Source organism: Hemicordylus capensis, chromosome 3 (assembly GCF_027244095.1).
Source record: "Hemicordylus capensis ecotype Gifberg chromosome 3, rHemCap1.1.pri, whole genome shotgun sequence".
Lineage (NCBI taxonomy): Eukaryota > Metazoa > Chordata > Lepidosauria > Squamata > Cordylidae > Hemicordylus > Hemicordylus capensis.
Window position 1 is genome coordinate 350,902,226 of NC_069659.1, and position 62,682 is coordinate 350,964,907.

A 62,682-nucleotide genomic window follows, 5' to 3' on the forward strand; every position below is an offset into this window, starting at 1 on the left:
GCAGCCCAGAGGTTGTTTCCCCTGCATCCATTGACATCACTCAATTGCTTCCAATCTCCTATAATTTTTTTTAAAGTAACTTTGGAAGATATTGCACTTATTTTTAATGGTGAGAACAGCAGCACTCTCATGTTTATCATGTGAACACCTCTGGGTCCCTGGAAGAATGAAATCATTGTTGACACCACATCCTAAGAGACATGACAGTTTTGCAGCACACAGAGGAGAGGTTCACAGGCAGGTCTGTCAGACAATACCTAACTGAAAGTAAAGTAGAAGATGCAAGTAATTGTTGGCAGAAAGCACCATCTAGGGGTGTGCAATTCGGATTTTCGGTGTTTCGATTCGCATCTGAACCGAAACACCCCTGTTCTGTTTTGTATCCGAATATGGCCCATCCGAATCACCCCTGATTCGATTCGGATCTGAATTAATCTGAATCCAAATCGATTCAGATTAAAAAATGGGTCCCAGGGGCAAAATATTGGGGTTGGGTGGTAGTGCCCAATGGGTGGAGGCTACCACCCAAATTTCAGGGGGATTGGGCAAAGGGCTGATTTTTGGTGAATTTTTGAAGTTTTAGTGTCTTTGGGGCAGATAGGGGGCAGAAAGTGGGATCTGGGCCAAAAGAGTGGGGTGGGGTGGTAGTTCCTTATGGGTGGAGGCTACCACCCCAATTGAAGAGTGATTGGGCAGAGGGCTGAATTTTGGTGAAGTTTACGCGTCTTTAAGGTTTTTCCTCATAAGGTATAATGGAGCTTTCAGCAGCCCCATAAGTGCACTTGGAGGGTGCTGGGGTGGCCCAGAGCAAGTGGTGGTGTTGTGCACATAGGGTGCCAACCACCCCCATGGGTTGCTAACCCATTGCGTACAGGGTTCTGTTGTTTCTGAGGTATTCTGAGTGTACGTAGATTCTATGATAGCAAATGAGATTTTCAATGAGACACCATGAATCCACTCTAATTTGCTATCATAGAATCCACACTCAGAATACCTCAGATTGATCAATTGATTTGAATGATTGATCAAAAGATAAATTGGCTCTACAGTAGAGGGCTAATCTTTTCAATACTCGCCTCAGGCCCACCACGGTCCTAGCTAAAATAGCAGCATCGTCTGCATAACGAAGTAGAGGAATACACACACCTGCTGCAAATGGCGAATGTAGGCTGGGGTCAGTTAAACAAGGGGGGCAAGCGAGGGGGCAAGGATACATCCCTGCCTCACTCCTTTATCGGTTGGTATAGGTTGTGAGAGTTCCCCCTTAGGATGACATCTAACCCTGATGTTCGAGCCTGCATAAAGCTGTTGCATTAAAAAAAGAAGCCGCTTGTTGATGTTCGTTTGAGCTAGCTTCTCCCAAAGCAGTCCTCTAAATATAGAGTTGAATGCCAGTTTGAAATCAATGAAAGCCATGTACAAAGCCGACCCAGGCTTATCTCCATATTTCCCAATCAAATGACGTAGGATAAAGACCTGATCAATGGTAGATCGTCCAGTTCTAAACCCGGCCTGCTCATCCCCCAAAACACTCTCGTCCTCCATCCAGGCATGAAGTTTGGCTAAAAGGTGCCTGGCATACAGCTTGCTGACTACACTTAACAGTGAAATAGGCCGATAATTCAAGGGGAGATTTCTTTCGCCTTTCTTATAAAATTGGCACTATAACAGCGGTACTCCACTCTTTTGGAATTTGTCCAGTAGAGTCTATATAGGTGAAGAGCCTGGCCAGCACAAGGGCCCACCATTCAATATCCAATTGGATAGCCTCAGGGTTAATACCATCAAATCCTGGGGCCTTACCAGTTTTCATTTCACCTATTAGTTTTTCCACCTCCAGTAGCGTAACTGGAGACCATCCCGGAACAGAGCTAAGGTCCAACTTCCCAGAAGCTGAAGGGAACTCCCTGAGATTATAAAGATCACTAAAATGAGTCACCCAATCATTCATCGGTACTGCACAGCTGGCATTAAGAGAGTGGGTGCGCCACTGTGCATTCACTAAGCGCCAAAACTTAAGAGTCATTGGCACCTTTAGCTGCCTCAAAGAGGTCCTTCCACACAGATCTTAGGGCCAGTGCTTTATTTTCCTTTAGAAGGCCTTTGTACTTCCTCTTCTCAGCCAGCAGGTTGGCCTTTGATGTCATCCTAGGATCCTGCTGAGCAGCTCTAAAAGCTGCAACCAGGTCCTTTCTAGCCACTCGGCAATCATGGTCGAACCACTCTCTGGACCTGGGTTTAAGAGAGGAGCTCCCTAAGCTGACCAGACGAAAATGCTCCTGGATACGTTGTATCAGATGGTGATAATTATCTAAAACTCCAGAGCCTCCAGCTTCATCTAAAAGCTTTTCCCGGCTACACCTCATCTCCTTTGGATTTAATAGGATATGAGTCGAAGCAGCCCATCTAGAGTTCCAGTTCACCCGAATCCCGCCCAGAGTTGGAGTACAATTGGTGCGGGAACACTTCCAAGATTGAATGCTCCTAGAAGGGATCTTAATCCTTAACAAAACAGGAAAATGATCACTGTCGGGGTATGGAAGTACTGATAACTGCTCCACATTATGGTACCAAATCACGGGAAGAAAGCCAATAGTCAATGGTGGAGAGACCCCGGCCTGCCCAAAAAGTAAATTCTGCAGGACGATCGCCAGGAACTGCACCATTCAAAATGTTTAACTCAAAGCAGGTTGCCAGCTGGACAAGGCATAGACCGGCCAGGTTACAAACCCTATCCTTAGCAAGTCGCGGGGGAAGCATAGATGGCCCACATTCCTCTGCCTGGACCTGCTTAAAATAATGATACAACGTAATGTCATCTTGGCCCAGCCTAGCATTAAAATCACCTCCCAAAAGTAAGGAGGCCCTGGGATACATTTCAGCGCAAGCCTGTATGTACATATGCAGGTTATGCCAGAGCTTTTCCTTGATTAATTTTAAATTTTTATTGATCATTTGTTTGTGGATATTCATCTATATATTTGAATATTTCACTTCCTTATTGTATTTTTCTATGCTATGAGATGTTTTGTTATGTTATGTTATGCTGACCTTGGGTCGCATAACTTTGACTTTGACTTGAAATGCTGAACGGATTGTAAGGAGCTACAAAAGGATCTCTCCAAACTGGGTGAGTGGGCGACAAACTGGCAAATGCGGTTCAATGTCGGCAAGTGTAAAGTGATGCACACTGGGGCAAAGAACCCTAACTTAAAGTATACACTGATGGGATCTGAGCTGTCGGTGACTGACCAGGAGAGGGATCTTGGGGTTGTGGTGGACAGCTCGTTGAAAGTGTCGACTCAATGTGTGGCAGCTGTGAAAAAGGCCAATTCCATACTAGGGATCATTAGGAAGGGGATTAAAAATAAAATGGCTAATATTATAATTCCCTTATACAAAACTATGGTGTGGCCACACCTGGAGTACTGCGTACAATTCTGGTCACCACATCTCAAACAGGACATTGTAGAACTGGAAAAGGTGCAGAAGAGGGCAACCAAGGTGATCAGGGGCCTAGAGCACCTTTCTTATGAGGCAAGGCTACAACACCTGGGGCTTTTTAGTTTAGAAAAAAGATGACTGCGGGGAGACATGATAGAGGTATAAAATCATGCATAGTGTGGAGAAAGTGGATAGAGAGAGAAGTTCTTCTCCCTCTCCCATAACACTAGAACCAGGGGTCATCCCATGAAATTGATTGCCGGGAAATCTAGGACCAACATACAGAAGTACTTTTTCACACAACGCATAATCAGCTTGTTAAATACTCTGCCACGAGATGTGGTGACTAGGGATGTGCAAAAAATTTCGAGCACAGAACGATCTGTGCCCGAAATGAACAATTTCGGGTGATTCGGGGCTGAACTGAATCACCCCCGATGCCCCCCGAATTTTTTCGGGCACGAGCCGAATCACCTGAATTTCGGGCACAAAAAATTCGGGTGATTCGGTTCATGGTTGATTTTTGGCGATTTTTTTAAGTTTTAGTGACTTTGGGGCAGTTCGGGGGCATAGCATGGGATTTGGGCAAAAGGAGTGGGGTGGGGTGGTAGTGCCTAATGGGTGCAGGCTACCACCCCAATTTCAGGGGGATTGGGCAAAGGGCTGATTTTTGGTAAATTTCTGAAAATTTCATGTCTTTGGGGCAGATTGGGGAATATTGGGGCAGAAAGTGGGGTCTGGGGCAGAATAGTGGGGTGGGGTGGTAGTGCCTAATGGGTGGAGGCTACCACCCCAATTTCAGGGGTTTTGGACAAAGGGGTGATTTTTTGAGAATTTTTGAAGTTTTGGTGACTTTGGGGCAGTTTGGGGGCAGAAAGTGGATCTGCCCCCAAATAGTGGGGTGGGGTGGTAGTGCCTCATGGGTGGAGGCTACCACACCAATTTCAGGGGGATTGGGCAGAGGGCTGATTTTTTGAGAATTTTTGAAGTTTGGGTGTCTTTGGGGCAGATTGGGGGCAGAAAGTGGATCTGCCCCAAAGGAGTGGGGTGGGCTTCTGAGGTGTGAATTCTCATTCTATCATAGCAAATGAGATTTTTTTCAATTAAACAACTCTCATGACCCCACTTTCACTTTTTCACACTTTCCTTTACTATGAATAATATGAGGAATTAATCGATTTAGCACACTTCACCTTATGAAGACAAACCTCATACAAATAAATTCACCATAATTCACCCCTCTGCCCAATCACTCTTAAATTGGGGATGGGTGGTAGCCTCCAGCCATCAGGCACTATCTACCAGCCCACCCCACTCCTTTGGGGCAGATCAACTTTCTGCCCCCTATCTGCCCCAAAGACACCCAAACTTCAAAAATTCTCAAAAAATCAGCCCTCTGCCCAATCCCCCTGAAATTGGGGTGGTAGCCTCCACCCATGAGGCACTACCACCCCACCCCACTATTTTGGGGCAGATCCACTTTCTGCCCCCAAACTGCCCCAAAGTCACCAAAACTTCAAAAATTCTCAAAAAATCAGCCCTTTGTCCAAACCCCCTGAAATTGGGGTGGTAGCCTCCACCCATTAGGCACTACCACCCCACCCCACTATTCTGCCCCAGGCCCCACTTTCTGCCCCAATATGCCCCAATCTGCCCCAAAGACATGAAATTTTCAGAAATTTACCAAAAATCAGCCCTTTGCCCAATCCCCCTGAAATTGGGGTGGTAGCCTGCACCCATTAGGCACTACCACCCCACCCCACTCCTTTTGCCCAAATCCCATGCTATGCCCCCGAACTGCCCCAAAGTCACTAAAACTTTAAAAATTCACCAAAAATCAGGATTTTGCCCAATCCCCCTGAAATTGGGGTGGTAGACTCTACCCATTGGGCAATACCACCCCACCCCAAAATTTTGCCCCTGGGCCCCTTTTTACCCCCCGAATCGATTCAGATTCAGATTCAGATTCAGATTAAATCTGAATCCGAACCGAATCAAGGGTGATTTGGGTGACCCAGATTCGGGCACAAAACAGAACGGGGGTGATTCGGCTCGGGTCCGAGCCGAATCACCCGAAAATCCGAATTGCACACCCCTAGTGGTGACTGACAGCCAACAATCTGGATGGCTTTAAGAGGGGTTTGGATAACTTCATGGAGAAGAGGTCTATCATCGGCTACTAGTTGGAGGGCTAAAGGCCACCTCCAGCCTCAAAGTCAGGGTGCCTCTGAGTACCAGTTGCAGGGGAGTAACAGCAGGAGAGAGGGCATGCCCTTAACTCCTGCCTGTGGCTTCCAGAAGCATCTGGTGGGCCACTGTGCGAAACAGGATGCTGGACTAGATGGGCTTTGGTCCTGATCCAGCTTCATATGTTCTTATGTTCTTATGAGAATGGTTCACCAGAGGAATGAGAGATGAAATTACAGGAGCAATATAGGTTGGTTAAATCTGCTGCTGCTGCAGCCCAGGCACTGAAGCTCTTCTCACAATCAGTAGAAAGCGGGCTAAGGGAACCTCACCTGCTTTCTACTGATCGTTGGAACCACTGGGCTTGCAGGCGAGCCCAGTGGTTCTAAGGTGGCTAGTCTGCCTAATTCACTCTCCCCTTAAATGGGGAGCATTTTTTTTGCTCGTGTGAAGCCTTGGCATACACCAACACATGGGTAGACCCCCGCCTGGGAGGCTTCAGCCAGCCTCCCAGTCTCAGGGGTCTCTCCAGAATGCCCACGCACTGGCGCAGGGCATCCTGGAACTTCTGGGGCCCAGGTGGCCCCTGATCCCCACATCCTCCACTGGCTCCATGACAGCTAAACCTGCTCTCCCTGCAGATCCGCCAGAAGCTCTTGTCAATGATCTTGAAAAGAGCTTCACTAAGTGTTCTGGGGCACACACACCATCATCACTGGTCCTCATTAAAGGCCTGACTTTGACAGCAGCTGCTTCAACTACCTGCAAGACCAGTTTCTGTCTCCCTTAATGGGGAGAGCTTGTGAGTTGTGTTTGAATGCTAAGAGCACTACTGGAAGGAGGGAGGTAACTAAATTAGATTTTGTGGTGCAGTGGCATCACACACAATTATGTTGCAAGTAAATAGGAGGCAGAGATATTTGTGCTGCTTCTTGCTTGCTCCATAAAAGCACCTACTTCAGTTACCTGTGAAGCAGGTGTGAGATGGGTGTGATTGATAACAGCACCAGCTATTGCAGGCCATGTGCCTTTTGAGTCAGCCTATGCAGGCTTCTTGGACAATGCTGAGGTAGTAATATTTTGAGATTAATACAGCAGTTCGTGCATGTATTCATTTATGATGCCACTCACCAGGGCACATCTTGGGTGTGGATTATTTGCCCCAGCCATGCTTCAAATGATGCATGAGGCATTTGAGGCTCATGGATTGGATGAGGTCCCAGGAGGGCCATGGCCAGAAGGAGCCCATTTGGGAGCCCATTTGGCATTAGAAAGGCATCCCTCCCACCTGCCCTGAGAATCAAATGGGCTCTGGCTGGTGGTGGTGGCCCTTTTGGGGGCCAGGTAGTATTTTTTTTGGGGGGGGCTCTTGTCAAGATTGGCCAGACAGGGTTCTTTTATGCCTACCTCACACTATCCTCATAGTTAGGTTCCTTTCCCAGTCACAGCAGGTACAGTGCAGGTATTGGGGGTTAAATAGTTAACTGGTGAGCACATCAAGTCATACTTGGGGTGGGGGTGGTGCTCCCTGCATCTTCCTTGTCTATGATTGCCTATAATTGGCTAAGAAGAGCAGCAATTGGCAGTAAGTAGACTGGATGTTCTAAGCAAGGGTGTAATCACCAAAAGGGTATAGGGTGAGAACTTTCACATTGGGTGGATTGATCCTAGGACCCATACTATAGAAGGGAGGAGGCCCCATCCTCATGGGTTTTTTAAAATTGTTTGATTAAATAAAGTTGTGACCCTTTGTCTCCAACTAAGCCTTTGTTGGTGTGGGCACAATAAATTTATGATATCTAATCGTTTTGCTGTAAATTATGAGGGAAAGGTAGAACATAATCCCAATGATAGTAACGTGAGTTGTGCCTCCTTTGGGTCTTTAACTTTTGACTTATAGCTCCTTAATCATTAGAAATTGATGGGATATCCTATTATGCATCCAACAAATATGAATTTACATGAATGGGGTGCATTAATGGGGTGCTTGGGGCTGGGGTACCTGTCAGACCTCATTCACCCATATTAATCTGCCAGGGCTCTCTGCTCATCATCTCAGGCCCTGCTCATGACCCCTCCACTAACAGAGATCCAGTTGGCGGGAACTAGGGACGGGGCCTTTTCGGTTGTGGTCCCTCGGCTTTGGAATGCCCTGCCCGAAGAGCTTCGCCATGCTCCCTCCCTCAGTGTTTTTAAAAAACATCTTAAAACACAGCTTTTTAAGGAGGCTTTTTAATGCTCCATTATTATTTTGTTATATCTGGTAGGTTCTTTAGCTTCTTTAGCTTTTTATAATTTTCAGTTTTAATTTGAACCTAATAATTGTGGTTTTTAATCTTTTTTATTTCATTTTAAAAAACACAGTTAATTTTATTATTTTTATTGTATCTGTGTCTATCTTATTGTTGTGAGCCGCCCCGAGCAGTAGTGCACTGGCGGGACGGGGTATAAATATTTTAAATAAATAAAATAATAATAAATAAATAATGGCAGTGTCTGCTGTGATGTGCATATACTGTGCCCCGGGGTTGCTATGGATGTTAAAAGCAGCCACAACCAGATTCAGAAGCAGAGGGTGTGGAAGCAGAGGTGCTCTTACCCCTGGACTTCGAGGCCAAAGTCCAGGGTCTCTACACCCCCTGGGGCCCCCCAAATCCTCTTTAGTCTGTCCAGGGTGGTATGTTTTGTGCCCTTAAGAACCTACGTATTAAGAAATGATGCTTAACTTGCAATTGGGAGGTGGGGCTTCAAAGACAGCCACATCAAGAGTCCCTCCCCTCACCTAACTTGAGGTTAACTTTCCCCTCTTGAAGAAAGGCAAAACAATCACAAGCTTAATGTTTCTCCTTCAAGGTAGAGTTTCCCAAACAATAGGAAAGTTCCTGACAAACAAGAGAGAGACAATAAATAAATCCACAAAAGCGGTGGGTGTGGGCCCAGGCCTTAATTGGCTTTTGGAATTGAGGAAAGTTCCGATATGAAACTGGAATGTGTTTTTATGCCAAACAATGCCCATTCTGTCACATCCCCCTCCCCTCGCAACCTGTTCCAGTGGGGAAAGTGTTCTGCCACGAGTGTGAGGTGCAATACTGCCACACACACACACACCCCGAGTGTGCCAGCCGTGACTGCAAATAGCTGCAGCTGACACACAATTAGAAAAAAATGGATGGATGGGGTTTGCGAATGCGCAGGTCATGCTGGAGAGACCCCCGTGTGGGAAGGCTGCTTTTAAGCCTCCCGGTCAGGGGTCTATTCGTGAGTCACTGCGGCAACTCAGGATCATAGAGCCTGGGTTAGTGGAGCGCTTGCTCCGCTAACCTGGGCTTAGGGGAGGGTTACTTAAGTGGGTTAACCGCTTGGAGGCCAGCAGGCTCGCCTGCAAGCCCGGTGGTTCTCACGGTTCTCACGATCTCTCCTAGCCCGATTTCGCCTGATCTTGGGAATAGCCTCATTATCAGATTGATTGCAAGAAACTTGTTTACTAGGCAGGAAATAATTGTGGTCAGGAATGTAGAAATAATTATCACTTCTGCCAGCAGAAAGCTTGCTATACAAAAGAAGGATTTTGTCAGGAATTTGTTTTGCAAGTGTGTCCATGGGACATAAACAGAGGGCCAGAGACAAAGTTGAGAAACATGTCTGAAACATGGGGCACAGCATGACCCAGAAGGTCCAGAGTGGATGTCGAACCCTATAGGAGATGACAACCAATCAAGAGATGACAGCCACCCCTGAAGATAACCAATCCAGCTGAGGGAATGTACCTGAGACCGGAGGGAGAAACTGTACGCGCCTACAGCCCCCACTCACGCATGAGGGTTAAAGGCTGAACATTCTGACCATTAGGGTTCCAGCCTTCCATTGAACTCTGGGTACCCATGCTGTGAATTGTACTCTCGGCAAAGACCCTAAACTTCTGGCTAACCCATTTGACCATGGATAACCCAGAAAAAGGCAAATATTAGGACAGGATTAATTATAGTTGAGTCTGACTGATTGATGTTGTGAAAGAAAGCCTGATTATTTGTAATGGAATGTGTTTGCATTCTCTTTGACAATGTTTCTGAGTACATAAGAACATAAGAACAGCCCTGCTGGATCAGTCCCAAGGCCCATCTACTCCAGCATCCTGTTTCGCACAGTGGCCCACCAGATGCCACTGGAAGACACAGACAGGAGTGGAGGGCGTGCCCTCTCTCCTGCCATTACTTCCCTGCAATTGGTACTCAGAGGCACCCTGCCCTTGAGGCTGGAGGTGGCCCACAGCCCTCCGACTAGTAGCCATTGATAGACCTCTGCTCCATGAAGTCATCCAAACCCCTCTTAAAGCCATCCAGGTTGTTGGCTGTCACCACATCCTGTGGCAGAGAGTTCCACAAGTGGATCATGCGTTGTGTGAAAAAGTACTTCCGTTTGTTGGTCCTAGACCTCCTGGCAATCAATTTCATGGAGTGACCCCTGGTTCTAGTGTTGTGTGAGAGGGAAAAGAATCTCTCTCTCTCCAATTTCTCCACACCATGCATGACCTTATGGACCTGCATCATGTCTCCCCGCAGTCATCTTTTTTCTAAACTAAAAAGCCCCAAGTGTTGTAGTCTTGCCTCATAAGAAAGGTGCTCTAGGCCCCTGATCATCTTGGTTGTCCTCTTCTGTATGTTCTCCAGTTCAACAATGGCCTTTTTAAGATGTAGTGACCAGAATTGTACACAGTACTCCAAGTGTGGTCCCACCATAGTTTTGTATAAGGGCATTATAATGTCAGCCATTTTATTTTCAATCCCCTTCCTAATGATCCCTAGCATGGAATTTGCCTTTTTCACAGCTGCCGCACACTGAGTCAACACTTTCAACGAGCTGTCCACCACGACCCCAAGATCCCTCTCCTGGTCCATCACCGACAGCTTGGATCCCATCAGCATATACTTGAAGTTGGGGTTTTTCGTCCCAATGTGCATCACTTTACACTTGCTAACACTGAACCGCATTTGCCATTTTGTCTCCCATTCACCAAGTTTGGAGAGATCCTTTCGGAGCTGCTCACAATCCGTTTTGGATTTCACTACCCGGAAGAGTTTGGTATCATCTGCAAATTTGGCCACATCGCTGCTTACCCCTGCTTCTAGATCATTTATGAATAAATCTTGCTGTGTTATATTAAGAGGGTACATGCAAGCAGTATTCCAATCTAATACTTAGTAAAAGGTGTGTGCATATACAAAGAAAACTTATCTTCTTGAGTCTTTGGGAGCTGAGGTTCATCTGAAGGTATATTATCGGTTATACAGCTCAGGGGGAGGTATAAAACACTTTGAAATCCCTAGTTACATGCATTAGAATTTAGAACAGGGGAACTGAGATCCTTAAGGCCACCCAGTGGTCAGGAATTTAAGGCCATTTGACTGGACTTCCGGCCAGAAGGACTGGTCTCCAGTTTTGACACACCTCTAGCTTTTAAACCAGCCTTCCAACCATTCCCTGAATTTGACTTAGAGGCGATTCTCATGATCGGCCAAAAGCAGGCTAAGGGAGCCTAGCCCGCTTTGGGGCGATCATGAGCCGCGCAGCTCTCGGCAGCAAACCTCCCAAAGTACCCCTCCTTTTAGCCGAGGTTAACAGAGTGAACGATCCATTAACCTTGTCTTTTTGATTGTGTGCTGCCGCAATGCACGGTGACACATGAGTGGACTCCTGACTCTACTTGTAAGCGGGGCATCCTGGAACTTTTGGGGGTCACATGGCCCCCGATCTCTGCAGCCCCCACCGGCTCTGTGACGGAGCCAGAAGTCATGTGGGCAGCCGATCCGGCTGCCCGGGACTCCCTTTCGATCGCCTGCGGGGAAAGCAGGCTGAGCCCGCTCTTCTCGCAAACGCCGTACAGTGCTTTCCACTGATCGTGGGAATCGCCTCTTAGAGTAAATGTACCCCATACTGCCCTCTGCTGGCCATAACAATATATTTAAAGAAGTTTTTTAAATCACTCTTGACACTTCTAGCTATGTGCTCCTCATCAGTGTTCCCTCTAAGGCATGTGCATGTGCACACACACATTTTTTGATGTCTGCTCAGTTAATTTTAGAGCCCGCTCAGGTTTAATCAAGAAGGTCCCACTCTGAATGCATGTGCGCATACACACTGCCTTGATACTGCCGCCCGGAACAAAACCCATCTCGTACACAGCTGAAAAAATTTAGAGAGAATACTGCTCCCCAAACTCTCTTTTTGCATCTCTTATTGTCTCTTTGCATTTCTTTTGACAGCATTTATGTTTCTTCCTGTACTCTTCATTTGGGCAGGACTTCCATTTTCTGAAGGAAGTCTTCTTCCCTTTTATAGCTTCCCTGACTCTACTTGTTAGCCACGCTGGTGTCCTCCTGAAGTTGGTGACACCTTTCCTCCTTCTTGGTATACATTCCAACTGAACTTCTGTTATTGTGGTTTTGAATAAGTTCCATGCTTTCTGAAGTGATCTGACCCTCCTGACTTTCCCTTTCAGTTTCCTTTTTACCATTGCACTCATTTTTTAGAAGTTTCCTCTTCTGAAGTTCAACACATCTGTGTTGGACTTCCTTAGCAGTGCTTCACTCACATATATAAGCTGAATTTGATGAAACTATGGTCACTATTCCCCAATGGTTCTACAACTCTGAAATCTCTCACCAGGTCCTGGGCACCACTCAGCATTGAGTCCAAGGTCGTCTTCTCTCTGGTTTGTTTCCATGACCAACTGTTCTAAGGCACAGTGATTTAGCATGTCTAGAAATTTGGCCTCTCTGTCAATACCACACTACATTCTATTGTAGTGTCATGGATTGCCTCTAATTAGATGATTTCACACTACCCAGTACAGTATTTAGATCAGCCTTAAGCTTTATCAGAAAACAGCAGTATGCAAAGTTTCAACTTAGAAAATATACCACTAGGTGCATTCATGTCACCTTAAGTGGTGCAGTGGGGAAATGCTTGACTAACAAACAGAAGGTTGCCAGTTCAAATCCCTGCTGGTACTATATCGGGCAGCAGCGATATAGGAAGATGCTGAAAGGCATCATCTCATACTGCGCAGGAGGAGTCAATGGTAAACCCCTCCTGTATTCTACCAAAAGATAACCACAGGGCTCTGTGGGCACCAGGAGTCAAAATCAACTTGACAGCACACTTTACTTTAGGTGCATTCATGTTCCTTGTTTATTGCATTAACAATTAAAAATAAGAACACAAAAAACAAAGCTTCTATTAGGATCCTAGTTTGCTTATGTGGAGAAGTAAGTATTTTTGCATTGTATTATTTTATGTATGTTAAGTTCCATTATATTTGTGGTATAAGCTCCTGGTATGTATGGATCTTTTAGCTTGTGAGCCCTTTGGGGACAAAGAACCATCTTATTTATTTATATTGCTTTGTAAACCACTTTGGAAACTTTTGTTGATAACCAGTATCTACATAACTGGTATTAGAAGCAATAGATTAATCACCAAAGAATAACATATTGTAAGGTGTACAGCCACGGCTTTTTAGAAGAGCAGCCCCTGCATCATCCAGGAAACATTGTACAGAGTATTGGGGCAAAGAGATGACAGTTAACAGGCTTTTTCATAGGTGGGTTAGGAAGATTTGAGTCTGGCTCTCAAGAGGGTTAGGGTTAGACTTTAGGTTTAGGGTTAGGTTTTGGATATCCTACTCTTTGGGAGAAAAGAGCTGGCTGGAAAGTGTGTGTGTGTGTGTGTGTGTGTGTGTGTGTGTGTGTGTGTGTGTGTGTGTGTGAAAGAGAGAGAGAGAGTGTGTGTGTTCTCACATGAAATGGCCAGGGATGCCCAGGCCAGGTTAGGATATGCATGAGAACTGCCAGAATCGGGTGCTATCCTGGTGGGCCAGCATGACCCAACCCTGTTGTGTTAAACCTGCCTCTTAAATGAGCTTAAAGGAGCAAGCATTCTCTTAACCTCATTTATCTGACAATGTGGATGCCCCAACTGCTTTTGGTTGTGGGAACCCCACAATGCACTGGGATATCCAAGGCCAGGGTGATGCATCCTGGCTCCCATGCCTCCATGCTGTCAGGGGCAGTGGCAGAGTGCCTGGGCGCACGATCCATGTGCCCAATACTACAGGATGATCATCTGCAGGAGAGGTAAGCTTTGCAAGGCTTTTTTCTCATCTGGCCACCCTCACTTTTGATGGTGAGAAAGGCTCCAGATAGAGGTTTTAACTTAGCTCAGGAGTAGAGCTAGTTCTCTCTTGGTTCAATCTTTAATAAAAGGCGTCATTTAGGAACTGAAACCCTTTAAGCTCACATACACAGGGAGTATTGTGAGGAGTGGTAAATTTGCCTTAGCACTTCAGGGAGAAATGTGGGATTAATGTGCCTCAAAATATTATCTGAAGGTTCTTGGGGGGAGAATATGAGATGGGTAGTTCTGCAAATTTGATGCTGAGCTTAAAAATATTCTTCAAATGCTCACCGAGCCGGGTCTCACGATCCGTGAGACCCGGTTTCTTCGGGTGAGCGGGGAGAGCGGGCAAAGGAGAGGGAACCCTGGGTGGCCGGATCAGCTGCCCACACGATTGCCGACTCCAAGACAGAGACGGCAGGATCTGGGGAGCTCGGGGGCCAGCAAACTAAAGCAGCAACCAATATCATCATCAGATTGGCCTCAATGCTGACAGAGTGGAGAACTTCTATGTCAGAGTCAGTTTGTGCAAGTCATGACAGAATGCTGTCTCAGGTGAAAAGGAAGGTGCGAGCAGTTCACAGCCATGAATAAGTCACTCAGTTATATGGTTTATGATGTACTGCAGCGAGGAACAGCACAGAGCTGATAAGGATGGGGGCGTGTTGTGATCCCTGATATAGGCACTTTGTTCAGTTCTTTCACTCCCTCTGGCAACTGGAAGGTGAACGCCCTCAGCAGGCTGGTGAAGAAGATGAAGAGCTCAATCCGTGCCAGCTGCTCCCCGATGCATGTGCGATGCCCTGCCATTGAAATAAGGGGAATCAGCAAGTGAATTATAAGCTGTTCTGCAGTGCAGATACCCTGGTCAGGATCTAGTTTTGACTCTCAGGAAGGAATTTGGGTAGGTAGGACAAAGCCCATCCCATCTCTCAATATGATTCCATTATTACAACCACTGCTTCCTCCATACCTCCCTTTAAAGCCCTAAGCTGCTTGGAAATGAGCGTCCTACCACCTGTTCTCTTGACTCTTGTCCAACATGGCTACATGGCTTATATTATCAAGCAGGGAGATTGTGTGAGAGGGCCTGGTTGAGATCAAGTAGTAGTAGGCGAGTAAGCAGTGAACCCACCTAAGCACCCCTCCCCTTAAACCAAGTTTGTGGAGCGAACACTCCACAAACCTGGTTTTCAAAATTGTGAGAAGCCCCCGGAGGGGAGGTGAAAAGCCACCTCCCGGCTCCGGGGGTGTCTCCAGTATGCCCTGCGCGCTCACGCAGCCCCCGAACTCCCCAGCCCCCGCTGGCTCCGTCACGGAGCTGGTAACCGATCCGGCCACCCAGGGCTCCCGCCCTGCTCTTTTGCAGGGAGAGCAGGCTTAGCCCAGTCTCCCCGCAAACCCGGCCAAAGCAGGTCTCACTGATCGTGAGACCCGCCTCGATGTCTCACTAAGAGAGGGCAGGATGCTTCTATGTTTGAAGGAGGCAATTGTGAGATCTTTACTTAAGAAGCCCTAGAGCCCTCAGTGATGGATAATTATAGGCCAATCTCCAAGCTCCCTTGGGTGGGCAAGGTATTTGCGAAGGTGGTGGCTGATCAACATATAGTTTCGAAAGATACTGAATATCTAGAACCATTTCAAATTGGCTTTAGAGCAGACTATGGGGTGGAGACAGCCTTGATAGCCTGATGGATGATCTCTACCAAGGAATGGACAGAGGGAGTGTGACTATGTTGGTTCTTTTGAACCTTTCTGTGGCTTTCAATACTAGCAACCATGGTATCCTTCTAGATCATTTGTGGGATTTGGGAACAGGTGGTACTTCTTTGCATTGGTTCTGTTCCTATTTCTCAGATAGATTCCAGATGGTGTCACTAGGAGATAGTTGCTCTCCGAAATGAGAGCTATTGTATGGTGTCCCTCAGGGCACCGCTGGCTGAGATCATCAGGAGATTTGGAGCTGGGTGTTATCAATATGCCAGTGACACCCAAATCTATTTCTCCATGACATCATCATCATCAGGAAATGGTATATTCCCATTAAATGTCTGCCTAGAGGCAGTAATGGACTGGATGAAGGATAATAAATTGAAACTGAATCCAAACAAGGCGGAAATACTCATGGTAAGGGGTCATACTTCAAGGGACACGATAGATCTTCCTGTTCTGGATGGGGTTGCACTCACTCCAAAGGAACAGTTACGTAGCTTGGAAGTGCTCTGGACTCAGGCCTCACTTTGGTTTGTCCTCTCATTTTTGATGCCCAATTCGCAGATGGAAAAAATGAGGGTGCACTTTCAGATATACGTATTTGCACAGAAGTTTTGGGGGAGGATAGCATGGGAGCCTTAAACTCTTTTATTCTTTAATGCCGTACCCGAGTTGTAGCCCCACCTATTGGAAGTGCTGCAGGACTGGTACTATCTACCTTCTATTTTCTTTTAGATTGCTAGTCCCTTTGGGACTGGGAACCAACCTTCCTTCCTTCCTTCCTTCCTTCCTTCCTTCCTTCCTTCCTTCCTTCCTTCCTTCCTTCCTTCTTATTTGCTAGCTGGCTGGCTTATGTTTCTATGTTTCTGTTTAAACCACTTTGAGCACTTTGTTGAAAAGTGATATACAGCAAATTGTAGCTGCAGTAGCACAACTGCAGCACCTGGTCGTGCTACTACTATTTTTAAACCCAGAAAGCATTGGAAAATTATTAATTAATTAATTAATTAATTAATATTTATATCCCACTCTTCCTCCAAAGAGCCCAGAGCGGTATACTACATACTTAAGTTTCTCCTCACAAGAACCCTGTGAAGTAGGTTAGGCTGAGAGAGAAGTAGCTGGCCCAGAGTCACCCAGCAAGTCTCATGGCTGAATGGGGATTTGAACTTGGGTCTCCCCAGTCCTAGTCCAGCACTCTAACCACTACACCACGCTGGCTCCCCACTACTAATAATGTGATGACCACATCACATGATCTTCCAAAAACACTTTTGGGTGAAAACCTCCAAAAGTGCATCCTCATTTTTGCCCCCTGTGAATCAGGCAAGAACACTGAGGGGACATTTTCAAAACAGCATTTTTAAAAAGACAGAATGTTGGCAATGGTATGCTGTTTTCTAACTGGAAGGAGTTATAGCTTTACATGCTGGATGGCAGAAATCATATCTAGCTAGGAGGATCTCAAATAACTGGGCTGGAAAAAGACCCCAGACCCTTCCAGAGCTGCTGGCAACTAGAATGGACTGTACTAGGCAGATGGTTTGACTCTGTATAAGAGTTGTAAGAACACTTATTGGGTGTGTGTGTGTGTGTGATTATTTCATAACATCACATGCTAGCCAGTTTAATTAACCTTTCAGTTGTTTCACCCCCAAAAATATGGAATATGAACACATGACCAGAAAAGCAAGGTAGGATTGCTCTCCTCTCTTCCTACCTTGATTAAGAGCAGGGTACAAAAGCTGGCCTACCCTGCTTTGAGCAACCTGGATTGGAGAGATTTCTGTGAGTTCACACAATCATGCAAACCAGGGTTGAATGCATCCTACTCTGATTTTGATGACTGTGTGAACAGGCCTATTATATTTTAGGTATTGGAATAACTGCTGTTGATCATTCTTAAAAGCCCAGCACCACTGGAACAAATTTTTCTTTGTTCTTTGAAACATTACACAAACCTCTGTCATGGCTAGAAATCAATTCTGCATTTACCTGCCCCAAATGCCAGAAATTCTTCTCTGGCCACAAACTGTCCATCCTTGTCCAAAAAATGATTTGGGTTGAACTCTTCAGGGGTCTCCCATTGCTCGGGGTCAAGAAGAACAGAGCGTAGGTTTGGAAAAACAATGGCCTCCTGTAAGGAAGAAGGTTTGCTCAGACTATATCTCAAGCAACACATTTCACTTTGACCCTCACTATTCCAATATTAATCTTTGCCGTTTTCCAAGATATACATTCTTTTTCATTCTAATGGAATGGACTCTCAGTCTAGTAAAGGATAAACAAATTTCTAATAGCTGATATCCTGACTAATGAAGCACAGGTGCAATGGGAGAAACACCAGTGTTGCACTGGTGCTTCTGAAAAGTTTCAGATTAATGCTGCATTAGTGCTAATGTGTGCGGAGGGGGGAATTTGACAACCGCCCTCACCCCAGGAACCCTCTGGGCCATCCAAAAATACATCCTTGAGGCTGTGAAATCCTCAGAGACATATTTTTGGGTGGCATAGAGTGATTCCTAGATAAGGGGGGGGGTTTGCCAAAATTTGTCCCCAGTGCTGAGCCCGCAGTGGTGCTGAATTAGTTGAACTTTTCAGAAGCACTGGTGCTTCTCTCATTGCACCAGTGCTTAGGATGTCAGCCACTATATATATATAAGAAATGTATGAATAAATTTCTGAAATCATGAATAAATACACATCTGAATTTATACATCCATTCTACTAAACATTGAATTTGCAAAAGCCTTCCTTTGCCTCCATATACTGCCTGACATACACTTTCCCAAAAATGAAAAAGAAACAACAGATGTGTTGGGTGATAGAAGCTGCTAAACATGGTGACTAATTTGGGCTAATAAGAAAACACAGCACATACTTCAGTTCAAATCCTCTGTAGTGTTGCTGAGCCCACTCTCCCCGCAGACTATTGCAAATTTCTCCCCTGGGTGAAATTTTCAGTTTCAACAGCACAATTTTCATGCGAATTGCAGCAGGAAAGGAAAGGATGAAATAACTCATTCTGGAGCATCTTAGCCCTTATTGCCCCACAGTTGCTATTTCACGTATAAAAAATGAACACTACACATTTTTACTACACATTTGTCAGAAGCCCAGCCTGGTAGTCAACATACTGTGCAGCATCCCATGGGCATTGTGAGCAACACAGTACTTGCTGTGTGCTTGTAAAACTTTGTATAATATTTGACACAGTTGCACAAGAGTGCTCTTGTGCAAATGCATGGAATTGCATGACTGTCTGTGTGATAGCTAGCCATGGGAAATAATGGCCATCCATTGGGCAACTCTGTGAAACTTCATGCATCTGTGCAAGAGTGCTCTTGTGCAACTGTGACAAATGCAGTTTTATGAGCACACAGCTGTTCTTGCAGTGCTCGCGATGCCCATGGGATGCTGCACAGTATCTCAGTCATAACCTGTACTTCGGCCCTTAAAGTGCCATCTTGTGAAGCTCATTCCTCCTAGGAGTGCAACCACAGTGATGTCCTATACCTTGGGAATAAGGAAACCAAGCATGTTCACATCCTTTGCACATCTTCGGGGAAACCCAGCCAGTAAGGCATAATTACTACGCTGGATCTCATGAATCACTGCATTGGTGTAGGGCAGTTTCTTCCGGTCTTGGTAGCAAATTAAGCCAGAGGAACCAAACGCATCCATCTCTTTGTGGACTTTATCTGAGGTACATAATGGGAAAGGAAGCTTTGTTTCAGAAACAATGAGGTGTTTCTAACTTAAAAAGCAATAAAGTACGTTTCCAAATATACCAGCTACAATGAGTTTTAGCTAAATGTTGAATGGTGTAAGTTTCCGAGGAGAGCAAGAGAGTGAGAGAGACTGATGGGGTTGGATTTAAGAAAGGGGAGCAGAGATAGTTTCAGGGCCCAAGGAGGGGTGAAGGCTCATATTCACCTGTTCTGGATGACAAGATTTTTGGGCTGTAGAATCTTGCTCAGCATTTCAGAATTTCCACCTCAGCATGGTGGAAAGCAGGAGGGGTGCAGGGATTAGTATGAGGAGGGATGCCCATGAGAATGGCTTCTCTGTGGGTCCAGCTTCCTATAGGTGTGAGACAAGCTGAATGGATTGGCACAAGGACCAATCCAGATAGTGATTTCAAGCTCTTTGTAGGTTGCAAGAGAGCATATGGAATGCTCAGTGGAATCCCAAGTATAGCATACAAGTGAACAAGAAGGTTGCTGGATAGATTCCCAAGTATAGCACGTGGTGGAGTATACAAGGAAGCACACTGGATCATGGAACTGGGGATACTTATATCCCAAAACATGCCCTGGGGGAACATTCCTACTGTCATGCTTTGATGTCTAGAATTGTCCGGGTAGACCTGGGTGGAATGCATTGTTACTGATGGCTCTTCCTGGGTGTGACAATGTGGGGATCACCTTTTTTGTGCAAGGCTGATGGTGATGAAAATCAGAGTATGCAGGTGCATGAAAGAATATCCATACTGGGAAGGACTCTCCAGTAATCCTAGCAATAATTTCAGTGTGTACACCTCTAGGCCCATGTCACTGACTGATCTCCTTTGTGATGGGGAGAACATTACTTCACTGTATTATCTGCTTTCTCCCTGCTTGTCATAATCTGTTTGTTAGCATGTTGCTATCTCCTGTGAAAGGGAGGGAAGGGAGCGAGGTGGTTCGCTCTAAGATTAGATTGACCTTGGAGTTAACTCTGGAGTCTGCTTAGCTGGAACCCCCTGCCTAGGAGGGTTCCCGTTCCGATTTGCTTTGCAGCCAAATCTAGGGGCAACTAGCCCACTATCAACTAAGTGACTTGTCCCCTAGGGATGTGCAAATTGATTTGGGTACAAATCTATTTGTAACCGAATCTTGCTGATTTGGGTGATTTGGAGACAAAACAAATCACCCCTGTGGTCAATTGTCTAGATTCGGGTACAAATCAAATCATGCCTGATTTGATTCAAATTGATTTGAGATTCGGATCCCCCAGATTCCCAGCGTTCATGTTAAAAAAACCTAAGCTCTAGCCCTTGTAAAAGTGGAGTTATGGGGCAAAATGTGTGGTCACTGTTTTTCAAGTGTTTGGATTCCTTGATGTATAATAACTTTCCCTCAATGAATCCCTATGAGGATTCATTACACACCTTCATTTTGCAATCTCCAAGCCTGCAGATGCAACTGCAAACAGGGAGTCTCCTGGGAGCCAGAAAGAATAAGTGTGACTGGTAATATCTGCTGGCAGCCAATATTCACTCTTTTATTTGCATACTTTCCAGTCATCAATATGGAAACTGCCCTGAGCCATTTTGGAAAGGCGGAATACAAATCAAATCAAATCAAATCAAATCAAATCATAAATAAATAAATAATCAATATAGATATCTGAATCATACCAAGCACTTGATCTTGATTATGTCTTGTTTATGGATTTGTTCAATGAACTATGTAAGATTTTGAGGTCATTCACACCATCAAAAACTGTGTTCTAACTGGGTTTGGGAGCTGCGTGTGCTACCAATTTTCGATTGTGTGGAAGCAAGGTACGAGGAAAACCTGGGTAGAAGTGATTGAGGTGCTCACACGGCCCATGTGAAGTGCCAGATGGGGTTTGGTGGGCTTAGCCCGTTCTCCCCACACACAAACACTCACTCATGGCTGGGTGGCTGGATCAGCTGACCAGACGAGTGGCCGCTCCAGCCAGGCATTGCCACGGACAGCCACAGCTCTGCTGGGGAGCTCCAGGGGTTGGGGGAAGGGGAGTGCTGCCATGAAATGCCCCGGCCCCCAAAACCCCAGGAAGGCACTATGCACAGTGTAAGTAAGTAAGTAAAACTTTATTTCAGTCGTAGACCAGCAATAAGTGCACAGTGCCTTCTTGGGGTCCTCCCTACCCTCTCCTTCCCACCCTGAGTGTGTCAGCTGTGGCTGCAGGCAGCCGCGGCTGACACACAATCAAAAGGATGAGGTTAACAGAGTGCTTGCTCCATTAACCTTGTTTAGTCACAGGGGGTTTTAGGCGGGCTAGCTGCCAGAAAACCACTGGGCTCACCCGTAAGCCCGGTGGTTCCATGACCGGGTGAAAGTGGGCTGGGTTTCATTCCCTCCCTGGCATCTCCAAGATAGGGCTGAACGAGATTCCTGCCTGCAGCCTTGGAGAAGCTGCTGTCAGTCTGTGTAGACAATACTGAGTTAGATGGACCTAGGGTCTGACTCAGTATATGGCAGCTTCCTATGTACCTATATTGGGCAACAGCGATATAGGAAGATGCTGAAAGGCATCATCTCATACTGCGCAGGAGATGGCAATGGTAAACCCCTCTATTCTACCAAAGACAGCCACTGGGCTCTGTGGTCACCAGGAGTCATCACTGACTCGACGGCACAACTTTACTTTACCATAAGACCAGTTCTCCTACCATGACCAGCTCTCCTCCCATTAGATATGTTTGAAATCTTAGAGGAATTCAAATTAGTGGTGGCTGGTGGAGACTGGGGCAAGGAGAGGGTGGCACGGAAGGCAGAGTATACCTTTAACTCCTGGAGGCTTTTCAGACAGCAGGTGTTACCATGGGTTTACCGCAAGTCTTTACTGTGAGTTCAGGGCATAACGGATGCAAAAAGATGATTTTTTTAAAGACCGGACATAAATTGGGCTAGGTTCCAATACAGAGAAAGAAACCCGAATATTTGAAAGACTGCACGGACATCGGGGTTAATCTGGCCAATGTGTGAATGCACACCCACCCTCACTCCCAAAGTAAAGTGGCTATAAAGTTGTCATCTGAAAAAGCTCCTGGCATAAGCTCCCACCGCAGCTACCCAGCATCCTGCTCAGGCAACAAGCCGTGTGCCCCACACCACCATTCAGCTGCCCAATGTGCATGTGCAGTGACCATTTGAGGAATCAGCATGACAGAAGGTGGGATGTCAAATGACAGCAATGGGAGTGTTTACCGGAAGTTAAAGGTATACTCCGCCTTCAGCTCCGCACACCCCCACCTGCCCCAGGCTCTACCAGCCACCAACTGACTCAACTCCACTACGAACAAATCAAACCGGTTCTTCCCTAGAGAGACCAAGAGAGGTTCTTGTTCCCATTGCACAAGTCTCTCTCACCTTGGATATCTGGATGAGTTACCATGATGAGCAGTGTCCAAAGCAGAGAAGTGGAGACTGTGTCTGTCCCTGCGATAAAGAAGTCCAAAATACAATGAGCCAAGGCGTTGTCATCGTAAGTAGAGTCAGGGTCATTTTTGCTCTGTTGTTGAGAAAAGGAATGGTGGGAGTTCATTTATAATTAATTACAGGGCCCTCCTTCAAGATCCACTTTACTTCCTGGGTCCCTCTTAGCCCAGCACCAAGACATGTATCAAAGGTGAGGAGATCCTTGGATGCAATCCTGTGCATATGTTTGCACTCCTGCGGTTGCATGTGAGGATCTGTGGAATGGAATAGTAAACCCACACTGGCATTAGAAGGATAGAATGGGACATCTCTGTTCTGCTCCTGCACCATGCACAGGAAAATCTCAGGAGATTAAAGCAGGGCCTCTTTCTGAGCTCCCATCTTCCCAAACATTTTGAGATGAGGGTGCAGTTACTCCCATAAATTGAATGTAGATCAGTGAGGGTTCACTGCCTGTACATTCAGCCCAAACAGGCTTCCTCAAATGAAAGAATACAACAAATATTTATATACCGCTTTTCAACAAAAGTTCCCAAAGCGGTTTACATAGATATGAATGAATGAAAATGGCTCCTTGTCCCCAAAAGGCTCACAATCTTAAAAAAAAAAAAAATAGACATAAAGTAGACACCAGCAACAGCCACTGGAGGGATGCTGTGCTGGGGATGGATAGGGCCAGTTGCTCTCCCCCTGCTAAATAAAGAGAATCACCACTTTAAAAAGGGGCCTCTTTGCTCAGCTAGCAGGGGACAATGAAGACTTCCTGTGCCTTAGGGATCCAGCTCCTCCCTGGAACTCTATAACCTGCCTACAGGTCCCCTCTGTCCCACCATATCCCCAAAGGGGGGGCACACCCAATAGTTTGAGAACTGATCTTCCTAGACATAAATATGAGGTAGTTGTAGTTGGCATTTATCCTGGGTGTGGTACCAATATGAAATCTGGCCAACTTCCCCTAAATTCTCCCTGCGCTGAATCTGAATGAGAGAACTCCATTACCTCGACCAGATCTCAGTCCTTGTGTCCATGAGAGATGTCTGTCCTTACTTAGGTAGCAGAGCATCTGCTTTGCATGAGAAAGGTTCCAGGTCCATTCCCTGGCATGTCCGGATAGAGCTAGGAAAAAAGCCTAGCCTGAGACCCTAGAAAGCCACTGCCAGGCAGTCAGTGTAGACAGTGCTAAACAAAATAGACCAATGATTTGTCACAGTATAAAGCTTAAGCAGACTTGTGTGTTTGTAGGTACCAGTCCCTGCAGATGAACATCAACAAAAGTGTCAGAAAACTCACTGTCTTCACTGGTACATGACAGGAACTTACTTGCATTTGAGTGTTAATGGCCAATAAGGCTCCTCTTTCTGAAAAGTACACATTTCTCTGTCCTGTGTAGGAACTACCACCAGAGAGGATTGTTTACCATTGCATACCTTTTCCATATGGTCGGGAGGGAGAATCAGAGATATGTGCAGGAATTATATTACGAGGCATAGATTCCCCCTTCCTTGATTATCTGTGTGAGGTGCTTTTTTCTTAAATCCCCACTTGCAGCTGTGGAGTTAAGGTTGCTGTTTTTAATGTGAGCTGAGTAGTGTGACGTTGTGGGGTAATTCTGCTGTCACCACACATTTATTGTTTTTTCTCTCCTGTGCATATGAAATGGATATTCTGGGAGCGTCTGTTAATGCAGCTATTTTTATATTACTCTTAAACCCCACTTCTGCAAGGGACTCTTTGTCCTGGGGTTAGCATCTCCATGAAGAGCAAATGGAAACCCCAGGCCCAGTCTTTCAGTGTCCAAGAAGAGTGAGAATGAACCCCCACCCCCTCCTCTATTTGTGGCATTGGCTATTATAAAGTGTGATGTTAGTGTCTATACTCAAGGTCACTTTGCAGGGAGATGTCAGGGAGAAGACTGAACATAGGCCCAGAACATCCTGTTGTTACCTACAGATGTCACGGTTCGATCATAGCCAGGAATTTAATGACTTTTTGGATGAGCGATATATCCACATACTCACTTTCTCCATCTGAAGTAGATAGAAATCAATTAAATCCTGGGGTTCATGCAGAGTCTGGTACTCCTTGTGCTTTTCTATCTCTTTTTTTGCAAAGGAAACCACAATCTCGAGGGAGGAAAGTGCCTTCTGGTGTGGCCCTGGGAGATGATTCATAAGCCATGGGAATGCTTCATAGAGCTACAGGAAAGATGAAAGCAAAATCCTGTTACTACTCCATGCAGTGGTGAGATTTTCCTCTGAACAGTCTTCTCTCAGAGTTGCTGTGGTTGTTTCCTGCACTGAGCAGGGTGTGGGGACTAGAAGACCCCCAACTCTATAATTCTGTGATTCCATGATGTGGCCTAAGACATTGAGAACGATTACAGGACTTTTGTCCAGGCATAACATATATCGTCAATGAGCAATAAGCTTTGCTTGAAACCCCCTTCAGTGGAGTAATAACCAAGAACAACCTAACTTCAGATATATACTGATGGACAGTCAAGTGATGGGGACTGACCAGGAAAGGGTTCTTGGGGTTGTGGTGGGCAGCTCATTGAAGGTGTCAACTCAGGGTGCAGCAACTGTGAAAATTAACTCCTTTTCCTCCATACTGTGGAGCCAGTGTGGTGTAGTGGTTAGAGTATTGGACTAGGACCAGAGAAATCCAAATTCAAATCCCTATTCAGCCATGAAACTCACGGGTAGGGGGATGTGCACAAATCAATTTTTTTAATTTGATTTGTGCCCAAATTGAATCACCCCTGATTTGTTTTGTGTCCTAATTTGTCCCCCCAAATCACCTCAGATACAATTTGGATTTGATTTGATTCAGATTTGGATCGATTTGGACCACTTATAAATGACCTGGGGCACCAAATATTCATGGTGAGTAGGTCCCCATGGGTGCCACTGACCACCACATTTCAAGGCAGTGGGGCACTTGGTTGATTTTTTTTTAGTTTTTACTTATTTTGTATATTTCCACCATAGGAAATAATGGGGATTTGAAGTCACATTATCCTAACCTTAACATGGATTCTCAGCTTTCATAACCCCCCCCCCAAAAAAAAAACCTAAGCTCTAGCCCTTGTAGAAGTGGACTGATAGAACAAAATGTGTGGTCACTATTTTTCAAGTGTTTGGATTCTTTGGTGTATAATAACTTTTCTTCATAATGAATCCCTATGAGGATTCATTCTTCTGTCAGTGGATAGTGCCAACTGCCAACTGTGTCAACTACACACACACACACACACACACACACACACACTGGGGTACACAGTTTATATTTTTAGGAATTTTTGAAGTGTTTAGATTTTTTGGTGCCTTCATTACACACCTTCATTTCTTCTGTTCATTTTGACTGTCTTTGGACAGTTCCAACTGTCAACTGCCATGTGCCAACTACACCCCCTCTCCTATCTGCAAGGCAGTGAGGTACTACTCAGTTTATGTTCTAGGAATTTTTTTTTAAAAGTGTTTAGACTCTTTGGTGTGGAAAACAATTCCAGCAGAAGCTTTTTGCAAAAGGTGTATTTTAAGTTTTGTTTGTTTGTTTAAAAAAAGAATTATCTTGGTTGTTACAGAAACGTTTGATTCTAAGAGCAAAGCTGTAGATTATATTTTTTTGATATGTTTGGGATGACATGATTTCCAGCTAAGGTAGTTGTAGACATCTAACATAGTAACATAGGAACATATAGCTAAGTATTGGCTACACTGACTGGCAACAGCTTCTCCAATTTTTCAGGTAGGAGTCTCTCTCAGCCTTATCTTGGAGATGCCAGGGAAGGAACTTGGAATTTTCTGCATGCAAGCATGCAGATGCTCTTCTCAGAGCAACCCCATCCTCTAAGGGGAATATCTCATAGTGCTCACATGTCATCTCCCATTCAAACGTAAACCAGGATGGATCCTGCTTAACAAATGGGCAAATTAATGCTTGCTATCACAAGATCGGCTCTCCTCCCATAGGTTTGTGGTACAGATCATTTTGTTATTGTCAATAGTGAGGAGGACATCAAGGAATGAGATGCCTGGATTATCAGTCATGCCATTAAATGTGAATGTAATTGTGGGATGGATGCAGTTCATGAAATATTTAAATTTTTCTTTTTAAAAATTGCCATTATTCCAGACCATAAAGATGTCATTAGAGTAATGCCACCAAATAAGTGTTTTGTGAGTAGCCTTCTCTGGGAAAGGCTAGAACAGGGCTGTTCAACTTAAGCCCTCCTGCAGATGTTGGCCTACAGTTCCCATAATCCCTGGCTATTGGCCACTGTGACTGGGGATTATGGGAGTTGTAGTCCAAAAACAGCTGGGGGGGCCCTAAGTTGAGCAGGCCTGACAAATCCTAGACTGCTGAAGACCTCCATCACAGACACTCTATAACTATTACAGCAGTTACTGAACCCTTTATATAACATCAGGGCAACTGAAGAAGGTGGAAGCCAAAATGTCTTGCACATTATATCCTGTTTGTTAATTTAAAAAAATCAACTGTGTGTGCGTGTACACACACACACACACACACACACCAGTATACAGACCTAAAAGTTGAAGTCTGGACTGACCTGACCTTTACCAACTCCACAAATATTGGTTCGGGGTCCTTTGGACCCCTCCAAACGTCACGATGGATTCGGGATTGGGGTCAGGATCAAAATTGGAGATGGGTCAGAAACAGGACAAGAAGTGGGGGGATTAAAATAACCATAGATACTCACTATTTGAACCCGGAAGAGAAGTAACACAACACCAGAGAGTTTCAGAGGAACAGATGTAATGACAGAGAATCACGTGAAAAATCTGGAAACCGGCTGGCAGCTGCTGATAGTGAGTTTATAATAGGCTAAAAATGCCTTTCTTAAACCCTTTTTAAAAATTAAATATGCATGTGGCAGGCACGCAGGTGGGCAGATAGGACAGAGATGGGTTTACACGCACACCCAGCCACGGTTGCAAGGAGAGGGGAGAGCTTTGATTTTTCTTCAGAAGGGGTTGGAAAAGTCCGACCCGAACTGGGGGATTTTATACAGAAGTGGAACTGAAAATTGTTAAACAAATAAATGTGAACTACCTAATGTCCTGTATCTAAAATGTCCATGTATAGGTAAGTAATTGTTTTTAGATTTTTATCCCACCTTTTCTCCAAAGAATTCAGTGTTGTGTATCACCCCAATCCCTTTTTATCTTTATAATCCCTGAAATATGGGTAAGCTTGTGGGATAGTCACTGGCCCAAAACGTAGCAGTGACTGCAACCCAGGTCTCCCTTATATACATCTACCATTCTAACTACTATGATAGCTATAGAGCGCCAGGACCTGTCTGACTAAGCAGGAAAGAAAAGATTACTCACAATATGAAAGTAGCTGCCTCCAAATTTTAAGGCAAATTGAGTGGCTTCTATCAGAGTCTGAAAATCTCCGTCTTCAACTGAAAACTGACGTCCAAAAGCCATAGCACAAATCACATTGCTGATTGAATTAGTGATGGGGAGTGAAGGATCAAATGGCTGCCCTGTAAATCAAGTTATTTGCATTCATATTCATCTTGCTTTTCCAACTGATACTGAGAGTAGGACTGCATGTTGAGCCTAGAAATATTGTTGAGCTATCCTACAACTTATTTTTATATTAGACAACAGAGTCTTTCACACAACCATATGGGGGTGGGCTTGGGGGTTAGAGAGCTTCTACCCTATTAGCAAGAGATGATCGAAACATCTTTTTTGTCAGCAAACCCAGAAAATACACGAGTAAGGCAGGCGAGGGATCCATTGCTGAAATTGGAAGCTGGTAGCATAGAGAGTCCTCCAAAGGCCTTGCAGACCTTCCCCGAATGCTTTGTGCTGCCAGTAGGCTGGAAAGCCTCATTCATCAGCAGCTGGACTTTCATTGGTCATGAAGGGGCAGGAGGCAGGCCCAGCCCAGCTGAAGGAGCTGAAAGTATAGGATCATAGAGTTGCTTTGCAGAGCGGTACATTCATGGATGGCAGCCCCTATAACCACAGTTCTCTATTGTTTCCAGGTGAGTGGATTCACACAACCAGAAAAGCAAGATAGGAAAGCTCTCTTCTCCTACTACTTGCTTAAGAGCAGGATATAAAAGCTAGGCTATCCTGCTTTGAGCAACCTTGTTTGGAGGAATTTTTGTGAGTTCACACCATGCAAACCATTAGACAAGGCCTCCTACCCTGATGTTGATGGTTGTGTGAAAAGGCCTAAAAAGTAGGAAAGCATCAAGCTATATCTGGAATGTGCAAAGATTACACAGAAAGATTTCTGCAGACTGGGACATGGGCCAGCACAGTATTAGTAGTATCACATACCTTTTGAATGTGCAAAAGTCTCCACAAGCTGTTGAGCCTCCTCTGCTATTTGGCGCTCCATCCCCTTCTTTCCCAGTCCCAACTTCCGCATAGTCACTTGCCCAAATCGTCTCTGTTGCTTCCAGGTGTGCCCGTTTGAAAATGTTATACCTACCACCGTCAGGGATAAATGAGAAATTATTGCTTGCACAGAAGGCTCTTTGTTGTGCAGCAAACTGGGTGCAGAGTGGGAGTGATCTTCACATCTCTCCCCTCCCTCCAAAATCCTTTCCCACACACATAAATATGTTCCCAAGGGCTGCATGATCCTCAGGAAGACATTTATACACATGGGGAGAGTTTTGGGAGGGAGGGGAGAGAAATGGACATCGCTTTCCCCTCCCCCTTTGTGCCCAGTGTGCTTCACAAGGAAGCCTTCAGTGTAGGGATGCTGAAGGCTCCTTGCAGACTTGCAGGCATTCCTCCATTGCTGAAGGACTGCAGATCATGTGGACCAGCAAGTCTTTAAGCACGTCCTCAAGACCTGTATCTTCCGCAAAGACCTGAATCAAAATTGCCTCACCTCTTCTTTATTGTTTTATATTATATTTAAGATTATATTATATTATATTTTTATTATTACATTGGCATATGTAATAATAACCTCTATAAAACAGAATGTGTGGTGTCTCCATGTCTCCAAAACATTGCTAGTAGGGATGTGCGAAATGTTTCGGGTACAGAACAATCTGTATCCGAATCTGCCTGTTTCGGGTGATTTGTGCACACAAAAAATTGCCAGTCTGCAAGTCCTGAAAGATTCAGCTCCAAAACAAATAACCCAAATTTCGGAGCCAAAGGTTTTCTTGTTTTGGACCTCCATTTTGTGGCTATCTCCGTGTAGTAGACTTCATTTTGTGTTTGACGTCTATTTGAATTCCCCGCCCTTTCAAGCTTCAGATCAGTGAATGAAAGCATGGGCTGATCTGCTGATGATTTCCACCTGGTTCCAGATTGGGTCTTTTGGTTCTTGCCACTCTTGACTGACCCCACATTGGTCAGGGAAAGGGTCGAAGAAGGGGCATGGATGGGGGGGGAGTTCAAGAAGGGATTTTCACTTAGATTTAAAGAGGCAACATCCACCATTCTGCCTTTCTGCCTTGTGGGAGGAGAGAGAGAGCTTTGCTTTGCCTTGCCTTGCCATGCCATACCTATTGCCTTCTGCCTTGCCAGCCTGAGCTCAGCCTGCCTGCCCCCCTGCTGCTGCATGCCAGCCTGGGAATGGATTATAACTGCTGCATTGCTTGTTTTTTGTTCCTGAGAAGAGAATTCTTTTTTCACCCCCTTCCTGAGAGAATCGCTGCCTGCCTGTGCCTGCTGTGTTTGTGCCAGCCACCAGCCCCAGCCCCTGTGGCCACTGGCCACCTGGCCAGCCACATTTTCCAGGCTTTTGCCCCAGCCCCCGCACCATTGGAAGACTGAAGGAGAAGATTTAAGAAGAAAGAGTCGACTCAGAGACCAGACCACAGAAGTGGGAAACTGGACACACAATGTGGGTGAAGCCCTAGTCTGAGTGAGTGTACCCCATTTACACACACACACACACATACACACACACCTTCTGGAATTCTGTGTTCTTGGGGTTTTTTCCTGTTTGGAGGGAGGTTTTGGGTTGCAATTGAATTTAAAAAGTTGTTTGTTGTTTAGTTTAGAAGAAGTTTAAACAGGGGTTCTGTGTGGGATGGATCCCCATTAGCTAGTACTAGTAGGCGGTTAGAAGGGGAGCGTAGTCGCGTGATTTTAAAACAATATTCTGTTTTTTTTCCCCTTTCCAAAGATTTTTTTTAAAAAACAGAAGCCTGTTCTCCAGCCCTCTGTGCCCATAATATATTAGTATTAATATTCTCTGCCCAGCAGCCTACAGGCTCCGAGTGGTCAGAAAGGCACAGACTTTAGCCTCCTCCCTGTGCCCATTTACCCCCACCCCCAATTGCAGCATTCTGTGGCCATGGCAAAAATTAACCCTAAACCCACTAACACTTTCACAGAGCGCGTACACACTGTTATACTCTACTTCCCCCCTACATAATCTCAAGTCTACCAGTATTTTATCTATCTATCTATCTATCTATCTATCTATCTATCTATCTGTCAGATTTGTACACCGCCCCAAACTTTCATCTCTGGGCGGTTAACAATAGCATAAAACAAGTTTAAAACATATACAAAAAACTTAAAACAATTTAACAATTTGTAATAATAAAAATTTGTAATAATGCCGTTTGAATGTTTGAAAAATCTGGTATCTTGCAAATAGGGTGCTATTAAAGTGATCACCTGAAAAGGCCTCAAGAATACTCCCTGGAGGTGCAAATTGAGATTGAGGATTGGCTTATGTATATAAGAACATCTGAGCAGAATCACTGCTCACTGACATTGCAGACTATAGGTTTTGGTCCAGAAAATGTTAGTTGTGCAATGCTGGAAACCAAGCAGTCATGACTCACTATTAATTTAAGTCCCACTGATTTCACCAGATGTAAAATAACTTGCCTTATAACCGAGATTCTAATTTTCTATTCTTTTCTTTGTCTAATGCTGAAATTTTTGTTCACCAATGTAGTTCGGCAAAGTACAGGCATAAACATCTCCATGCAGATATAGATTTCTCTCTCATGCTTACACAGATCCCTCTTTACTACTTGCACCAGTAATTCAGATCTGTCCAGAAGGATTTCAAAGTTGTGTGGAAGCAAGTATGGAAGGAGCACTTCATGTTGTTTCACATGCTTCTTATACTCTTAGAAAACCCATCTGTGCCAGGGGTCTGGTAGAAAGGTTATAGATTGTATTATTTGGTATTTGGGCAGTTGGGTTTATACTGTGCCACCCTTACCATAGAATCAGCTGGTTTGTATTATCTTTACTTATATGTAATTCCTACCTTGAAGTGATTGTCAGTGGTTCAAAATGTGGTTATTTAAGGTAAACACAGGAGTAACACACAGGCCCTATTCACATGGTATGTGCAATACTCATACAAGTGTACAGTACACACACATACAGATCTGTACACAAGTACAGTTACGCATGTATTATGTTGACTACAGGTACAGCAGTACGTGTCCTGTTTGTATCCTGTATTTGAGGGGCCTCTACTCAGGTTCCCTTTTTAAATTAATGCAGGTATAGTCATTCACACAAACATAAATGAGTGTACAGACATATGTATACTCATACAAGATAGTGAGCCAGGTCTCACGATCTGTGAGAGCTGGTTCTGCAGGGTGAGCAGGGAGAGTGGGCTAAGCCCACTCTCCCTGCTCAAGAGTGGAGAGGGAGCCCTGGGCGGCCAGATCAGCCACCCACACATTTGCCACTGCCAGCTCCGTGACAGAGCCGGCAGGGGCTGGGGAGCTCGGGGTCCGCGCGATCCCCACAAGCCCCAGTATGCCCTGCGCAAGCATGCAGGGCATACTGGGGAGACCCACGAGTCGGGAGGCTGCTTTTAAGCCTCCCAGCCGGGGGTCTACTCATGAGTAGGCATGGCACGAAGCCGCACCGCGGCTACTCACAATTCTAAAAAACAGGTTTGCGGAGCGCTCGCTCCGCAAACCTGGTTTTTTACCAGGGGTTCCCGAGCGGGTTACCCGCTCTGGAACCACCGGGCTTGTAGCCGAGCCCAGTGGTTCTCACGTATAGCAAAAATCGGGCTAGGCTCTCCTAGTGTGAATGACCCCAGTGTCTGAACAGGACCACACACTTCACATTGTTGAGGCACTTGGCCAGTTTTACAACCTCTTGTGAGAAGTGGATCTAGAGTTTTGGGGTCAAAATCCTGCCACTTTTTCCTTATAAAAGCAAGACTTTTCTTTCTTAGGGTACGCAAATAGTCTCTCTCTTTTTGAAGTGGCCACAGTTCAACCATATTTTTTGTAACTTAGGAGAGACGCCTTTATGAATCTGTGAAGTACACTTTGGGAGAGAATTATATTGGAGATGCTAGCACAATTATGCAATTCAAATGCCTTGGATAGATTGTTGTTGTGTCTGTATTTTAGAGACCTCATGGATGGGCACAGGACAGGGTGTGTGTGTGTGTGTGTATGTGTGTGTGTGTGTGTGTGTGTGTGTGTGTGTGTGTGTGTGTGTGTGTGTACTTCTTTGCAATGAAGATTGGGTCATATTGTGACTTCTAGCATCATCATCAGTTTTATTCAAACTAGATTACTTGCATCTACAATAGGTTGTGCTGGTGCCATAGGCTTTGATATGTTGCTCAATGACAAGCAGTGAATCCACTCTCATTTGCTACCAGAGAATGCTTTCCCAGCATCTACACTCAGAACACCTCAGAAACAACAAAACCAGTACCCCATGAGCTTGTGGGTATGGGGGTGGTTGGCATCCTATGTACACTACACCACCACTCGCTCTGGGCCACCCCGGTCCCCCCCATGTGGAGTTATGGGGCTGCTGAAATCCCCATTATTCCCTATGGAGGAAAAAACTTAAAGACGCAAACTTCACAAATTCTTTAAAAATCACCCCTTTGCCCAATTCCTTTGGAATCTGGATGGTAGCAGGCATCCATTGGGGCACTACCACCCGACCCACTCTTCTGCCCCTGAAGCCCCTTTTCTGCCCTGAATCTGCCCCAAAGACATGAGGACTTCAAAAATTCTTTTAAAATCAGCCCATCGCCCAATTTCTTTGCAATCGGGTTGGTAGATTCCTTGCACCCATTGGGCACTACCACCTATCACACCCCACTCTAGGCCAACCTGGTGCCCCCCATGTGGAGCTATAAGGTTGCTCGAATCCCCATTATTCTGTATGGGAAAAATCTTAAAGATGTGTAAATTTCAAAAATTCTTTAAAAATCACCCTCTGCCCAATTTCTTTGAAATTTGGGTGGTAGCTTCCACCCATTGGGCACTACCACCACCACCCCACTCTTTAGGCCCCAGGATCCTTTTTTAATCTAAATCTATGCAGATTCGGATTCGGGAAATTTGGGTACAAATTGAATCTGGGGTGATGGGGTGTCAGATTTGGACCCAAACAAATCAAGGGTGTTTCAATTTGGGTGCAAATTGAAATGAAAAAATCGATTCATGCACATCCCTAATTGCTAGATCCAGAGTTCACCTTCTGGATAAATCTCAAGCTGATTTACAGAACAAGACCTACAGTGGTTCCCTGCATTATGTGTGCCCCTCCTTAGGACAAAGGAGGCTTATCTTGACTGTAGTTCTTTCTTTCTTTCTTTCTTTCTTTGATTCTTTCTGGTGGTGCTGTCAGCAGTGGCAGCAACAAGAGAAGTTAAGGCATCCCTTTTAACTTAGACTTTTGGCCAATAAGCTGTGGTTTGCTCTTTTTAAATTTTTAGCTGCATTTGTTATGTTTTTATTGAATTGTTTTTATCTTGCTGTTAACTGCCCTGGGGTCTCAGGATGAAGGGCAATATATAAATATAAACAAACAAATTAAAAAAAAATCTTCTCTACTGGTAGCAGCCACCTTTTCCTCCTCAATGTCTGGAGCATTTACCCCTAAGGTTGCCATGTCCCCTTTAGGGTACCCCCTAAATTCCAGGTTGGAGGATTTTGGCTCCTCCATCCAGCTACTAAATTCCACCCGGATGTACATGGATTTCAAATGCACTGATATGCAAATTAGACCACCCGGATTTGGGAAGCTTGAATATGTCAACCCTATTTACCCCAAAGTTCCTCCAAGTACTCTAGACACAATTCTGGATGTTCCATTGTGCATGAGAGCATAGCCCACTTTAAGTCCAGGGTTAAAAAAATCCACTTTTTGTGTCGAGTTTTTTTGGAACAAATTCGAACTTGCAGTAAAGCCTCACAATAGACCCACGGTAAAACCTGCTGTCTAGAAATGCCCCTGCAATCATTCCAGAGCATTCTGGGGGGAAATGCCCACCCACCCCCAAACACATTTTTACAGGCGGTTCCATTTTTTCCTAGAATGCTTTGGAATCTTGCTAGTTGCAGGCATTGTGGGGGAAAATTGGTGGTCATACCCTTCCTCCTGGGGAAGCACTAGGGCAGCAATGAGCCCCTCTAGAAGGCTGTCCCCCCAAATCTTTCCAATAATTCCCCATTGTGATGCTGGACCTGTGTTGTGGTCTATTTAGTAATCTTTTATGTTTTGTTATGGAGAAGTTTGTGCCAGTGGGGATACTGTAGAGAGGAGGGGGGGATCAGGAAGAAAAAGGGAGGGGAAGGATTAGAAAAGAGAGTTGCTTCTGAATAAAAGGTAGTGTGCCATCGAGTCAGTGTCGACTCCTGGCACCCACAGAGCCCTGTGGTTTTCTTTGGCAGAATACAAGAGGGGTTTACCATCGCCTTTCAGCACCTTCCTATATCACTGCTGCCTGATATAGGTGTTTCCCATAAGCAACCTTCTGCTTGTTTGTCAAGCATTTCCCCACTGCGCCACTTAAGGCTGTAAACCCTTAGTTAAATCTGCATAAGATTACTTTGTGTTTATGAGGTAAGCAGCTATAAATCAACCTGCTTCAGAGTAAGTCCTTTTTGCTTCTGTGAGTCTTATTCCCAGAAATGTGTGCCTAGGATTGCAGCTTGAAATATTTCCTTTTGCTTGACATTCCTATATTATTTATCTGGAGAGGGGGGAAACCCATACTCTTCATAACTCACCCATTTCTTTTGTTGCAGCCTTAACAAAAGGAGTCACTGCTCGCTCAGAGAAATCTTCTGAATGGTTGATCAGCCCTTCTTTCACAGCTTGGAATCCCGAAAGTACTACCATAGGTCGATCTCCTAACCATATAGTGTAAATGTCCCCATAATGCGTTGCCAGCTGCCATTTGAGTCAAAGTAGAATAGAGAAATGTTACGTTCAAATAAACTAGATTACTTCAAGGTTCACATATGAGGTTTCAGCCTTCCTTACCTCAGGAGCCTCCCTCTCCCTTCAGCCCACTGTCCAGTCTCCCTCCTAGTTTTCCTTTCGAGCTCAGGTTGTTGACTGTTACCTTTTCATCTTTATTTCCATTTCCTCCATCAATCCCACTTCCAAACTTCATTTTGCTGGCCTATTCCCCCACCCCCACGCTTTTTAACAGCACCCTCGAGTAAATAACCTGGAGGTTTTTCACACATGGCTCTATGCCTCGAGGTGTCTGAAGAGCAAATCTGCTTCGCAGCACATTCAAGGCATTTTAATTCGAGGGACTAGATAGACCATTTGCATAGCCATCAGCACCTCCATCAACACCTTCAGCCCTGGAGTTTTATTCAAAAGCTGCTGGAAATAGATGATTTTTTTACCCCAGACATAACTCAGGCTAAGCAAGAATTCGCAGCCTCCCTTCAGAGAAAAACAAAGCCGTGTCTGGCCTGGTCCCTGATAGCCCACAGGGAGGTTGGGTTAAATCCAGCAAATATGTAGACTGGCACACTTCAATCAGGAGTGGATTCAGGGGGAGGGGGAAGCCCTGTTTGTAAAACCTCCTGGGATGGAGGAGTTACGCCTTGAGACAAAGGGGGTTTTAATCGTGCTGCATTTCCAGATGCAGATTAAAATATGCTAGTTTAAAATGATGAAATGTTAATCCTAGCCTATATCTAAATTTGGGGAACTGCTGTGTATTTCTTCCCATTCTCAAAATGGGCTATTGTCCAAAATGTGCAAAGCATTTATTCATTTATTTAACATATTTGTATACAGCCTATAAGTCTCTGGCAGTTTACAACAAAACAATAAACATTACAGGTTAAAACATTACAACAATTTAAAACTTAAAACAACAATAAAACTATTAAAAACCATCAAACTCTTTAAAAATATCGAATTAAAAGCTTGGGTGAACAAATGTATCTTGACTGCCTTTTTAAACGTTGTAAGAGATGGGGAGGCTCTTACCGTATTTCAGCAGGGAGCATGTTCCAAAGCCTCAGGGCAGCAATGGAGAAGGCCCATCCCTGAGCAGCCACCAGATGAACCGGTGGCAACTGCAGACGAACCTCTCCAGATGATCTCAATGGGAGGAGGGGTTCATAGCAAAGATGTTCTATTAAATACCCAGAGCCCAAGCTGTTTAGGGCTTTATAGGTTATAACCAAGATCTTGTATTTTGGACCAACTGCAGTTTCCAGACTATGTATAAAGGCAGCCCCACATAAAGCACATTGCAGTAGTCAAATCTGGAGGTGACCCGCAGATGTACTACTGTTCTGAGGTAATTTATCTCAAGAAATTGCTGTGAATTCTGCATTGACAGATGATACTATTAAAAAATAGATGGGGAAAATGTTTCAGATGAATATTACTGAAAAGCAATGTAATTGTACACCTACTGAAGGTTATTAGTAATCTATTGCTGTTGCAGCAAAGAAAAATTTCAGTAAGGTGTTATATCACTGGCACTATATACCTTTCAAGTTTTAAAAGATGTATGGAACTTCCAGTGCATTTTGTTGGAGCATGTAATAAGAATGGAGTTGATTATAAACATGTATCAGGATCTTGCAAAGAAGTAGAAAAATATAATAAATATTGTTGAAGACCAAACTGGGTACATTATTATTTCTTGTTTACACAGCCAGACAGGTGTTATTGACTGGTTTGTTTTATCCAGACATCGAGTCCTTCCCAAGGACCTGGGATGCCAGAATTTTATTATCAATGTTGTTGCTGTTATTATAGATATCATCGCAGAATATAGACTGTTCCCAGTAAAGTTGCTTTTTGTAATTGGCTGATGGTGATTTCTGTGGCCCCTATGGTGTTGAGGTGCTCTTCAAGGTCTTTTGGAATTGCACCGAGGGCACCAATTACTACTGGGATTATTTTGGTCTTCTTCTGCCACAGCCTTTCAATTTCAATTTTTAGATCTTTGTATTTTGTGATTTTTTTCTATTTCTTTTTCTTCTATTCTGCTATCCCCCGGTATTGCTATGTTGATTATTTTAATTTGTTTTTCTTTCTTCTCAGCTACAGTTATATCTGGTGTATTTTGTGGCAGATGTTTGTCTGTTTGTAGTTGGAAGTCCCATTTGGTGTATCTATGTTTCTTGCACTTTCTCCTTCTATGCTTTGGTAGAAACTTTTATTATTATTATTATTATTTTATTTATTTACACAGTCAGACAGGTGTTATTGACTGGTTTGTTTTATCCAGACATCAAGTCCTTCCCAAGGACCTGGAATGGCTGAATTTTATTATCAATGTTGTTGCTGTTATTATAGATATCATCGCAGAATATAGGCTGTTCGCAATATATTATTATTAAATGGCTCAGGACAGTTTACGCAGAGAATAATAAATAAATAACATACCACCATTTGACCTTTTAGTTATAGTGGCTAACATATTGACTTTTAAAAAAACACTAATGTGTGTTTATGAATGTTTTAATCTGATTTTTATATGTTTTAACTGTTAATTTCTTGTTTTGTTTTATTCTTGTTTTATTTTATTCTATAAATCGCCTAGAGACTTTGGTAGTGGGTGATATACAAATTTATTAAACAAACAAACAATGAAGTGGATACATTTTGAAGGACTGTGTGGGGGCTCATGCAATTGCCCCAGTCCCCCTAAGTGTGTGCTGTTGTACCTTAGAGTCTGGAATGGGGGGGGGTGCTCCTTACTTTAAGGACTCTGGCACACCAGTAAGCACACAGGGGGCTGGGGGCATTGCATGAGGACTCAGGGTGCATTCCCACAATACTTCAAAGCGTGTCCACTCCATTAGCCAGTATTAGGTAAAATTAACAGGGATAAGCAATCAAAAGTCTGATGGGCTCCAAAAACAATTGGGCTGCTCGTGCATTCAAGTCAAGCACTCAAAAAAAGATTCCTCCCTACCCCCTTCTGCTTCTCCATTCCCACATCCATGTCCACCAAAAGGAAGGGATTTTCAGGGTTTTTCCTTGTTACTTAGTTGCCTAATTATTTAGAAACAAATACCTTAATCAGAGTATCATGATCAAACCTGGACGCCATCTTCCACAGACCTCCAATGACAGGAAGTCGAAGAGGCCCCGGAGGGTACCGTCTACAGGACCAGAGCTGTTTGAAAAAATGCAGCAACTGAAGACCCAGCAGCAGAGCGACCAAAAATGCCAGAATCCCCACCATTCTCCTGCCTTCTCTTTCTCTGCTGTTGTATCTTTCAAGTACAGCTGGGTTGGATGAATGCTCTTTCTCCAGAGGCTATGCAGTTTCTTCAGAGATATTGTAATTTCTCTCCATTTTATTCTTTTGACACCATATTGAAGCAGTCTTGGAATGTAGTTCTTCAGGCCTGTATTATTACATGTAGTCAAGTAAGCTATGTTCCATCTGCTAAAAAGAAAATAATTCTAATACATGTATTCATCTAATTGAGGGGAAGATCATTAATATTAGAGGTAATTATGAACCATCTCTTGATTACCCTTGGGTAATCAATGATTGGAGTCTGACTCAGTATATGGCAGCTTCCTATGCTGTTCCAATATCTCAAAATAAATTACAGAGTGTGAGACGTTCATCGAGGATTAGTCCATTGCTCTGGATTGATAGATAGATAGATAGATAGATAGATAGATAGATTAAAGTGCTGTCAAGTCGGTGTCAACTCTTAGCGACCACATAGATGGGTTCTCTCCAGATGATCTTTCTTCAACTTGGCCTTTAAGGTCTCTCAGTGGAGCATTCATTGCTGTTGTAATTGAGTCCATCCACCTTGCTGCTGGTTGTCCTCTTCTTCTCTTTCCTTCAACTTTTATGAGCATTATGGACTTCTCAGGGGAGCTCGATCTTTACACAATGTGTCTGAAGTATGATAGTTTGAGCCTGGTCATTTGTGCCTCGAGTGAAAATTCTGGATTGATTTGTTCTATGATCCATTGGTTAGTTTTCCTGGCTGTACATGGTATCCTCAAAAGTCTTCTCCAGCACCAAAGTTCAAAAGCGTGATTGCTTTTTCTATCTTGCTTCTTCAAGGTCCAGCTTTCGCATCCACAGATTGTCATGCGGAAAACCATTGTCCGAACAATTCTAATCTTTGTAGGTGTAGACACATCACAGCATCTAGATATCCTTTCCAAGGCCTTCATTGCTACCCTACCAAGTGCTAGTCTGTGGCGTATTTCTTGACTGCTGGATCCTATACTATTAATGGTCTATCCTAAAAGGCAGAAGCTATCCATCGCTTCAATGTCTTCATTGTCAATTCTGAGGCTGGTTGCTATACCCATTGTCATTAATTTAGTCTTCTTTATATTTAGTCATAGACCAATTTTTTCACTGTGCTCTTTGACTTTCATTACTAGACCTTGCAGATCATCCACATACTCAGCTATCAGAGTAGTATCATCAGCATAGCACAGGTTATTGATGTTTCTTCCTCCAACTTTAAAACCACACTCATCTTCTTCCAATCCAGGCTCTCTCAGAATATGTTCAGCACATATATTGAATAAAGAAGGAGAAAGTATACAGCCTTGTCTTACTCCTTTGCCGATCTGGAACCAGTCTGTTTCACCACGTTCCATCTGGACTGTGGCTTCCTGTCCTGTGTTTAGGTTTCTCATGAGAACAATGAGGTGTTCTGGGACACCCATTTTTCTAAAGCTATTCCACAACTTGACATGGTTGATGCAATTGAAGGCTTTTCTGTAGTCAATAAAGCACATATTGACTTCTCTCTGGTATTTTTGGCTATCTCAACTACTTTCTCAATTACCTTTCTCAATTTCTCAATTGGCTTTCTCAATTACCTGTCATAAATCTGTCAAGCTAGCCAGACGAAGTGTAACAGAGGCAGAAGTAGAACAGCAACAGTCTAACAGGAATAAATTCTCCAAACCAGGTCCAGTCCGAGTCAATCCAATAAATCCAAACAGCAACAGTCTAACAGGAATAAATTCTCCAAACCAGGTCCAGTCCGAGTCAATCCAATAAATCCAAACAGAGTCCAAAGCGAAATCCACGGGCAAGGTCAACACAGTCCAGGGTCCAAACATGGTCAAGGTAACACATGAACACAGTCGATTAGCTCACAGGAAGTTGATGTTGCTCTCTGCAGGGTAGCTATGTTATAGGCGTCTTAAATAGGCTGACCCCCGGTGCTGTTAATTAAGAGTTGCTGAGTCAGCAGCTTTGCCTGTTGTTCTACACATGCGGCTTCTTAACTCTTGCTGTCTCTTGGACCAGCGCCTCTCCACAGCTGAGAGCGGTCGCACCTCCTCCACAAGAGCTGCCTCATCTTCTCTAACTCATCTTCGACTCCCTGTGCATCAGACCGACTCTGCTTTTCAAGTTCTGGTCCTTGCCCACCCTCCTCTGCTGTCAGCTCTGTCTCCAGCTCCAACTCCTCCTTGGAGTCTTCCAGCATGCCCATGACACTACCATTACGTGCATCAGCAATGATGTCTCTTGTTCCTCTGCCTTTTCTGAAGCCAGCTTGAACATCCGGCATTTCCCTTTCCACGTAGGGCTCTAATCTGCGTTGGATGATCCTGAGCATTATTTTGCTAGTATGTCAAATTAAGAATATTGTGCAGTGGTTTCCACAATCTATTAAGTCTCCTTTCTTTGGTGTGGGTTTGTAGACTTCCAATCTGTTGGCCACTGTGTCGTTCTCCAAATTTGCTGGCATAGTTTGGTTAGAGCCTTGACTGATTCTTCTTCTGTTGCCTGCCACATTTCCGTAGCTATTCTATCAGTTCCTGTAGCCTTCTGACTTGGTAATGACCAGAGTGCTGATCTAACTTTATCTTCCCGTACTAGAGATGTTTGCAAGTAGGAAATATCTTCTTGAGTATCTTGGATGTTGACATCCCTGCTGTACAGATTTTCAGTATACTCCTTCCATCTCTGTTTGATCTTCTCTGAATCAGGTACTGTCTGTCCTTTGGCCTCCCTTAGCATACGCATTCGAGGTTGGAACCTCCTTCTGAGTTCAGAGATCTTTTGGAAAACCTTTCTTGTTTTTCCATGTCTGTTTCCATCCTCAAGGTCTTTACAGATGTCATTGTAGTACTGCTCCTTTTCTCTTCTAACAGCTTTCTGAAATTCCCTATTAAGTTCCTTCCTGGGGTCTTTATCTTTCTTGACTTTGGTTTCTCTCCTCCTCTTGGTACCACCTGTTCTGACATCCATTTTGCTTTCTTCTGTTTCTTGGTCTTTGGCAGTCTCTTTTCACATTTGTCCTTAACAAATTCTTTGATTTCATTCCACAGTTCCTCTGGTTCCCTATCAATGAAGTTCAGAACTTCGAAGCAGTTCCTGATGTTCTCATTGAAAATGGTGGGTACATTCTCAAAACCATATCGTGAGAGCTGGATAGCTTTGTTTTTCCACTTTAGCTTGATCTGGAACTTGCACATGAGCAGTTGGATTACTGGGTTCTAATTTGGCATTCAATACATCTGTATGTAGAAATATTTATTTCTTTTATGGAGAAATAAAATAGGGCTGGGTTTGAATGAAATTTTTGAGTTGAGATTGAATCCTTGGGGTGAGGGGTTGGGAAAATTATACGCGTGCACGCGCACACACACACACACACACACACACAGGATGCATCTATGCATGTTTGAACTGGATCATAATGGAACGTTGTTGCAAAGGACAAGTTTTTATTGAGAATGGAAATTTCTAGAGGCATAAGATTTCTGTCCAAAAGATTACTAAAGTTTCCTTTTGAAGAATCTTTGTGTAGATCTGTTCTCCATGTACTTTTTCTTGCCTTTGTGGGTGAATGTTTTCTGATGTTCTTAAGCTGCTTTATACCGAGTCAACCCTAACCATCTATATTGACTGGCAGTGACTCTCTAAGATTTTAGGCAGGAGTCTTTCCAAGATCTACCTGGAGATGCTGTCAGGGACTGAACCTGGGACCTTCTGAGTACAAAGAGATGCTCTACCACTGAGCTACAGCCCATTTCCAGGATTCTCTATTCTCAATATTACTATTGTCCCCTGTAGAGGGTTCCCATTTGGTAGTGAAAGAAATAGAAGATTTTTTGGTCCTCATAGTGAGTTAAGTGTACACCTTTTTATTAGCACAATCAACTTCATCCTGTTAAGCAGTCTTATGTTTAAACTCTTTGATATGCTGCATAGCCTTATGAGGGTGGAGCAAGAGCTCTGTCCTCACAAGGAGCAACTGAATTAAGAGTGCACGAGGCTTACATTATCATGCCAGTTGTGTAACATGGATTGCAGAGTGGATCAAAGTTCCATACAGATGGGTCACAAATATGGAAGGGTCAGATATGATTAATGGCCTACATAGATATTTATGGATAGAAGTAAAGAAAGCGGATGTAGACATTAAAAACCATTCCATTAGGTACAGTTTACTAAAGGTATGAGATAAGTGCAAACAAAGGATAAGTCCAGCATTGTCGCCTATAGCTTCAATCGATACTGAATATATTGAACTAGTCGACCCCGCACAGAACTTCTGTGCGGCGCTTTGGGGCTGGCTGTTTCCCTCTCCCTCTTCCTCCTGCCCCAGTCTCTCCTCTCCTCCCCTTCCCTTTGGCCCCACACTCTCCAGCCCTCCTCCCCTCTCATTCCTCCCCACACACAGAGCCATGGCATGCGGCCAAGAAGGGCCCCCCGCTGCTGATTTTTCTCCCTCCTGTCTGCCTGCCGCCACCACGGCTTTTCTCTCTCCCCCCCGCCCTCCCGCCACCACTATCTTTCTCTCCCTCTGCCCGCTGTCCGCTGCCGCCTTTCTCTCCCTCTGCCCGCTGCCCGCCGCCGCTTTTCTCTCCCCCCTCCTCCGCCCACCGGCCAGACACCGCTGGCACTTTTTTCCCCCTCTCCTCCTCAGTCCTCACTTCGGAACTCTCGCAGCGTGTCATGAGAGTTCTGCCGCCAAATCCTGGACACACATGTCCCAAGAGAATTAAATATATAGATTCCATGGAGAAGAACATACAAAACAATTTGATAAATGGAGAGTCTACCATTTACAAAGTTTAGTGGTAGGAAGCTCAAAAATGTAATCCAATCAATGTTTAAGTCAAGAGTGGGATGAAACTTCTTCTTGGCTATTGTACTCACAGACTCACAGACTAACAGCATAATTCTGGAAGAGGTACAGAAGCAAGGTGGAAAATTGAGAGACTTGACAGAACTTGAAACCTTAATAACAAAGAACTCAGAGCATCTGCTAAGTTTTATTTAAAAATTGCTATTGAAATATGATTTGAATATTACAACCACACCGTATTTCTCTTGTAGTATACTTGAATAGGGTAAACTACAAGTGGTACAAGTTCTATGCCATTAGATACTCACTAAGTCATCTCTTGAATTGTAGTCTGAGAGATGTAGACCTCAAACGATTTGAGAGGCTACCATCTAACCATTTCCAAAGTAGGTTTATGTTGGATTTTTATTCTTCCAAGATCCCAAATAGGATTTTCCAAAGAAAATCCTGGATTGAAGGTTTTGAGATGTTATGTTCTTATGTTCTTACACCAGTAGCAGGGGAGTAATAGCAGGAGAGAGGGCATGCCCTCAACTCCTGCCTGTGGCTTCTAGCGGCATCTGGTGGGCCACTGTGTGAAACAGGATGCAGGACTAGATGGGCCTTGGGTCTGATCCAGCAGGGCTGTTCTTATGTTCTGATGTTCTTATGAGATATTTCCTAATCGCGGTTTTGCCAACACCATCTTGGAGCCTTTAATTTCAAAACCTCCCAGGAAAATACCAGAGCAGCCAGGTGAACAAGGGCACCATAAACGTGCTGAGACGGAACCTAATGTGTCTGAATTATTTTCGCCCATGGAATCTCACTCAGTTAACTCCCTCTTTGTGCAGTTTACAGAGGGGATTAACATTACAATTGATGAGATGAACCCTTTGGTAATTAGCATCACTTCAATGATAGAAGATCTGGCTGATATAAGTAACCAGCCTATCCGGAGGCAGTCTGAGGAGCTGATGGATAATAAGGCAGACTTATTTTCCTCCTCACCAGTCATGACTAATGATCATATGCCTCCCTCACAGGGCCAGAAGGAGGCTGACTTGCAACACAAGCTGGAATTAATTAAGACAGACCTCCCACTTTTGGTACACCTTGCAGAGGTATTTAACCAGCCAGAAACTCCCCCTAAGAAAGATCGGTGGTTTAATTTGTTGGCTGACCCCCACTTTGCAGTTGCTATGCCACTTCTGAAGTCAGGCCAAGATTGTTTTAAAACTACAGATTTTCCAGCTAAAAGTAGTACCTCTGAAACCCAAGTCGCTACGATGAACCCGAACGCTCCTACTGTTCCATCGCAAACTCTAGCTTCTCACATAGATTCTAACCCAATGGTTCTGAAGGAAACACAAGAGAACTCCCCCCCAGAAACAGGTCAAGCAATCTTGGCCCAGGAAACTCTTGGGGTAGAGAGGCTCCCTTCAGCCATTGAAGGGAGGCAGATCAGCATGGGCTTGCTTTAGTGTCATGGAATGCGGGGAATGGGAAGCTAGATCCAAGGACCCCTCATGTTTGAGCCATTTGGACAGATTTGACATCATACTGATGCAAGAAACTTGGGTGCTCTCTGAACTGGTACTTAATGGATTTTGTGTATTCTCCCTACAGGCCATTAAGAGAAAGAAAAAGGGCAGAACCAGTGGGGGCCTCGGGACTTTTATCTCAACTAAGTTACGGGCATCATCAAAATGGGTCTCTTCTTTAGGTAGCATAGCACTGACTGTGGAAGTTGCTTATAATCAGACTGCAGTGCTGATAGTCAATGTATATCTCCACCAAAAATGCAGGGCCCAAGAAATTAAGGAAATTTAGGGGAAGCTGGAAGGGTACATTGTTGCCCTCACAGAGGAATTTCCTGATGCAAGTATAATTCTGGGAGGCGACTTTAATGCAAGAATGGGCCCCAGTGATTAAATGCTTTATGCCCAATATAAGAGAAGTCCCCCTATTTGGGAAGAGTATGTGCTTCCGTACATGCACCTCTCTAAGGACAACATCTCAAACTTGGGTGGGTATTGTTTGGCCGAAATGACCTATGGCTTAGATTCATTTGTTTTAAATGGCTCAGTGGATAATGACCATCTGGCAGAGTTGACATTTTGTGCAGGAGGAGAGCAAGCACCACTGACTATTTTATTATTACGAGGCACCTGGCCCAGTGTTCCCCAAGACTGGAGGTGGTCCTACAAGTGGAAAGTGGCCACCACCTAGTTACTTTGCTGCTGCAAAACCCACTGGGCCCTAAACAGTATGAGTCAGTGCCTTCTATGAAGACAGAGGATAACTGCTGTCGTGTCAGATGGTCCCAGAGTTTGGCTGATATAATCTCCACTCTTTTCCAGTCACATCATCTACAGAAGTTGAGCCAAGAGATGCTTGATTTATCAGACCCAGTTCAACTCTTATGTCTATAACTCCATTACTTTGGAATTACGAAAACATCTTACACGTGAAGCCTCTAATAGACAGTGGAGACCTTCCAAACCATGGTTTGACCAAGATTGTGTGGAGTGTAGATGTATTCTTTTGGACGGATTCCAAGCTTATAAGATAGATCCCACTTCAACATCAGTCCATGAAATAATGTTACAGAAAAAGCAATATAAACAACTGATTAGACAGAAAAAGCGGGTCTATATGAAATCTTCTTGGGATTTGTTATTGTATTCAATCCAATCAATACAACATTCCCTTTTCTGGAGAACTGTGGCAGGCATTCCGCTTGGAACACATCTGACGCCCGATGCCCACCTCCATCCGGAGCTTTGGGAGAGGCACTTTCAAAAGTTGTACTGGGAAGAAGGGACTTTGCCAGGCCCCTTTACATTCAATGAGGAGCCATTACCTGACTGGTCGCCCGTCACCATAACAGAAGTCTGTGACCTAATATGACAACTGAAGCTGGGCAAGGCCCCCGGCGCTGACCTGGTCCCACCAGAGTTGGTTTTGTCCAATGTGAACTGGTGGGCGCTGGTGCTTGCTTTGTGGTTTACTGCCATTTAGAGATGTGCAAAAAACTGGTTCACCCAGTTCAGTTCGAGACAACTGGTGACAGCAAAAACATCCAGATATTTATAAAAGAAGCAATGAGCATGTGGAGTACACAGTTAACAATCAATGGCGAGACACTTGAACAGGTTAGCATTAGAAGAGGTATTTTCCAAGGGGACTCACTATCCCCTCTGTTATTTGTAATCGCCATGACCCCACTTTCACAAATACTAAACAAAACAGGCCTCGGATACCAAACATCTAAAACATCAAGTCAAATCAACCATCTGCTGTACATGGACGATCTGAAGTTGTATGGAAAGTCCCAGTCAGAAATCGAATCACTGCTAAACACTGTCCGTATATTCAGTAGCGATATAGCAATGGAGTTTGGACTAGACAAGTGTGCTGCATTAATAATGAACAGAGGAAAAATAACAAAAACAGAAGGAATAGAACTGCCCAATGGAAGCAAGATCAAGAACCTGGAAGAGAAAGAACCTTACAAATACTTGGGCATTCTCCAGGCTGATAACACCGCACACACTAAAGTTAAAAGAAAAATCGGAAGTGAATACATCAGGAGAGTTAGAAAAATCCTCAAGTCCAAACTCAATGGCGGGAACATCACACAAGCCATAAACACCTGGGCTATAGCTGTTATCAGATACACTGCAGGAATAATAGACTGGACCCAGGCAGAGCTAGAGACGCGGGATTGTAAGAACAGGAAAATCATGACCATCAATCATGCTCTGCACCCCCGCAGTGATGTAGATAGGCTATACCTCCCTCGCAGCTCAGGTGGAAGAGGAATGCTGCAAGTCCATCAAACAGTAGAGGAGGAGAAAAGAGGCCTTGAAGAATATATCAAGGACAGTGAAGAAGATGCACTTAAAATGGTCAATAACGCGAAACTATTCAACACCAATGAAAGAAAGCAGGCCTACAAGAAAGAACAAGTCAAGAACCGAACAGAAAAATGGAGAAAAATAAGCCCCTGCATGGTCAACATTTGCACAATATAAGTGGAAAATCAGACATCACCAAGACCTGGCAATGGCTTAAGAATGGCAACTTGAAGAAAGAAACAGAGGGTTTAATACTGGCTGCACAAGAACAGGCACTAAGAACAAATGCAATAAGAGCAAAAGTTGAAAAATCAACAACAAACAGCAAGTGCCGCCTTTGTAAAGAAGCAGATGAAACCGTGGACCACCTCATCAGCTGTTGTAAAAAGATTGCACAGACTGACTACAAACAAAGGCATGACAAGGTAGCAGGGATGATAAACTGGAACATCTGCAAAAAATACAAGCTACCTGTAGCCAAAAATGGGTGGGACCATAAAAATGAAAAAGTTGAAGAAAATGAAGATGTAAAAATATTAAGGGACTTCCGACTACAAACAGACAAACATCTGCCACACAATACACCAGATATAACGGTAGTGGAGAAGAAAGAAAAACAAGTCAAAATAATCGACATAGCAATACCAGGGGATAGCAGAATAGAATAAAAAGAAATAGAAAAAATCACCAAATTGAAACTGAAAGGCTGTGGCAGAAAAAGACCAAAATAATCCCAGTGGTAATTGGCGCCCTGTGTGCAGTTCCAAAAGACCTTGAAGAGCACCTCAACACCATAGGGGCCACAGAAATCACCATCAGCCAATTACAAAAAGCAGCTTTACTGGGAACAGCCTATATTCTGAGACGATATCTATAACAATTGACATATATAACGATATCTATAACAATTGACAATAAAATTCAGCCATCCCAGGTCCTTGGAAAGGACTCGATGTCTGGATAAAACAAACCAGTCAATAACACCTGTCTGACTGTGTAAACAAGAAATAATAATAATAATATTAAATAATCTGCAACAACTGTATTTATTATTTAATAATAATAATAATAATAATAATAATAATAATAATAATAATAATAATAATAATAATAATTTGATTTCTATACCACCCTTCCAAAAATGGCTCAGGGCGGTTTACACAGAGAAATAATAAATAAATAAGATGGCTCCTGTTACTCTCCCCCTGCTAAATAATAATGTAATGTAAATGTAATGTAATGTAAACAAACAATAATATAAAAATTACACAACATCACATGGAACAAATCAGCAATGTGCAAGGCTTGCCCAACAGCTGCAGTGTGTGGGAAGGGTTATGGGGAAACCATTGTGCTCTTCTCTCCTCTCAAAAACCCTTTTCTCATTCAGGAGGTTGTCCATGACCCTCATGAACATCCTCCAGCATGCAAAAAGAGGTTTGATGGGCAGCAAAGGGAAGTGAAAATCATGTGTCCCCGCCACGTACTGCAGTTGCACTGCACCTTGTGCACTGTTATCTTCTTGCAAAGACAGAGCTCTTGATCTGTTCTCTTCAGGCTGTGCAGCATGTCAGTCATTGGCTGACATCCAAATTAACAAAACGCTTGCTGAACCATCAAAGTTACACTAGTGCAAGAAGATCATGTAGCTGCATTGACTCAAGGAGGATCTACACCCGAGCGGTATGTGTAGAGCCTGGGAGCATTCACTGGGGAGAGTGGCTTAGCCCGCTCTCCTCGCAGGCAATCATTCATGAAGCCCTGGGTGGCCAGATTGGCCACCCACATGACTACCAGTTCTGTCATGGAGCCGGTGGGGGCTGTGGGGACTGGGGGCCACCCAGCCCCTGGAAGACCCAGGATGCTCCATGGATTCTGGGGGGACCCTTGAGGCTGGGAGGCTTCCTGTTGCTTGCTGGATGGGGATCTACTCGTGTGTCACTGCACACCTCAGTGGCACACGCTGGAAGCCACAGGCAGGAGTTGAGGGCAAGCCCCCTCTCTTGCTTTTACTCCCCTGCAACTGGGACTCGGAGGCATCCTGCCTTGGAGGCTGGAGGTGGCCTATAGCCCTCCAACTAGTAGCCGTTGATAGACCTCTCCTCCATGAAGTTATCCAAACCCCTCTTAAAACCATCCAGGTTGTTGGCTGTCACCACATCTTGTGGCAGAGAATTCCACAAGTTGATTATGCATTGTGTGAAAAAGTACTTCCGTTTGTTGGTCCTAGATTTCCTGGCAATCAATTTCATGGGATGACTTTATAGACCTCTATAAAATCTCCCCGCAGTCATCTTTTTTCTAAACTAAAAATCCCCAGGTGTTGTAGCCTTGCCTCATAAGAAAGGTGCTCTAGGCCCCTAATCATCTTGGTTGCCCTCTTCTGCACCTTTCCCAGTTCTACAATGTCCTTCTTAAGATACGGTGACCAGAATTGTACGCAGTACTCCAGGTGTGGCTGCACCATAGTTTTGTATAAGGGAATTATAATATTAGCCATTTTATTTTCGATCCCCTTCCTAATGATCCCTAGCATGGAACTGGCCTTTTCCACACCTGCCTCACATTGAGTCGACACTTTCAACGAGTTGTCCACCATGACCCCAAGACTCCTCTCCTGGTCAATCACCGACAGCTCAGATCCCATCAGGGTATGTTTGAAGTTGGGGTTTTTTGTCCCAATGTGCATCACTTTACACTTGCCAAAATTGAACTGCATCTGCCACTTTGTCGCCCACTCACCCAGTTTGGAGAGATCCTTTTGGAGCTCCTCACAATCCGTTTTATATTTCACTACCTGGAAGAGTTTGGTATCATCTGCACATTTGGCGACCTCGCTGCTTACCCCTGCTTCTAGATCATTTATGAATAAATTAAAAAACACCAGTCCCAGTACAGATCCCTGGGGGACCCCACTTCTTACTTCCCTCCATTATGAAAACTCTCCATTTATACCTACCCTCTATTTCCTGTCTTTCAACCAGTTAGCAGTCCACACATGTACTTGTCCCCTATCCCATGACTGCTAAATTTCCTCAGGAGTCGTTGATGAGGAACTTTGTCAAAAGCTTTTTGAAAGTCCAGGTATACTATGTCAACTGGATCACCTTGATCCACCTTGATCCATGCACTTGTTGACACTCTCAAAGAAAGGACATTAAGCTAAAGTGGCCTGTGATTTCCCAGATCACCCCTGGATCCCTTTTTGAAAATCGGTGTTACATTTGCTACTTTCCAGTCCTCTGGTACAGAGCCTGGTTGCAGGGATAAGTTATATATTTTAAAAGGAGGTTGGCAATTTCACATTTGAGTTCTTTGAGGAATCTTGGATGGATGCCATTCGGCCCTGGCGATTTGTTAGTTTCCAGTTTTTCCAGACAGTTTAGAACATCATCTTTTGTCACTTCTATATGACTCAGTTCTTCAGCCTCCATCCCCGAAAAGCCTGGTTCAGGAACAGGTACAGTATATGCTCAGTATCCTCTGCTGTGAAGACGGACGCAAAGAGCTCATTTAGCTTCTCTGCAACCTCCATCTCCTCCTTAATAATCCCTTTCACTCCCTCATTGTCTAATGGTCCAACCGCCTCCCTGGCAGATTTCCTGCTTCTAATGTATTTAAAGAAGTTTTTGTTGTTCCTCTTGATGCTTTTAGCTAAATGTTCCTCCAACTTTCTTTTTGCCTCCCTTATTGTCACCTTGCATTTCTTTTGCCAGAGTTTGTGTTCCTTTCTGTTTTCTTCATTTGGGCAGGCCTTCCAATTTGGGAAGGATGTATTCTTCCCTTTTATGGCTTCCTTGACATTACCTGTTCTCTATGCTGGCATCTTCCTGGACTTAGTGGTACCTTTCCTCCTTTTGGGTATACAATCTAACTGGGCTTCCAGTATTGTAGTTTTGAGTAAACTCCATGCACTCTGGAGCAAAGTGACTCTCCTGATTTTCCCTTTCAGCTTTCTTTTCAGCATACTCCTCATTTTAGAGAAGTTTTCTCTTCTGAAATTCCAAATGTCTGTGTTAGACTTCCTTGGCAAATGCTTGCCCTGTCAAATATCTCTCTCTCTCTCTCTCTCTCTCTCTCTCTCTCTCTCTCTCTCACACACACACACACACACACACACACACACACACACACACACACACACGGACTTATCCCTTAAAGAGAAACCAGCCCCTCAAAATCTCCCCTCCTCCTGTTAGTTAGTTTGAAGGGGGAAAACAATTGATTTTTAATTGTTTTAATGGGCTATTTATTTTGATTTTATTTGGTATAAACCACCTAGAGCCATTTGGGTTAGGTGGTAAAATGGATGAATGGTTGGTTGGATGGATGGATGATCCATCCCTGCCACACTTGATAGGACTGGGAAGATTGTCCAGGCAATTTGAAGATGCTTAGGCCAAACTGGGGATTTATACTCACCACACATTGGTCGGTGCTGCTCCTTTTCTGAATCTTTTCTCACCAGTGCCACTCATCTCCAGTGTCCCATGGTCCTGCTGCTACTGTGCCTCATGCCTGCACATTGTTTATCAACGTTTTTGAAGTCATGGACCAGTACATTATACATGCACCATTTCCTGGACCAGCATTTAGTAAAAGGGTCACCCTCCTGACCCTCAACTTCACCCCCAGGCACCCTCCAAAAACAATTTCAGGCCGTTCTCTGGAGCTCATTTCCAGGCAGCCCTCACTGCTGCATAATATTCATTTCAAGGAAGTGAAATGAACATTATCCAGAAGCTAGGGCTGCCTGGAAATGAGTTCTGGATAGCTTCTGGTGGCCCCTGCCAGCCCAAAATTGGTTGTTTTTTGGGGAGGTGATTTTTATTAGTGATGCCTCATGGACCGGTACCCCATGCCTCGTGGACCGGCACTGGTCCATGGACCGGTGGTTGAGAAACATAGACCGACCTGTCTGCTCTGCCTCCTCTTGTCCTTCAAGTAAGTCTATCCAATCAGAAAGGTCAAGCAGCTCCTTAGCTTTCTTCAGCCCTGCTTCTAGTGGAGTGAAGTAGAGTGACCTGGCTTTTGGGACAGGTACTTTGTGTTCTACTGTTCCATGCTTTAGGCTTCTTTGGTGTATCACGTCACACCAGAAGAGCAGCCACTCCTGTTTCATTGCCCTCGCAGTGGCAATAAAACAAATTATAAAGCATCTCAATATCAATTATATAAGCAGCTTGATAGCAAGGCAGTGATTAGTATACACCAGCATGATTTTCTCATGAATAAATCCTGACAGACTCATCTGCTCCTTTTCATTGATTGGATCACTGACTTAGACTGTGTTCACACAATCGTGGTGATCCTGTTAAAGAGTTAATCAGATCTGCTGAGCCCTGCAGAACTGATTTTGAGAACCAGAATTTCCAGGCAAACCTGAAGGAACCATTGTGGTTTGACCATATTTAAGCAGGATTAAAAACAGGGAAACTATTCACATGCACAGACAAAACCAGGCTAAGGAAGCCCAGCCCAGTTTTGCATGTGCTTGTGTACCACCAGGATTGTGCCCAATCCCGGCGGCACTTCAGTGGCAAACCCGCCTCGGGAGCCACCCTCCTAAGTAGGAGTGTGCATGGTACGGTCCGGAGGCCCCCGCCATTGTCCTTGCTAGCGTTCAAGTAAACAGAGCTAGTGGCGCGCATGCTCCCTTTGCGGCAAGTGCACTCGTCCCCGCCGCTGGTGCGCATGCGCCACATATGTCCCCACCCCATGCACGCCACCAGCTCTGTTTACTTTAACGCTAGTAAGGACAACGACGGGGGCAGGGGCAGCAGGGAGGAACTCTACCACCCCAAGAACGCTTTGGAAACCGCCAGCGCCGGAGGGGGAAGAGCGGCCGGGGGGGGGGGTAAGTACTACCACACCCCTTAAAGAGAAACTCCCCCCCCCGTGCCAAACCGCAGGGTATCCGGACCATGCACACCACTACTCCTAAGTGGGATTAGGAGAATGAGCATTCTCCTAACTCCGTTTTACTGATCATCTGCCAGCCCCAACTGGGGCTGCCAGACTGTGGGGCTCCTGCTGGCTTTGAGGAGGGGAGGGGGGAATCCCCATAATGCATTGCACACTTGCATGGTACACTAATGGATTCCCGGGGCAGGGCGATGCGTGGCGATCCCAGCACCCTGACCGTCGTAGCCACTGGCCACTGGCAGAAGCCAGCAATCATCTGGGCGGCTAATCTGGCCCACCCACCAACAAGAAGAGGATCATCTGCGGGGGAGGCAAGCTTTTCGAGGCTTCCTCCCTTTGCCCCTTGGAGCCCTTCTCACAGATCGTGAGAAAGGGCTCAGGATAGGAGAGTGGTTATCTATCCTGCTTAAATGTGGATTCTAGGCTCTCACAATCAGCTCTGCAGGGCTCAGTGATCCTGGTTAACTCTTTAACCAGGATCGCTGTGACTGTGTGAATGCAGCCTTGGTGGACTGTAAAAATTCTGTGGAGGTAACCTGCAAGATTTCCGAGGACCAATTTGGACGGTCCACCCTGGAGAGAAATGCATCTTATAGGCCTATAGGTAGCTCTCAGGTGTCACTCATTGACATACCTTGCTATCCTGTCAAATTTTGTTTGAGCTCTTGTTCCTTTTTTATTTAATTAGGGCCACTCAAGGAGCACTGATCCATCTGTTTACAACTGTGATTATTAATGTTTCATGGTGGGATGTGTCTTTTCCTTCCTTTTTGAAGGCACTATTCAAGAAGCCATTAGTAAAGAAGTCAACATCCGGATGCTTGTGACCTGCTGATTATAGAGCAGCATTAATGGACATTTCTGGTGAATGTATAATATTTAATTAGGTGGATTGCTATGATTTTTATCAGTCCAGTTGCTGGACTAGTGGTATGACTGAAGCTGCCATGCTTCTTGTCATTAAAGGCACATGCTGGGAGAAGGAGTGTGTGATGCTCCTAATTGTCCTGCATTCAGCAATAACTTTCAGTACAATCAGCTATGGTGTCCTAGGTTGGCTGAGGATCAGAGGAACTGATACTTTGACTCCTGATTCATGGGTAGGTGTTAGAAGGTGCTAATGGAAAACTATTGTTGCTAATCACATGGCAAATGCATCAGATTATGAAAGTTGAGTTGATAAATATTGTTTTGCTACAGGAAACTTATTGTTAACAGTATAGCCACCTGGCTTGCAATCTTCTACAAAAGGGCAAATCTACGTTTTCAGCACCATCGGGAGTTCCCTTATTGAGTTGTATGAAGTCCAGTTTTTATCTGGATGCAGCTAACAGAGGTTTGGGGTAAGATGTCATCAATATGTTGATGACACCCAGCTCTGTCTTGTCATTAGATAGGTGTGTTTCCTGTTCTAGTTACACTGCCAGCTTAAGTATCCAATTCACAGTATGGGGATACTGCTTAATCTGGCCTTTATCCTGGATGCCCTCATCACATTTCTAGATGACACAAAACTGGGAGGGACAGCTGAAACTTCAGAAGAGAGGAGTAAAATTTAAAATGACCTTAGTAGACTAGAAAGCGGAGCTTAAACTAACAAAATAAAATTTGACAGGGACATTGGTGATGATGATGATGATGATGATGCTGTTAGTGCTGCTGACACGCACAGACATGCACCCCACTGGCACCGCCCATGATTCTGATGAACTGGGAGTTCACTCGGGGGGGCTGTGGCGGAGCACACACAGGAGCAGGAGTTAGGTAATGTCAATAGTTAATGTTTTCTAAAGTTGATTTTTTTTTTACTGTTTCTGCTTTTCTGTTAACCATTTTTTTCTCCCAGCTGAACTCACACTCATAGCCACATGCACTGCCAATGATGAGTGTATAGGCTGGTGCCACCACGTGTCTTTCAGCCTTGATGTTTCTCAACAAACCTGTGGTGGCCCAGCCAGACTCCTGAGGCAAGCTTATTTTTAGCATGCAGACATGCAGGGAAGAAAGAAGACTTCTGACCAGGTATGCGATTTTAAATTTCTTTCAGCTCTGTGTTTTGTGTGCTTGCTTGTTTTCTGCTTCCTTCCCCAGCAAGAACGTTTTGCACTGTGGTGTGTAGTGTAGATTTGTGCATAATTTGGTATTGATAGATTCTCTGTTCTTGCAATGTTTATTAGTGACAGTGTAGATAGCTATTCTCATGAGCAGCAGAAACTGGGCTAGGCTCCCTTAGCCTGGTTTCTGCTGCTTGTGAAAACCAACGGGCTCAAGGGTGAGCCTGGTGGTTCCACAGCGGCAAGCACGCTTCTGTAGCCACCCTCTTAAATGAGGTTAACAGAGCAAGCGCTCTGTTAACCTCATTTTTCCCCTTGTGTGTCTGCCGCGGCTGCTTGCAGCCACAGCGGGTATACTTGGGGAGGGCTGAGACAGGATCCCAGGAATGCGCCGTGCACTCACACAAAACATTACTGGGGCTCCAGGGGGCAGGGCAGCATGCAGTGGTGCTTCCCTTCACCTGACCCCCAGAGCTGTCAGGCGAGGCAAGGGAGCACTGCAGCCAAACCTCCGCTCGCCTGGGTGGGTGTTCTGCCTGCCCAGGGACGAGGTGAGTGGGGTGGGTTGCTCATCTGCAAGGAGTGTTGGGCAAACCCACTCTCACCACAGACGGAGCTGAAGCCCTCCTCACTTGATTGTGAGGCAAACTTTTCTGTCTGTGCATTCATTGTTTCATCCATAGGGAACAGTGCAGATTGCAGCCAGAAAATAAAATTTTTAATTTTATCTGGGTCATAGCTCATAGGTCTAAATTTTGCCTATGGTTGACCTGCTGATTACCTCAAAAAATTCAAAAATTCCTTAAATATCACCCATTTGCCCAATTGCTTTGCAGGTTGGGTGGTAGGCAGCACTCATGGTGCCCTGCCACCCAACCAGCTTTGGAGTTCCTAGGCACTGCCCATGGGGAATAATGGGCTGGTTTGAATCCCCATTATTCCTTATGGCAGAAAGTCAAAACCTAGCAAAACCCAGGGGGAAAATAAAAATTCCTATGAAAACCACTAGATTGCCAGAATGCCTTACATGTAGGGTGGTAGTTGGCACCCATGGTGCCCTGCCACCCAATCTGCTTTGGATTCCCTAGGTGCTGCCCATGGTGGACAATGGCATGGTTTGAATGCCCATTATTCCCTATGTCCTCAAGCCAAAAACCAGGAATCTACACACAATAACATTGCAAAGCCCAGGAAAAATTCAAAAATTTCTTTAAAACCACTCAATTGCCTGACTGCTTTTCAGGTTGGGTGCTAGGCAGCACCCATGATTCCCTGCCACATAACCTGCTTTTGAGTCCCAAGGCACTACCCATGGCCAATAATGGCCCAGCCACAATCAACACTGTTCCCTATGAAGTCAGTACAAACCAAGAATCTATACTATAGAAAAATTCCTTTAAAATCACCCATTTGCTCAATTGCTTTGCAGGTCAGGTTGTAGTTGCCACCCATGTTGCCCTAACAGCCAACCATCTTCAATTTCCCTAGGCACTACCCAGAGGGATTTATGGATGAGTCTGAATTCTGATTATCCCGTATGGCAGAACCTTTTAGAACCATTTTTAGCGTGGTTCAAGCTTGAACTGGACCAGGGGTTGGTTCACCGAACTGGTACTCGGGGAGGGGGTGGTGGTGGCTTGAGCCTGGTTTGAATTTGAGCCTAGCCACAAAATCTGGTTTTGTGCATACCCCTACCAGACTGTACAAAGTCTTTACCATTTATATGGTGTGGGCACCATATGATGGGCATAAGATGGGCACCGTACAAGTGCCCACCATAAGATGGGCACCGTACAAGTGTGAATGTAAATTGTAAAGCAACTTAAGTCTCATCTTAAACTAAGGGTATTTGGATTAGTAATAAACTAGCCAATGCGCACAGAGCATCTGTGCGCTCTTTGGGGGTGTGCTGTTCCCCCCCTCCAGCCCCACTCTCTCTTGCCCCCTCCCACTTCACCCCTGCTCCACTCTCTTGCCCCCCCTGTCCCACTCTCTCTTGCCCCCACCCCTCCCTCCTGCCCCACTCTATCTTGCCCCCTCCCCCTCCCTCCTGCCCCACTCTCTTTGCCCCCTCCCCCTCCCTCCAGTCCCCTCCCCCACTCTCTTCTTACCTGGGCGGCGGCGGGCTGAAAGGTTTCCCTCTCATCCCGGCCTCTGATGCCTCCTGCCTCTGGAGGCTCTTCCATATCTGGGACGGCCAGGTCAGGCCATCCCGCTGCCTCCCACTTGGTCAGGGTGCCGCCGCCACTGCTGGTCAGGAAGCCAAAGTAGACACAGCTTAATTAAGCGCTATTCTTCTAAAGAACTACCCAAACACTCTCCCCCTATGTTGGCACACTGGACCAGCTCAAGCTTACCACCTTCGCAGGAAGAGCTAGAGAATAGATGCCAGGCTTATCTCCTCCCCTAACAAAAGCATTAATGGCTGGTATGTGAAATGTGAAACAAAACATCTTGATGTGCCCATTTCATTCCACCCTACACAGGTTTCTTAACCTATTCACCTCATTGTGCTGGTAGAGCACACCCAGCAAAGTTTGAACAGGAAACAATGTATTCCTTTGATCATCGCCATTGTCACCCTTTCTAGCAGAAAGGTGTGGTCAGCATTCCGCTGACCACAGGACAAGATTTATTTTATTACTAGCTATAAGTGCCCGGCGTTGCTCAGGCAATTCAGCATTGCTCTTTGTTTTGTGACTCTACCTGCGGTATATCTGCCTGCCTGTCTCTGTGCAGGGTGGTTGTCAGGGTTCTCGGGTAGTCTTTGTTACTTGTAGGGTCCCAGCAGTCACTGTGCCAAGTTTGGTCCCAATAGCACAAAGGGTGTGGGGACAGACAGACAGACAAATGGATAGATAGATAGATAGATAGATAGATAGATAGATAGATAGATAGATAGATATTTGTATACCCAGAGGCGTAACTAGGGAAAACGGCGCCCGGGGCAAGCACTGAAATGGCGCCCCTCCACCGCGCCCCCAACATACTACATTATACTTAGGTTTTTCCTCACAAGTGCCCGCCGCCGCTGCCGCCAAGCCTGGCTACTGACTGGCTGCCAGGCGCCAGCAAAGCAATGGGGGGGGGGCGCAGGCAGCGCGGAAGGGACCGCTCGTGGGGAAGGGGGCACCGACGCGCTCCCTTGACTGCTGCAGCGCGGCTGCACTGAGCAGGAAACATTTGTATTAACAAAAAATTTAAAAAATTTTTTAAAAAATTGGTCATGGCGGCGCCCCCCCACGTGACCAGAAAAGATGGCGCCCGGGGCACGTGCCCCCCCTGCCCCCCCCCATAGTTACGCCTCTGTGTATACCACCCACTACCGAAGTCCCTAAGAGGTTTACAGGGGGGGGGAACCAAATCAAGAATAAAACAAACTAAGAATTTAACAGTTAAAACACAAAACCAGATTAAAATACCCATTAAAAAGCCAACTAACTAAAAAGCTTGGCTGAAGAGATGCGTCTTAAATTGTTTCCTAAAGATGCTGCCTATTTCACCCTTGGAGACCATCAAACTGTGTGTCTCTTCCTTGGATTCACCGGTTGCATATTCGTGCTTTTGTACATTAGCTACACCATCTTGCTTTGCCTGGACTCTTGTCCCAGTCCTGCTTGTTGCCTCTAGATCGGTCCTGCTTCCAAGCCTTATCTGTGCAGTGTGCTTGACTGCATCCAGATACTGGTCTCCTGAGATCAGACCCTCTTTGGATTTTTCCTGGTTTTTTTACCCTTGTGTGGAACTTGGATCCTCACTCCTGCCTCTGCCTTCCTGCCTGTTCCGGAGAAAAAGGAGATCCCTCGACATCAGTTGAGCTACAAGGGTCCACACACTCCATAGGATGGACTTAGGTATAACTAATCTCTGCTCTAAAGCCTCTGGCTCCCCTCTCAGATGGGAACTTTTCTGAAGATGAGGAGTGTGGCTGCGATTCATTTTTGTCAAGCAGGCCCCGGAGCTTACTGTGTGTGAAAAAGTGCTGTATGTCTAGTGAAAATTGGTCTGACGCCAATTTCAGGCTGCCCAAGATCCACTTACTGCAGGCTTGTTTGCTTTACTTCATCATCTAAAAGTGGAGAGGAGGAAGCCATGGATGGCAGTGTGCATACAAAATCTGAAGCGCAACCCCCCACTGAGGAGCCTGACAAGCTGGTAAGTTGTATGTGTTTTAATTTGCTTGCTTTTAAACCCTGCACTATTAAAACATTGTCCTCTTTTGTGCCGGTCCATGCCTTTGAGAACATGCACAATGGGATGTCAACATGTCCTGCATCTCATGTGTTTGCATTGTTGGTGACCAATAAAAGAATTTTGTTTTAAATATGTGTGTTCATACCTGTGTTAAACAGAGCCATGACAAGGCACAAGGAAATCCTGAAGAAAATATATTACACCCCAGGAGAGTGGGGAGCTTTGGGGGTGTAAATCCGCTATTTCAAGATGCCAGAAAGCACAGTAAAGTGCTGCATAAAAGGCAAGTTGAGGCCTGGCTTTCAGAGCAGGACACTTATACTCTACACAGACCTGTGAGGATTCATTTTAAAAGAAACAAGACTGTTGTTTCAGGGGTGGATGCACAATGGCAGGCAGATTGAGTGGACGTACAACAGTATTGTAAATACAATAAAGGCTACGTACATTTTGATAGTGGTGGATATTCTATCTAAGTACGCTTGGGGTGCACCTCTAAAAGACAAAACAGGCAGGGAAGTGGCCATGGCTTTTAAAGCTATTTTCAGAAAGTCTGGCAAGCTCTGGACCAACAGAGGAAGGGAGTTTTAAAATAAACCTGTAGGTGCACTCTTAGAGGAGTATGGGACTCACCACTTTGTCACCAACAATGATATCAAAGCAGGGGTGGTGGAGAGGCTGAACAGAACATTAAAAGGTCAGATGTGGAGGTATTTTATCGCTCACAAGACCTTCAGGTATGTTGATGCATGTCTTGCCTGAGCTCCTAAAGAGCTATAACCACTGCTTTTACAGAACCATACAAAACAGGCCTGTGGATGGCCCCAGCAATGATCTGTCTGTTTTGAAAACAGTCTGTGGTAGCACTCTCCCTAAAAAGTCAAGTCTCCTGTGTTAAGAAAAGGAGATCACATTAGGATTTCTAAAATTAAAGGGTTTTTTGAGAAAGGATATGAACGGAACTATACTACTGAGCTGTTTATAGTGGACCAAGTCTTCAGAAGAGCTGAAAGGCCTGTCTACCTGCTAAAAGATTGCATGAGTGAGGCAGTTTTTGGCAGCTTCTATCCTGAAGAATAACAGAAAGTTAAAGGAGAAGAGGACAAGGTCTACAGCAGGTTTCCCCAACCTGTGGCCCTTCAGAAGTTCTGAACTACAATTCCCATCACCCCCAGCTACAACTTATTGTGGCTGGGATGGTGGGAATGGTAGTTCAGCAATATCTGAAGGGCCGCTGGTTGAAGAAGCCTGGTCTACAGGGTTGAAAAAAATTCTAGCTACAAAAGGCCATGGCAAAGTAAAACAACAAAGCTATTTTCATGATCACTGAAAAGGGAGCTTAGCCCACATTTCAGGGATTGTGGGAACCACCAGCCTCGCAGGTGAGCCAGGTGCTCCCAAGGCGGCAAGCTTGCCTAATTACCCCTCCCCTTAGACAAGGTTAACGAAGTGAGCGCTCTGTTAACCTCATCTTTTTGCTTGTGTGTTGCCGTGGCACGCAAGCAGCCTCCTGGGCTCGGGGGTGTCTCCAGGATGCCCTGCGTGCTTGCCCAGGGTTGCCCAGGGCTGCCTCTTGATTGTCTGCGGGGAGAGCGGGCTAAGCCTGCAGAACCCCTCCGGCGCTTCACACCAATCGTGTGAAGCGCCGCAACATTTAGTGAAGTGGCTAGGCTGGCCTGGCAAGTTCAACAGCTGGGTGCCTGCTTCAGACCTCCGCAATGAGTGACAGAGGATTGTACATTACACTCCCCAGTAATGCTAGCAAGAAGGCTTTCCCACAGAACAGCCTTCACCATCCAATTAGCCAGGCTGCTGGATCTTCCTGGGGAGTGGGAAGTGGACCTAGCTGAGTTATACTACCCACACACGTGGGACACCGTCACAGTGGATATCCCCTTTCAAAATGCCAGTGGGTTAAAGAAATGGAACTTCTAATTATAAAAGGGGTATTACTCCACAATGACAGATTTGCTGCATGAATTTCTACTTACAAAAGGGGTATTACTCCACCATGACAGATTTTCTGCATGATATTAATGAAATCACAAATACCCAGAGCACTTTAGAGGGGGCAAACTTGCTTTATGACGTGGTTACTAGCAATATTCCATTTACGAACCCTAACAACACTTTCACCTTTTCTGCGTGAGCTGAACTGGCCTACATATTATGGCTCCTTCCTGACACACACACCAAAGTGTTGCCTTACGCTGCAAGCATAGCTGATGGGTTCAAAACCTGATACACCCAACAAGGGATTCCCTTTCCCTGCAGACATAACCGGAGGGTTCAACACTCTATTTGTTTATACAGACATTGTAGAGTATCAGACAGTGGGAGATCATCATGTCCCCCTTTTGTGAAATATTACCTTGAAGCGTCAGAACAATGAGTGTGTTAACATTGTTTATGACAAGCCACACTACATTCCTGTGAGCAAGCACCACATTGACCTCATCGCTGTGGAGATAAAGATGGACCAGAACAAAAATGTGCCATTCGGTTTTGGCAAGGTAATTGTGAGGTTACACTTTTTGTAGCCTTAAATACTCCAATTTCCAACAGAGAACTCCATGATAGTTAATCTATCAAATTATCAACTAATGAATGTGGAAACTGGAGTATTGAATAAAGGCTTGTCATTCATTCCT

At 44.9% G+C, this 62,682-nt stretch overlaps 1 protein-coding gene across 1 annotated transcript; it reads right to left on the reverse strand.

The window, feature by feature from the left end:
- Positions 1–14,415: 14,415 nt before the first annotated feature.
- On the reverse strand, positions 14,416–39,161 carry LOC128350837 (cytochrome P450 2J2-like). The gene is made up of 9 exons (XM_053309609.1): positions 38,991–39,161; positions 35,713–35,875; positions 29,045–29,194; positions 28,073–28,233; positions 24,728–24,904; positions 22,641–22,782; positions 19,033–19,217; positions 17,512–17,653; positions 14,416–14,606 (listed from the first exon to the last, which is right to left on the reverse strand). The coding sequence occupies exons 1-9, from the start codon at positions 39,159–39,161 to the stop codon at positions 14,416–14,418; spliced, it is 1,482 nt and encodes a 493-aa protein (XP_053165584.1).
- Between the last annotated feature and the right edge of the window lie 23,521 nt (positions 39,162–62,682).

Coding starts and splice junctions, on each gene's coding strand:
- LOC128350837 (XM_053309609.1), bottom strand. CDS start 39,161: ATGGTGGGGATTCTGGCATTTTTGGTCGCTCTGCTGCTGGGTCTTCAG. Junction 28,234..29,044: donor GACTTTTGCACATTCAAAAG/GTATGTGATACT, acceptor CTTGATTTACAG/GGCAGCCATTTGATCCTTCA. Junction 24,905..28,072: donor GAGGCAGCTACTTTCATATT/GTGAGTAATCTT, acceptor TCTTTCCTGTAG/CTCTATGAAGCATTCCCATG.